This window comes from Protopterus annectens, chromosome 4.part0, assembly GCF_019279795.1.
Source record: "Protopterus annectens isolate FY-2018-M chromosome 4.part0, PAN1.0, whole genome shotgun sequence".
Taxonomy (NCBI): domain Eukaryota; kingdom Metazoa; phylum Chordata; order Ceratodontiformes; family Protopteridae; genus Protopterus; species Protopterus annectens.
In genome coordinates, this window is record NC_056733.1 from 782391784 (window position 1) to 782463872 (window position 72089).

A 72089-nucleotide genomic window follows, 5' to 3' on the forward strand; every position below is an offset into this window, starting at 1 on the left:
GGATCAGTCATTCGTAGACATGCCTGGCTGAGGGAACAAACCTTGCCTGACCATGTTAAAGCTAAGCTACTAGATGCTCCTTTACAAAAGGACGTACTATTTGGTACTAAGGCTGAGGAGATACTACAGAAAATGGAAGAAAAAGCTAAATCTATGTAAACTGTCAAAGCCTTTCTACAGGTTCAACCACCACGTTTTAGCAGAAATTGGCCTTCAAAGAACTGGTCCTTAACAGCCACGGACAAGCCACAAAGAGGTAGATACAGGCGCACAAGGGGCAGAGGACAACCTCAAGGATCATATAGAGGCAGACAATGGCAAACTCCAGCACCAAGAGGTGGCGAGGACAGTGCACAGCAATACAGGAAACAAGCCCAATGACTTCCCCCTTTTCATGCCAAGCAAGTCTCAGCTGACAGCACCCTTGGGAGGAAAGCTGGCATTATTTACAAGAAATTGGCATATTATCACAACAGACAAATGGATCCTGGACATTATAAACAGAGGCTACAGATTTCATTTTCACACACTTCCAAAAATGAGAGGCATGCCGAACCTGCCACACAATCAAAGGGCAGAGGCTCTAATATAAATTTCAAAGCTTATGGCCATGAAAGCTATTCAAGAGGTACCTACTCACGAACAAAGTCAAGGTTTTTATTCCAGACTTTTTCTGGTACCAAGGAAAGGAACAGACTGGAGACCCATTTTGGACTTATCCATCCTAAACACATTTCTACTCGTACCAAAATTCAAGATGCTCACATTACAGCAGCTTCTTCCCATGCTGGGCAAGGAGTTTTGGCTGGTAACATTGGACCTCAAGGAGGCATACCTGCATGTCCCAATCCAACAAAGCTGCAGAAGATACCTCAGATTTCTTGCAGGTTCAGTCCACTATCAATTCTCTGCATTGCCTTTTGGCTTATCTACTGCGCCCAGAGTATTCACGAAATGCCTGGCATCAGTAATTGCCTACTGCAGACTTCAAGGGATACCAATTTACCCTTATTTGGATGACTGCCTGATCCAAGCGGACAACAAGCACATACTTCTGGAACATCTGGCTTATGTAACACGGTTATTGAATTCTCTGGGATACACAGTCAACAAGGAAAAATCCAGGCTAACACCATCTCAGAAAATAACTTTCCTGGGTGCCAACTTGGACACAAACACTCAGATGGCCTATCTTATGCCAGAAAAACAAGGGCAACTAACTCATTACTTCAAAATACTAACAAATTGTACCAGGCTCACTGCAAGGAAAATCCTGCAGGCTCTGGGCTTCATGGCATCTTGCATTCTTTTAATCCCATGTGCAAAGTTGCATATGAGGAAACTTCAATGGTACCTAAAAAACCTATGGTCTCAACACAGCCACAGTTTGGAAACAATAATACCAATAATTCCATGTTTGCAAAAGGAATTTCTATGGTGGGCCCAAGCATGCCAAACAAACACAGGTCTTCCATTCTGCAAGCCTCAAGCAAATCAAGTCATCACAACAGACGCCTCAGACTATGCCTGGGGGGCCCACATGACAGACAGGTGCATTCAGGGCAAATGGTCCCAAAAGGAAAAGCACCTCACATCAATCAAAAAGAAATGTTAGCAGTGATAAATGCAATCACAATTTTCAAGGACCTCCTGCATCCAGGGCAACTACTGATAAGAACAGACACCACCACAGTAATGTGGTACATAAACAAACAAGGTGGAACACATTCATACCCCCTGTGCAGGCTAGCCATGTCACTTTGGAACTTGGCTCTGGAATGCCAAATCGAACTTCAAGCACAGTACTTGCCAGGATTGGAAAACACACTGGCAGACAATCTAAGCAGAAATATGACAGATCCACACGAATGGAAGTCGCATCCTCAAGTGTTTACAAAGATAATCCAGGCGTGGGGAAGACCAGACATAGATCTCTTTGCCTCCCACAGGAATCATCAATTGAAAAAGTTCTGTTCAAGGACCTTTCATCCAAAGGCCTGGAGAGTGGACGCCCTTTCTTTCAGTTGGGCAGCATGGACAGTTTACGCTTTCCCACCTTTGCCTCTTCTGCTCAAGGTGCTCTTGAAAGCAAGAGCAGACAGACCGAAGATAATACTGATTGCTCCAGATTGGCCAAGACAACACTGGTACCCACTCCTGAGGAGCCTAACACATACTCCTCCCTGGACCCTATCTCTAATGCCTCTTCTACTGACTCAGCACAGCTTCAAAACTCTTCACAGTCAGCTGAAAACTCTCAAGCTGGCTGCATGGAAAATTCTTTAACACCACAACAGACCCTACTCTCCAAAGAGGTGCAGGATGTCATTTTGGAGGCCAGAAGGCCATCTACTAGAAAGGCTTACTCCGCAAAATGGAAACGTTTTTGCGCTTGGAATGAGAAAAAAAGGTCAGGATCCTAGAAAACTGAATTTGCCTCAGATATTACAGTATCTAGCTGAGCTGTTGAACAGTGGACTCTCATTCTCCTCCATCAAAATTCATGCCTCAGCCATTTCTACAGAATACAACACTGATCCACCCTTATTCTCTCACCCACTTATAAGACAGTTCCTCAGAGGAGCTAAGAATATAAGACCTCCAAGGAAACAACCAATACCAGCCTGGGATCTTAACTACATTCTAGAAAAATTAACATTACCTCCCTTTGAACCAGCTGCCTCAACAGATTTGCAATATCTGTCCTGGAAAACAGCTTTCCTTCTGGCCATTACCTCAGCTCGTAGGGTTTCGGAACTACAAGCCCTCATGGCTGTGCAGCCCTTTCTCATCTTCCATCAGGACAGGGTTTCCCTACGAACCAACCCGTCATTTATGCCTAAGGTAGTATCCAGGGTAGCTTTAAATCAGGCCATACACTTACCTACCTTTTACTCCAGTCCTCAAAACAAAGGGGAAAGGCTGCTACATTCCTTAGACATCCATAGACAGCTACGTTACTATTTGGACAGAACACAGCCCTTCAGGAAATCAGAACAACTTTTTGTGTCCTATGCTGTAGGAGCTCAAGGGAAGACAATTTCCAAACAGACAATTTCAAAATGGATAGGCCATTGCATACGGTTTTGTTACTCCTTTCATGGCAAACCTGTTCCTACAGGTATCAGATCCCACTCCACAAGGGCCGCAGCTACCTCTACAGCCTTCCTCAGAGGAGTCCCTACCAAAGATATTTTGGAGGCATCCACTTGGAGTTCTGTGCATACCTTCACAAAACACTACCACCTGCCTTTATATTCCAAAACTAGATCAGGCTTTGCCACTGCTGTGTTGCAGGGCATTCTGGCTGCTCCCAGTTCCACCTAATGCCTACCACCCTGTGCGTAGCTTTGGGATTCTACCCATCTGTGATTACTGCAGCTGTATGCACGATGAACATAGTACAGTTTTGTACCTACCATAAATGTAGATGTTCGAGTGCTAATACAGCTGCAGTACAGGTTTCCCTCCCTCCTTCCCCTCTTGGTAAAGGCCTAGTGGCTAACACCTCCTCATACAACCTGATTGGGTTATCCTTCTATGGTGTATTTGCTTGCAACTACTGATTTTTGATATTGCATTGCTTGACTATATATATATATATATATATATATATATATATATATATATATATATATATATATATATAATTTATGTATTGCCTTCCTTCTGGGGGCACCTGACATCTGGGGCAAGTAAGACTGAAGAATATGGTGTCGGCTGTGTCTTATATACCCCTGTCGCACTGACGTCAGGAAAGAAAGCGACAACAACCGACGCCGGACCTAGACTTTGGAATTCGGCCGACCGAGGACCCGCCTGACGGCAGAAAACCCATCTGTGATTACTGCAGCTGTATTAGCACTCGAACATCTACATTTATGGTAGGTACAAAACTGTACTTTTCTTGATATTGTGGCTTCCAAAAAAAATCATAAAAGTAAATGGAAACTGTTCTATATTTGCCTGTCCAGTAAGGAAATTGATCCCTTTTCTGCAATTCATTTTTTGACCACTGTCTTCAAAGATGGGGCTAGGTTTTTTTTAGTTAAACTTCAGTTGGCAGCAATTTCAGATTTCCACACTGAATAAAATCTTTCCTTCCTTCCCCTAGATTGTGTAAAGCATTTATGAATGTCATTTTTCTTCTGAGACCTCCGATAAAGGATCCCTCACTGCCTTGACAGCTTACTATGGTACTTGAAGGTTTAACACAAAAACTCTTTGAATTGTCAGTCAAATCTGATATAAAATTTGTCGTGGAAGACTGTTTTCTTGGTAGCTATAACTTCAGCTAAAAGGATATTTAACTCTAGGCTGTTGCAGCAAAAAAACCCTTGCATTGTTTATGGTTTATCTGCTTGCTAACACTTTTTTTTACGTAAAGTGTAATAACCTCAACCAAGGATGTCGGGAGGCATACACAGTGTATGCATTCCTGTACAAGATATGCGATGCAGGAGTAGCAACAGAGAGCAAGCCCTAGGACTCAGGGTAAGCCACTCTAGCTTTAATAATAAAAAAATGGTTATATACTGCAGGAAACTTACCCAACAGTGCTCCGAACTTTGCGGAATGCTATGCGTTTAATATTGCCCAAGACTATTGTTCTGCTGTTCCACATTGAAAAGTGGTGGTTCTGCTTTGCATTTTTTGATTGGTCATATACTACAATTGCAGCCAATTGGCATTGTAGTATATCAGCCAGTCGATAACCTCTACAAACGCAAAGGGCATCAATAAGCAGACACACAACACATAACCCTCAAGTACTGTGCAGAAAAATGCCATTTGGGGGCTGAAAGAGGGTGTCACAAACCTCTGCTTGGCCCCTTTAAATTACAATTTATATTTCACTTCCAATTTTACTTCCCAGTTTTTTGAAATGTTATATACCGCCAGTGAGCCTCATCGAGTCAACAAAGTACAAGGATGAATGAGATGGCAATAGAACCGCCCTGTGAGTAAGCAGGAAAGTAAATGGTAAGTAAAAAAAAAAGTCAGTCAGAAAATGAATGCATGGAAGTGGAACTGTGACATGTAGGAAAGCAGCGTATGAATGAAAAACGTTCAACAGGCAGGTGCTGCTTAACCAGACTTGCAACTCTCGAGAAAAGCCCAAGAAACAGTATCGCTAGATCCAAAGTGCCGCTGCTTCACTCATATTCACGTAGCCTGAATTTGTAGGAGCACTGCAATACCCATCCATAATAGCACAACAGGTTGGCAAGAAGCATATTCCTAATGAGGACATCATAATAAGGTACTGGCTGTTAGAAAATAGGATCGTCAAATATCAGTGGTGCGGTAACGGCTAAAGTTTTAAACTGCCAAAATGTTTACTGTGTGGTATTTTAACTGCATCAATTACATTTGTAGCAACTAGTTTGTGCATTTCAGAAGAGCGCATTTATTTTTATTTATTTATTTTTTGCTCCTCATATTTGAATTGAAGAGATAACTTTGCACAGGGTACAAGCTAATCTAGCTAAATTTTCAAATTAAGTGAGATTTAAAATACAGTATACTGTGTTAAACATGCAACAATAAATTGTTTGCACCCTCCACATCAGTTTTGCCCAAAGGAGCCTTAAACTAATGCATAGCTGAATGAAAAGGAAAAAAATATATATATACATATATATATATATATATATATATATATAGAGAGAGAGAGAGAGAGATAAATAGATAGTCCACGTGGGACAGAAAAATTATAAGGAACACGTTTACTATTCTTTTTTTCTTCTAAGGGAATCAGAAAAAGAACGTGACAGGATACTTGTGACTGATTTAAATAAACATGATATATAACGGACTGACCGTATTGTCACAGAGAGGGAGGGAGGTAATTGACAAAGGGATGGCAATTTCTTGCTTTCAGTCTGAGGTAAGAATGCATACCTATCTTTCAGTAAAATATTCCAGAACATCCTAGTACCCCCTGGCCTGGATTACTTTTCAGTTTTACTTACTAACTGCATGATCTTCTCATCCTGGTGGTGGGGTGGCACGGACCAGTATACATATTTCAGCTTTCCTTTCCTTCCTGGGGTTAATCATGGCTTGCTGCCCCATTGGGAATCTGTTCAATTACTCTCTTTTTTTCTTTCCTTTTCGGACAGATATATCTGATTAGATAGAGACATTAAACTGTTAATAACTTCAGATCTGAAGTAGGCAGACTTCATTCGTCTGCAACCTGTGGGTATCGGATCCAATCTCGGATCCGAGCCGGCAATTCAAAAGCTTAGGCTCCGAGCTCCTAGCTCCTCCCTCTTACCCATAACCCCTTGCCAAGCCCTGACTGACCTCAGATTTCGTTTGCCGCTTTTCAAGAAGCAACGGAATTCTAGAGCTCCTGGCGTGGTTTTGAGATAAGTGTAGTTTTCTGACAGGAAAATTTTTCAAATTCTCTTTTTGTTATAAATATAGTTAGAGTTGTGTGTGGTTAAGGCTTTCCTCCCTCTTTAGTTAATTTTTCTCGGGTTTTCGTAGTTTGTTTGTGTGTGTGTGTGTTTAGGCCTTAGGTGTAATGTCTGAAGCCCCTAAGGCTGTCTTTTCGAAATGTACCGAGTGTGGCCATAAGCTGTCCCCAGCAGATGGCCACACTCGCGTAAATGCTTGGGGTTGAACACCTGTCTTCTGGTTGTACCATTTGTGCAGGGTTCAACCCCGGGCTTTAAGGGAACGGAGGTCGAAGTTGGTGCTGGCGGGTCTTTTACCCCCAGATACTGCTTCGACCTCTGCCCCCTCCAGTCAGCAACTTGTTGCTGTGAGTTCTCCCCGTGCGGCTGGGACTCAACCTCCCTTAAAGTTGCCGGAGGGGAAGGATTCTTCTAGGGAGACAGAAGGAGAGGCACAGGGAGAAGCACCACAAGAGGAGAGCCAGCTTCCAGCTCGGCTCCTCCATCTGCGGCTTCCCCTGTTCCTTCTAGCTTTCCTCCTCCTCGGCTCCACTCCCCTCTGTTCTCTCCTGGACCCGAGGAGGAGGAGGCTAGCCCTTCCAGGAGGTCACCGAGGCGGCTCTCTAGGTCCGCCGGTGGCCTCCTCTAGATCGACCTTTTCTATGAGCGAAGCTTATGTCGACCGGATGATGAGGAAATTCATCCAGGCCCAAATGCAAATGGGAGTGCTCCTAGCCCCAACTGGGAGGGGCTTGACCCTTTTCGCCCCTTAGCTCCTTCTCCGACCCATACCACGGGTTCGGAGCTTTCGGCGCCGTGCAGATTTGGATCCGGGGTGGGTCGGATCCGATTGGTCGGCGCACCTCAGATCCGTCCCATCCCTTGAGTGCTTGGTGCCGGACCCGACCTCGGAGCCGAGGGCGAGCCTCGGATCCGAGGGAGCTGGTGTGTCTTCGGCCCGTCCAGGTCGGAGCACACTGGTCTCTCGGATCCGGCGGTTTCGGCTCCGACTCCGATCCGCGTCGGATCCGAGTGGGGTCGGCTCGGGCTTAGAGAAGCTGGCTCCCCTCAGCTTTCAACGTTATGGAAAGGGCACTGTCGAGGACATCCGGACCCCGGTCCCTGCCACGGCTCCATCCCGCACTCCATTGCAGTTGGGCCAGGCCCCACCAGCCGGTCCCAGGGACAGCCCGCCTCGATGTCCCAAGTGGTTCCCTTGGAACATCCATCTGCTGAAGAGTACTCCTCGGACAGCCCCGATGAAGTACCTCGAAGCGCAAGTGCAAGAGGAGGCACATGGACTCCCTGAGTCCGTCACTGAAGACACGGACTTGGATGAAGGGAAGGCTCCCTAGGTCACCCCTGAGGACGTCTCATTTGGAGACATCATGGAGATGTTAAGGATCAGGGGGTGGTCTGCCCCAAGGCTTCTTCGGACGAGTCTGTGTTCTTGGAGGCATTCGAGGCGGCCCTTCTACCTCTTGGGTGTCCCCTCCTGCTGACCCCTGGTAGATCTTATATCTATCAGGGTGGAAGGATCCGGACATCATTGAGCCTATCCCTAAGCCCGGACCGCATTCTTTCTCCTCCATCAGACCGCACCCACTGGAGTAAGGGTCCCCCAGTAGATGCCATGATGATGGCTGCAGCCACGAAGAGGGAAGTGGCCCAGGAGAGTCCCTCCGTCCATCCTCCGGGCAAGGAGTCCCGTTCGATGGATCGAATTGGGAAGCGAGTGTTTAGTTCAGCGACCTTCTCCTTGAGAGCTGAACTACATGGCACATGTCATTAGGATGCAGCGAGATCTGATTAAAGAGTACGCTGCATCTCCCCGAGTCCATCTCGAGTGAGGATAAACAGGTTTACTCCACCCGAATGGCCACTCTCAGATCTGTATCCAATACATCTATGCGGCTGCTGTCTCATGCTACTGAGGGAGCCGCTAGAGCCAGCGGAGCAGGCCTTGTCATGAGGCGACAGGCCTGGCTCCGCCATTGTGATTTTGCTGAGCCCTTCAAGGCGACCTTCGCGAATGCCCCTTTTGATGGTTCTGCCTTGTTTGGCAAGACTGTTCGCGACATTAGTCCAGAGCGAAAAGGACGGAAGACGCTGTCTGCCGCCGGAGTCCGCTTCTCAGCTCCCCAGAGGTCCTTCTCTAAGAACCAAAAGGGACAGAAGAAGATGTGGTTCCGAAGTCGCAGCAGTCCCAACCTGCTCCAGATAACCAGTCCTTCCGTGGCAGAGGAGGACGGGAGGTCGTCGTGCCAGAGGCAGGGGGCTCCTGGCAATTTTGGGTCCAGAGAACCCTTCTCTGAGAGACCCACGCAGCAGCCCTGAAGGGTTGCCCGGCTGTCCGTCTCTGGAGGCAGTCGGGGCGGTTTCGATGCACCTGACTTCTTGGGAGTCCATAACAACAGACAGTTGGGTGCTTGACTCATATCCAGAGGATATTCAATACCCTAATCAAGATCCCCAAATCTCGCAGCCTCCCAGATGTTCCACCCGACCAAAGGGAGGCGGCAGCTCGAAATCGAGCAGCTGCTAGAAAAAGAGCCATCCAGCTGGCGTCCCCAGATCAAGCCGGATTAGGGTTTTACTCCAGGTTCTTTTGGTGCCAAAGAAGACGGGGACTTAAGACCAATTTTAGACCTTTCCCTGTTGAACCTGTCAGTAACCAAGCAAAGTTCCGGATGGTCACCCTGCAATCTATACTCCCCTTTTGAGGGAGAACGACTGGATGTGTTCCATAGACCTCAAGGATGCGTACTACCACATTCGGATGGACAGACGATCCAGGAGGTTTCTTCGCTTCCGGCTGGGAGCCAGTCATTATCAGTTCAGGGTCCTCCCTTTGGTCTCACCTCAGCCCCAGGGTGTTTACCAAGGTGTTAGCGGTGGTAGCGGCCCACCTGAGGCTCCAGGGATTACAGGTCTTTCCGTACCTGGACGACTGGCTCCTAACTGCATCATCAAGGCATCTTCTGTGCTCAGCCAGGGATTACTTCATTCAACTAGCACCAAGGCTGGGCATCACGATCAACTGGGAGAAATCTTTTCTAAATCCAACTCAAATTATAGATTTCATAGGAGGAAGACTAGACACCAGATCAATGCGAGCCTTCCTCACCCCAGACCGTATCGTCAGCCTGAGGTGTCATGTGACAGCAATCCTTCAACCTTCACCGACTGCAGCTTCGGTCCTGAGGGCCCTAGGTTCTATGGCGGCAGCTATCCCGCTTCTAATTCATGCCCGCTTACGCATGCGGGTTCTTCAATGGACCCTTCAAGTTCAGTGGTCTCCTCTTTGTTCATCTCTAAACGCTCCGATTGCGGTCAGCAGAGCGTGCAGGGACTCCCTTCTGTGGTGGCTTCTTTCTCCGGAGCCCCTAGCAGGAAGACCCTTTTGCGCTGCATTTCCCCGAGCCACAGTGACCACGGACGCTTCTTGCCTCGGGTGGGGGGGGCATTCTGCGGGAAAGATTGTCCAAGGCACGTGGAATCCCACAGAGACGTCATTGCATATAAATGTCCTGGAAATGAGGGCGGTGCTCCTAGCGTTGCAAGCACTTCACCACGTTCTTCCTACAGGGACTATTGCGATTCAGACAGACAATATGTCCGTAGTCTGGTATATCAACAAGCAGGGAGGAACCAGGTCTTACCCCTTTGTCGAGAGGCCATGAGAGTCTGGGAATGGGCAATTTCCACCAAACGCTTTCTGATAGCAACGCACATTCCGGGAAAGTCCAACATCCTTGCGGACAAGCTCAGTCGCACCATCCTTTCTCCACACGAGTGGTCCCTCAATCTTCAAGTAGCGAAGAAGATTTTTGCCATTTGGGGGCAACCCTGTTGTGATCTTTTGCTTCTCCCTCAAACGCCAAATGCGACAATTTCTTCGCTCTGCTTCCCCACCAGGGGAGTTCCCGAGGGATGCTCTGGTGCATGCTTGGCCTCCCGGTCTCCTTTATGCCTACCCTCCACTTCTTCTGATGCAGAGGTTTCTGCAGAAAGCCAACAGTTTGGGGAGCAGAATGATTCTCATTGCCCCATTCTGGCCTCGACAACCATGGTTCCCCTTCGTATGGTCTCACAAAATCAATCCACCATGGATTCTGGATCCAATTTCGGATCTCATCTCTCACCCTCTGGGAATGCCAGTTCCCAATCTGCGAACCCTGAAGTTGACAGCTTGGCTGCTCCAATTCCAACCTTAATTAGGACTCCCGGTATCTCTTCACCGGTCAAAGCTATTTTGGTGGCTGCTCATAAACCTTCCACCAGACAGGTTTATCGGAGTAAATGGAAGAGGTTCTCTATATGGGCAGGACAGAGAACTGTGGATCCTTTTCAGCACCTATCTCTGCGGTGCTAGATTTTCTAACTGACCTCTTTCATCAAGGGGCCAGTTCTTCCACGATTAAGGTACAATTGGCGGCTATTTCGCATTATCACATTGGACAGGACACAGCTCCCTTATGACAGCGAAATTATGCAAATCCTTTCTCAAGGGAGTTTTTTTGTTAAGGCCTCCAGTCAAGGAGGTTGTACCGCCTTGGGACTTGTCTTTAGTCCTGCAGGCCCTTACTGCTCCTCCCTTCGAGCCTGCAGCTACTGCTGATTTAAAATTCCTTTCCTGGAAGACTGTCTTTCTGGTAGCTATCACTTCAGCCAGAAGGGTGTCTGAGCTTCAGGCTCTTTGTGTCAAACCGCCTTATCTTTCTTTCTTCCCTGATAGGGTGTGCCTCAGGACCAATCCATCTTTTCTTCCGAAGGTCTCTTCTGAATCAATATTAACCAGTCAATCAATTTGCCTGTCTTTTTCCCAAGTATTCAAACAAAGGGAATACAAATTGCATTCATTGGATGTTCATAGACAATTACGTTTTATATTAACAGGACAGCTGGCCACAGGAAATCAGATCAGCTGTTCGTCTCCTTTGCTAAATTTGCTCTGGGTAAAGCAGTGTCTAAAGTCACTCTATCTAAATGGATTGCTAATTGCATTTTGCAGGCATATGACACTTCAGGCAGACCTGCTCCTCAGAGGGTTACGGCTCATTCTACTAGGGCAGTTTCTACGTCAGCCGCCTTTAAGTCCCGTGTTTCGTTGGATGATATCTGCGCGGCAGCTACTTGGGCCTTGCCTCATACTTTTATTTCTCATTACAAGGTGGATGTTGTTTCTAGAGGAAGAGCATCCTTTGGCTCAGCGGTGCTCGAACATCCTTCCATGACCGCCCAAGATTCAGGTAGCTAGGGACTCTGTCCCACAGGTTGCAGACGAATGAAGTCTGCCTACTTCAGATTTAGAAGTTATGTACTCACCATAACGTTCCATCTGAGTAGGTGACTTCATTCGGATGCAACCATCCCCCCCTCCATCCCCCTGACCTTTATAGAGCGAGTATTTATGCTGTTTTAGTATACTGTGGTCAGTATTTGAGGCAAACTCAATCTGAGGTCAGTCAGGGCTTGGCAAGGGGTTATGGGTAAGAGGGAGGAGCTAGGAGCTCGGAGCCTAAGCTTTTGAATTGCCGGCTCGGATCCGAGATCGGATCCGATACCCACAGGTTGCATCCAAATGAAGTCACCTACTCAGATGGAACGTTATGGTGAGTACATAACTTCTAATTCAAAAACCTCAGAAGCATTCCCACCTCTATGTGGTGTTACGCTGCAAAGGTGCACTTAAGCAAAGTTTAATGCTTTCTTAACTTGCCTGGTTAGGTACCTAGTTTTTTTTTTAGTATTACATGCTTGGCCAATAACCAGACAGTGATCAAAGATGAAAATCAAACCCTGTTCCTTGTATCTCTGAAGCAAAGACCTTAACTGCTCTGTAAAACTCCCAAGATCATCATTAAATGCATACATTGCAAAGAATTACAACCCCCGCCCCCCCCCCCCACACACACACAGAAAAAGCCAATATATGTTCTGTTATCAACAATGGTACATGATGAAACATACAGATGGGCATGTCTCTCCTCAGAAGAAGGAATAGCAAGTGTTGCAACTTGAACATGCATTTGGCTCACCCAGCTGGAAACATGGTAACCTTTCTCAGCAGGTGCACAGAAACGTGCATGAGGAGGAATAATCACCCTGTGATGACATGGGTCACACATCTCCTACCCAAGAGATGTTGATGTAGGCACAATCAATCCTTATATCTGCTTGGTATAGCATATTACATTAAAACGTCCTCATGAGTGGCCAACTGGATGCAGGGTAAATTCTACAGTAATGTAAATGTACAGCAACTTTATGTGCTTTTCTACACAGGGAAGATGTACATTTGGGCGGAAATGTCCATTTTTATTTTGCTGTTTCATGAAATTATGTGTTTCGTTGTGTACATTTGTTGCAGGTTGGGTAGGAGAGGGCAGATTGTGAGGGGGTGTGGTTGTGAAGCAGTATGTAGGGGTGGATGGATAGCAAGATGCTGAGACGGTGTGGCTTGATTGGGGGCATCATCCTGGGAACTCTTGAGTACAAATTTGAAAATTCTGGCTACGCCCCTGACCTCAACTTAATCCACTCACCAGTTTTCTTTCCAAACATTTTCCAGTAATGGAGATTATATGCTACACCTCCTTGATGTGCAGACAACTAAGTTTTTATCTTCACAGGACAAAATAGTTTAGAAAGTTAGACCAGCTTTTTGTATCTTTCTCTCCAAATTGCCTAGGCCAACCAGTGTCTTAAGTTAACCTAGCTAAATGGATTAGACTGTACCTCATGAATTTACTCAGAAGGGTATGACATTACTAAAACCTCCATTCAACTAGATCCATGGCTACTTCATCTGCTTTTTGGTCAAGGACGTCTATGGATGACATTTGTGCAGCAGCTACATGGTCCAGGACTCTCGTACCTTTGTTTCACATTACAAATTGGACCTCATCTAGAAATAGAGCTTTCTTTGGTTCAGCAGTACTCTGGAATATCCTTCATAAGGGCCACCCAAGGTCAATGTAGCTGTGGACTCTCCAGTAAGTGAGTTGGAATGAGAAGGACATCAGATTTATAAGTTTGTGTATTCACCATAACTAGGCATCTGTGTTTCATTCTTCCTAAACTCCCATCTGGCCGCCATCCATTTTCCTTCTGGAAGGACCTGTTGGACTGTTTCAAACCCTGCAGTTCCAGGTTTGAGCCTATTCTTTTCTATCTGGCTGCATCTGCTCCTTTTCTGCTATTGGGAACTAGAGCAGCAAACTCAATTTGAGACCGTAGGGATGGAGTAGGGCATTATGGGTAGAGGGAGGAGATCAGGAGTTGGTTCCAAAGTCTGGTAAATGTGACTGAGTCGGATCCAAGGATTGTATCCAAACCCATAAGTGAGGAAGAATGAAAATGAACAACACAGATGCCTAGTTATGGTGTGTACATAACTACTATTCATTCCCTCTCTCTGCTCTCCTGTTATGTGGCACCCCTATCTCAGTCTTTTTCTTCCTCTCACTAATAATCTCCTACCATGCTTCACTTTGCCTTCAACGCCTGTCTCCCACTCTTCCTCATACTCTCAACACCCACTCTTGTTACCCATATTTAGTCTCACCATTACTCTTCCCACCTCACCATTTGACCTTTTCAAAATTACTTTTTCTAGCTCATCTCTCCCCACTAGTTGGAAACATAGATATCCTACTCTGAACCTGTGCTTTTATATTATCAATTTCTTTGACACTTCTCTGATGGGGGCATCCACCCCAACCCAGGACTCCTCCCACCCTTTGCTTGCACAATACCTCAACACTAACCTCTCCCCCCACTTACCCCCCCCCTCTTAACACTCCCCCACCCAAATCACTAAAAATCTTCTCCCTAAACATTCAAAGCCTTGTAAATAAAATGGCAGAACTGCGCTCTTGGATTTTCAATACATCTCCCCACATCCTTACTCTATCTGAAACCTTGCTTAAACCACACATCCTCAACTTGGAAATCTTGCCTCCCAGCTACAATATCTTTTGCACAGAACAAATAAGCAAGGAGGGGTGGCTGTCATCTACTATATCCATCTCTGTTCCATCTTTCTACCTTATCACTAACAGTTACCTAAACTCACACAAACTTTGCCATAGTCTGTATATACATTTCCCCTGGCAATAACATTCCAATCCTAGAGAACTTTCCTGGCTCACTCAACATGTCCCCTATGAAACCATCATACTTGGACATTAGACTGGTCTAAAATGCCCCCCTCATCCCCTACCCATAGTCTAAACCTCCATGGATTTCACCAACATATTTTTGCCCCCATAAGAACTAACAAACTCCCCTTCTGGACCTATCCTTGACTGGATTCTTACCTCTGCTCCCAACCATTACTATAATCCTGGCATACTTCTAAACTCTCTAAGTGATCACTCCCCAACCCTAATTCATAGTCACCCAACATTTTCCCAAAGGCCATACTTACAGAATATGCCGGAACCTCACCTGTTTTGACCCAGGCACTTAACTGTAAATTATCAGGCTTCATTTGGTCCTTCCTATACCACCCCCTCAATGAGGCTGTAAAGTCCTTCAGTATGATTTTCCTTGACACTCTTAATTCTATTACCCCTTCTAGAAAAATCAGAATTAAATTCAACTATGCCCCCTGGCTTACAAAACAAACCCGATTGATCATGCACAAAAGATATAGCACCTGGAAATCCCGGGTTAAAAACAAATCCCCTCCCTTACTTCAGACAAAGACCTCAGAAATCGGACCAAAAAACAAGTCAAAGGTAAGAGCTTATTTTTCCTCTAACCAACACAGCCATCACAAAAATCCAAAAAAATTCTGGACCTCCAACAACCTGTCCCACCCAGGTAAACCCAGTACAACACTGCCACAGCTATTTCATAGAGACTCCAAAACCTTGCACAAAATAGTACATGTCACCCAACCCCTCAACAGACTTCTTCCCAATACATTTTCTTTCCAACCAGTCCCAGTTACCACTATTAAATCTCTTAAATGAACTAAAACCTTGCTCCCCCTCTGCTGACCAACTACCCTCCCACTTCCTAAAAATAGCTGCACACTCCATTGCCTACCCTGTCATTAGTTATAAATCGTTCCATCTCTGAGGCCCTTGTCCCAGATAACTGGAAATCCTTTTACACAATTCCGCATCACAAAGGCGGCAACTCTACTGATCCCTTCTAACTTTAGACCCATTTCTATCCTGTCCCCCCTTTCTAAAATTTTAGAAAAGTGCATCCATGTTCAGTTAATCTCCTTACTCCTACCTAACATAGCTTTAGACCACACCATGGCACAGCCACTGCTTTACTCAATAGCTGAAGCCCGTGACAACTTGCTCATCGCCTGTCTATTCCTTGATCTTTCAAAGGCCTTTGATACTGTCTCTAAATTCCTTACTAAATTTTCTGATCTACATCTCTCTTTCTCTTGCAGCAACTGGATGTACTTCGTGTTTCACTGTTGCAGTCATTACATTTGGGTTATCTTGCTTGCAGGTAACCCTCAGTCGGTCTGATTAACAAAGTCTTGGGTCCAGCATCTGTTGCTGTCCCTTCTTCCATGATGTCAGGTTGTCAGGGGTATAAAACATGCAGCTGATGCCATTACATCAGTCTTTCTTGCCGTGTGTTGCCCGAAGCAGAAGCAGTTCGCAAGTGCCAGTCGGCCGAATCCTGAAATTTTCGTTTTCGAGTTTCAGAACCGAAGTCTTCAACTAAAGCTAAGTACCCTGTTGGGGAAACTTTTTCTTGCTCCTTACCGATGTCGGTAAAAGTTAATAATTGCATTACTTGTGGAAAGAAAATACCTCATAAAGATTTCCATTCATACTATATTCCTTGCCTAGGCCCTGACCACGACGTACCTTGCTGCTGGTTTTGTGCTTTATTTAATCAGAGCACTATCTGTAGGTTTTGTGCTTTATTTAATCAGCGCACTATCCGTCGGCATATTTTCACCTCTAAATATTTCGATTCTCTGTTTTAATTATCCAGAAATGTCGGTTAGCCATTCGACTACCGGGATTCCGAAAAAATGCGGAGAGAAAGACAGAGGCCGATGAGGTCCAAAACTGCTGATGGCGCTTCTCCTAAGCCAGTCACCAGTTTGCTGGTACTCAGTGAGGCACTTTCACAGCCTCTGATACCTGCTACTTCTGATTCGCAGACCTCTACTGAGACCCATTCAGAGTCTGGTATGCCGCGAGATGCTTCAACTATGGAACCTGCGGATTTTCGACCTTGGATGGGTCCGGAGCCACTGTGCAGGCACCGGCTTCTGAGGGTGTATTCAGGCCTATGGACTTGCATATTAAACAGACGCCTTCTTCACTTAGGCCTAAATCTCGAACACTGAAGTTGTTTATGAATCTTCTGACCAGGATTCTGTTTTTTCTGAGGGCGCTGGATAGATGGAGTAAGAAGGTTTACACTTCTGCAACCTTTGCCATTAGAGCTTAACTGCCAGTTTAATATGTTAAAGTATCAGCAACAGGTTATTGGATTGCTTATACAGAAAATTATGTTGATTCCTGACTGTGAAAAATAAAGAATTACAGGATTTAATGCAGTCTGCTGAACAAGTTGGAAAACATACTTTGCAATGTGGTTTTGATTCATTATAGGCCTCTTGCAGGGCTGCTGTTACTGGGTCTGTGCTCAGAGGGCATGCTTGGCTACAGGAGCAATCCTTGCCTGATCATGTTAAAGCTAAATTGTTAGATGCTCCCTTAAATCAGGACCACCTGTTTGGCAACAAGGCTGAGGAAGTTCTTAAAAAGATGGAAGATAAAACTAAATCTATGCAAACTGTTAAAGATTTCTTACAAGTTCAGCCTCCTAGATTTAGTAGGCACTGGCCCTCTAAGAATTGGTCCTTTCCAGCCCCTTCCAGGTCTTCTCAAGCCAAACCCAGACACAGCAACACCCCATGGGACACACACGACTAAGCAGTGGGGGGCCTCCACTTCCAAATCTAGGAGTAATAACACTCCCCTATGGTAAACTCTCTCAATGACTTCTGTTTAATGTCCAAGCACTTATCAACTGACTGCCCCTTTGGGGGGAAAATTTGCTCTTCATGCAAAGAACTGGGAACTCATTACCCAGGACAAATGGGCTTTAAATAGTGTCCCAGGGATACAGATTTCACTTCCACATGTTACCGACACCAAGCGGGTGGCTGGACCTACCCCCAAATCAGTGGACAGAGGCCCAGAAACAAGTACTTTCTCTCAAGCATGGGGGCTATTCAACTGGTACCGGAAGAGGAAAAGGGACAAGGTTTCTACTAGAGACTTTTCCTGGTACCCAGAAAAGACAATTCATGGCATCCTGTCCTGGGCCTGTCTACTCTAAACACCTTTTTGGAAATTCCAAAATTCAAGATGCTGACTCTTCAATTACTTCCTATGCTAGGCAAAGATGCCTGGTTGGCAAAACTAGATTTAAAAGAAGCATACCACACATCCCAATCATGGAATCTTGCAGAAGATACCTACGCTTCAAAGCAGGCTACACGCACTATCAGTTCTCTGCACTGCCCTTTGGCTTATCTACTGCGCCCAGGGAATTCACAAAGTGCCTAGCTCCAGTTATTGCATTTTGCAGGCGAATAAATATTCAGATATACCCATACCTGTACAATTGTCAGGCAGAAAGCCAGGACATACTTTTGAATTGTCTGGCCTTTGTACAAAGGGTTCTAACTTGCCTGGGGTACACCATAAATGTAAAGAAATCACACCTGGTGCCCTTTCAACAAATTATATTCCTGGGAGCAAGCTTGAATACAACTTCCCAGATGGCTTACCTCACGCCAGAGAAACATTCATTTGACAACCTACTTCAAACAAGTGGCCACAAAAGCCCTACTGTCTGCAAGACAAATACTGCAAGCCTTGGGATTCATGGCCTCCTGCATTCTTCTAATTCCATATACAAGACTGCATATGAGGAAACTACAGTGGTATCTCAAAGGCGTATGGTGTCAACATTCTCAGGATCTAGAAGCAATGATTCCTATCGTATCTTGCCTACGCCTAGATTTCCTTTGGTGGGCAGAGGCATGCCACCAAATCAAGGGACCATCTTTCACACCACCCCCTGCTGCCCAAACCCTAACAGATGCATCAGACTTATGCATAGGGGGCTCACCTAGCAGGGAAGTGCATTCAGGGCAAATGGAACCCAAGTCAAATGCACCTGCATATCAATCAAAAAGAAATGTTAGCTGTACAGAATGCTCCGACAGCCTTCAAGGACCACATTCTTCCAGGACAACTTATGGTAAAGACGGACAACACCACTGTTATGTGGTACATAAATAAGCAGGGGGCTACACATTCTTTACCCCCTCTGCAGACCAGCCATGGCATTGTGGAACATAGCCTTGAGCTACCAAGTGCACCCAGAAGCTCAATTCCTGCCAGGAAAATTAAATACATTAGCAGACAGACTAAGCAGAAACCTCATGGACCCACACGAGTGGAAACTGGAACCAAGGATTTTCAACATGTTGACAAGCAAATGGGGGAGCCCAGATATAAACCTGTTTGCCTCTCCCCAGAACTACCAATTGGACAAATTTTGCACAAGGATTCCCCCACAAGCAAGCCTGGAAAGTGGATGTTCTGTCCTTCAGTTGGAAAGACCCATCAGTCTATGCCTCCCCCCTGCCTCTGCTTTCCAAAGTACTACTAAAAAATCAAACAGGACAAACCAAGGATGATTTTGATTGCTCCAGACTGGCCACACCAACACTGGTACCCCCTCTTGCACAGTGTGTCACGGTTATCCCCATGGCACCTGCCTCAAACTCCTTTCCTGTTGTCTCAGCAGGAGAACCAAATTCTGCACCCTCAGCTTCTAACACTGAACCTTGCAGCCTGGCTAATTACATAATCTCTCCTCTACCTTCCTTCAGTAAACCTGTGATGGATATCATTTTAGAGGCAAGGATGCCTAGTACTAGAAAATCTTATGCTGAAAAATGGAAGAGATTCTGTGCCTGGAACCAATCTCAAGGGATGAGCACAGCAGTGCCCAATTTACCTCAGATTTTACAATACTTAACTGGGATGCTTCACAAGGGCCTGTCTTTTTCCTCCATTAAAATCCGCACCTCAGCCATTTCAGCTCATTATAGCATAGAACCTCCCCTCTTCTCTCATCCTCTGCTCAAGCAGTTCCTCAGAGGGGCCAAAAATTTGAGACCACCCAGGAAAGCTCCAACCCCAGCCTGGGACCTTTTCTTTGTTTTGGAGAAACACACTCTGCCTCCTTTCGAGCTAGCTGCTACTGCAGACTTAAAATTTCTTTCTTGGAAAACAGCTTTCTTCTTAGCAATCACTTCAGCTAGAAGGGTATCTGAATTACAGGCCCTTATGGCAGTGGGGCCTTTCATCATCTTTCATGCGGACAGGGTGTCCCTCAGAACCTATCCATCCTTCATGCCCAAGGTGGTATCCAGTGTGGCTGTTAATCAGTCTATTCATTTGCCAACCTTCTTTCCCAATCTACAGAACAAAGGGGAACGGATACTGCATTCCTTAGATGTGCACAGACAACTTAGATTCTACTTGGACAGGACTAAACCTCAAAGGAAATCGGAACTGCTGGTGGCATTTGCTGCAGGGGCAGAGGGGAAGGCTATTTCAAAGCAAACCATTACTAAATGGATAGGCCATTGCATTTATTTCTGCTATAAGCACCATGGAAAACCTATCCCCCAGGGGATCAGACCTCACTCCACCAGGGCTGCATCTACCTCTACAACCTTTCTCAGAGGTGTCCCTACCAGGGACATCCTAGAAGCTGCTACCTGGAGTTATGTGCATACTTTCACCAAGCATTATCGTTTGCCAATTTCCTCTAAATCCAGAGTTGGCTTTGCCACTGCAGTCTTGCAGGGCCTTATAGCTGGTCCTAATGCTATCTAAATTCCTCCTCCCAAACATAGCTTTGGGAATCTACCCAAATGTAATGACTGCAACAGTGAAACATGATGAACATAGTACAGTTGTGTACACTTACCATAAATGTAGATGTTAGAGTGTATTCACTGTTGCAGTCCTGGTTACCCTCCCTCCAGCCCCCCCTAACTTTTTTGGCTATACCTCTACTTTCCTTTACTATGCTTAAAAGCCTTTTTGGTGTATTTGCTTTTTGTTGGAGGTATATCATTGTACTTTTATATTTAATTGCTCCCCTTTGGGGGGGCACTTGACATCTGTGGCAAGAAAAACTGATGTAATGGCGTCGGCTGTATGTTTTATACCCCTGATGACCTGACGTCATGGAAGAAGGGACAACAATGGATGCAGGACCCAATACTTTGTTAATCAGACCGACTGAGGGCTACCTGCAAGCAGATAACCCAAATGTAATGAGTGCAACAGTGAATACACTCGAACATCTACATTTATGGTAAGTGTACACAACTGTACTTAACCTCTCCAGCAGGCAGCAATCTATCTGCTGGCAAACTGTCTTCTCTCTCCATTCCTCCCTGTAAATACTGGAGTTCTCCAAGGATTGATTTTGGGCCCCCTTCTGTTCAACATACTAACAAACTTCACTCTGCTACTAACCTCTCTATACTTCTACAATATGCTGGTGACTCCACCTTTATCACCCCTGCCCACAACATCCCTGAACTCCTAGCTCTCACTCAACAAACCTTCACCTTTGTTGAAACCTGGCTGTCTGCTAACCAATTAATACTAAATCCCAAAAAAAAAAATAAACTCTTCTTACCTAAAACACTCACCCAGCACAAACCCTCTTTATCACCTCTCTTAACACTGTCATCAATGTATAAAATAGACCCACCAGAAACTTGGACTTCTGTATCGCAACCAGAAATTCTTGTCACTTTCTTCCAAACATCCCTTGCTCAGTCCCTTCTTCTACCCTGTCTTTATGCTGTATCTGTCCTTACTAATGTTCAAACTTCACTTCTCACTAAGCTAGAGCAAACTTATCACAAAATAGCCAGGTTGCCTCTAATCTCCTCAAGAAATCCCACCACTGTCTTTCCCTTAAATCACTTCAGTGCCCAGAATTCTCTAAACTACCCCAACTACACATTACACACACTGTCCTGAATGAACCCTTCCTGCCCTTCCATCTCTAACTACAGCCCCCATCCCATCACCTTCATACTTCCAGCAAACACCTACTTGACATATAAACCCAATAAAATATAGGAAATCTAGGAAAGTCCCACTACAAACTTCCAACATGCTTGGAACTCACTCCCTCATAACACAAGAAGCATTCCTTAAAAACACTTGTTCAAAAAAGAACTTAATTTTTTTCTTCAGAGTACATGGTCCAGTCCTTGTCTAACCCCCACTTGATCTAGCCTCTTCTCTTCTCAACTTTAGCTCCTTTTCCCTATTCTACTCTTTGCTACCTTATACTTTCCTTGTATACCTTTATACCTCCCTCTCCCCTCACTTCCATAGCATGTATATCATATATATCGTTATTTAAAAAGAAAAAAACATTTTTGAATGGTTTATTGTATGTACTTCGTGTGACATTCTCTAGACCTGTCAATTGTTGTTTAACCTACTTTATGTACAGATATTCTCTTTTGATTTTCTTATGTTTCATGGTGGTTTTAAACTCCCCGTGCCCTGCTTCTTCATGACCTGTTTCCACTTCTAGCATTGAGCTATTTCATAACTGTACATAAGCTGCTCTCTTGTGACTTAACCTTATATTTTCTCCCGCCTATTTCTGCTGCTTATAGTCCCTCGCATATATTCTTTTTGTTTCTTGTACTTCATTTTAACTGTTAACCTGTAGTTTCTCTATCTTTCATTATAATACAGTCTACATTGCGTCCTCCTTGTATTAAGTGCTTCTTATTGGTATTTTTATTTTCTCTTCTTTTCAGCCACCCCTTAAATAGAATGACTGCTGGTCTACTCCTCACCAGTCAGGTTGTTTGTCAATACACTGAATAATTGCTGGACCATTGCCAAGCTCCATATCAACATTTATTTTCAGGATGATAGCCTCTCTCTAATTAACAACGTACATGCTGCTTATGGTTTTTGTGACCTCTGGTGTCCCAGTCCTGACTTAACTTGTTGGACTTGATTCATTTAACTAAGTTGGACTTAAGGCTTCTGCGTTAGCTTGGGCTTGCGCACTCTCATAAAAAGCTCTCGAGCATTCGTTCCCCCACCTCATTTCTCCCCCTTTTAGATCCTGACAGTCTTCCTTAGGCTAGTTATTTTTCAGTTTTTTTCCTCTCTCCCTTCACTAGATAACACTTGTTCCACCAGATAAAGCGGTTCACTTAACTAGCCCACCTTAGCAGGTTTCCCGAGACTCCTTTATATAGTTACAAGTAGAATATTTTTGATTTTCCTCATATGTGAACATTACACTTGCCTACTAGTGCCTGCCCTGACTAGGGTCATAGGATCCAGGTGCCAGACCTTTCTGGTGTCACTCTCCCTATTTCACTCCCACAGTAACCCCCTTGATTTCTGACCAACATACTTTCCTGTATAAAGTCCCAGGTTGTTTTTATAAACCATCCACTTACCTCGTTCAGTCGGGCCAACCTGCTTTGTTTGCCATCGCTACACTCAGGCTCACTCCGCTCCCCTACCCAACCACCATTCCCACTCATCTCTTACATTTCCTTTATTCTTTCCCCTTGTAAGCCACACCCCTGCTAATTCCTCCCTCCAACCCCTAATCTCCAATTACATAGCCCTCTCCATTTTTCTTACCTCTACCTGCGTACCTCAACACTCCTCTTTAGGCATCACATCCTCTAGCTATCACACTATAACTCTCCCTGCTCTTATTACTTATCCTACTTGCATCTCTTTTTACACATACAACTCCCTTCATCTATTCAACACTCCACTTTGACAAGAATCACCCTCCTCCTTGCACGTCTTAACTGCTTCTACCCTAACAGTCTTAAATAGCCTCACCACATATAGCTTCAACCTTAAACCTAAGTACCAGTCACCTATCTCTACTAATCCCTCAGTCTTCACACAACTCCCTCACTCACTTATAAACATATTCCCAACCACTCTGTCAAAATCATTCCCCTTTGACTCAAAGCTAAGCACTCCTAAGTCAACTTTCCAAAAAGGAAAACTTAAATTCTATCTACTATACACCCCTTCTCCATAGCCAATCCTTAATCTCCTGTCCTTGTTACTTGCAGGTGATATGCACCCTAACCCAGGCCCAGCCCCCCCACATAGTAAAACCCCAACACAGTACACCCCTCTCCACTCCCTATACCCCAGCTAAACACATCTCTATACATTCTATTAACATGACAAGCATACTAAACAAAACCACTGAATTCCAGTCATGGATATCTGTACACTCCCCAGTCATAGTAGCTCTCTGTGAAACTTGGTTAAATCCCCCATATTCCAGACAGACATCCTCTCGCCTGGCTACATTATCTTAAGACTAGATAGAATCTATAAAAAAAGGTGGTGGGGTTGCTATCATATTCTCTGATCAACTTACCCTTACCCCACTAACTATCCCCTGTTCCCCAGCCTCACCTGGAGAAATTCTTATAGCTAATTGTAAATTGAATACTCACACCTCACTAAATATAGCCGCCATCTATATTCCACCTGGTGATAACATTGCAGTATTGGAAAGTACACTTTTCAGACTGCACTGACCTTCCCAACAAAACTATACTCCTTGAAGATGTCAGCATCGACTGGTTAACTCTCTCCTCTGAATCCCCCTCTGCCCCTATTAATTTACATGGTTTTACACAACTAATATCCACACCTACTTGTATCGCTAAATCCATTAATCATTCATCTCTTCTTGACTGGATCCTAGTAACACACTCCCATAAGTATAATTTCCCTGAAACCCTATCAGATACTCTTAGTGAGCACTGCCCTGTAAAGTCCTCTGTTTTTCTCCTCCCATGTATAAACCTCACAAGATTAAAGCATGTCAAAAATTAAACAACTTTGACTCAAACTAAACAGCCAGCTCTCTGCTATCAACTGGTCATTCCTTAGATACTTACCCCTTGGTGATGCGGTATTGGAATTTAACAAAATATTCCTTAACATACTTAACTCCCTAGCCCCCATACATAATATTAGAATACAATCAGTAGTATCCCCTTGGCTCACAAACACTACTCGTACCCTAATATCTCGAGGGATAAATCCTGGAAGCTCTGGACTAAAATCAAACTCCCTTCCCCATCTCCAACAGTATAGACACCTGCACAACCTTAATAAAAAAGCTGTCAGCAATGAAAAGAAAAACTACTACACCAACCCTCCTGACACACACCTAAACAACCCAAGGAAATTCTGGCATACAATTCACCATATCCTTCATCCTGGAAACCCCTGCTCTCGCCAACCTAGCTCTAAAAATACTCCTCTCCAAACTGCTCCTAATTTTAACTCCTATTTTATAGACTCCATCAGTAAACTAACCAACCATCCTAACTCCAGCTCTTACTCTACTTCACCCACCAAAAACCTCCAACACCTCCCCAGCCTTCAGCCTGAAAACTGTATCTACCAACGATATTAAATCCCTACTACTTAAACTTAAGCCATGCTCCTTCTCAGCAGATCTTCCTCCACTCTTTCTCCAGAAAGCAGCCAATTTTATTAACCAATCTATCACTGAGGCTAAAGTCTCAGCAATCTGGAAAAAAATGTCACCCTACCCATCCATAAAGGTGGCAGTTCCACTGAAATATCCAACTTTAGGCCCATTGCAATTCTATTACCCCTCACAGTTTCTGGAAAAATGTGTTCACAAACAAGTTTTACAATACCTCATACGAGAGAAACCTAATCACTCCCACCCAGCATGGATTTTGGCCTAGTCTCACAGTACCTCTACTGCCCTCGTCTCCTTTATCAGCACCATCTCTCAAACCAGAGACCAGAATAAAATTAGTCTCCTGCCTCTTTCTTGACCTCTCAAAAGCTTTTGACACCCTCTCTCACCCTCTCCTCTTAAATACTCTCTGAACTCAACCTATCTGCCTTTACAATCTTTTGGTTATCTAGCTACCTTAGCAATAGCTTCCAATCTCTAAAATGGCTTTCTGCTATTTCCCCAGAACTCCCTATAAACATGGGAGTTCCTCAAGGTTCAATACTAGGCCCACTACTATTTAGTATTTTTACTAATAAATTATCTTCCTCCACTCCTCAGTCTTCTCTGGTATAGTATGCTGATGACTCCAAAATCATCACCATTGGTGATACCCTCTCTGATCTACATATTACAACTCAGAATTCCTTTCTGTCTATTGAAAAATGGCTCAACCAAAACCAACTAATCTTAAACCCCAAGAAGACTAAACTCTTGCTTTTTGTCCCAAAAACAGTGTATCATCCAAAACCTTCTTTCTCTATCTCTTCTCACAATAACATACATATCACAGTTGATATTCACACCAACTACTTGGTGTCATTATTGATGACCAGCTAAAATTTGACCATGTACTCAGTAATATAAAAAAAAAAACACTAAAAACTAGGACTGCTCTACAGAAACAAAAAGTTGTCTAGTAATGCCAAGTCTGCTCTATCTCACGCCTACTACCAACCCTTCTCTGGCTCTCAAATACTCATCAACTTACATACCACACTCCTTTCTAAATTAGAAACCACCTACAACATTGCTAAATTTGCTGCTGAACTCCCATACTTTTCTTATCACTGCTTGTCTCTCAGGAAACTAAACTGGTTAGAGCTTCCCACAACCTTCTCTCTCCACTTCAGATAGTTCACTCTATACTGCACCAGCCATCTTTTTGTCCCAGCATTACCTCTATTATCTCCTCCTACTCCCACCTAGAACACTTAGAAGCTCAGAACAACATCTTACTATATGCAGGCCAAAGATCAACTTCGGCAAAAACATCTACAGCTATTCACCAGCTGAAAACTGGAATAAACTTCCATTTGACATTCGAATCATTAAGTCCAAATAGTTCAGAAATGTATTAAAAAACACATAAGCAATACAAGACTGTCAGTGTAATCACCCCCCAGATTGATCTTACTTCTCTCTGCCTAACCTGTCTCCCTCCCCCTCCTTCCTTTCTCTCCCACCTGAACTCACTGTATTACTCCTCGTACTTCTACCTTGTATCTGCATTTTACTATACACATAAATACATAAAATTATACCTAACATTTTCTTTCCTACTGCTTTTATGCAGGAGAACTGAAGATAAAGAATGTCATTTTTTTTCTGTTTGTGTAACTTTTAATCTGTACTGTAATAGCGTGCACATCTCTGATTCTTAGAATCTATTCACAGTCTCATATCATATCTCTAATCTGTACAGTTTCTTTAAATTGTTAATCTTGTTGTATATATCTATATATTTATATTTTTGTATTTTGTAATTATGCATTGCAGTGTCTGTGTATTTGTGGAACTTTTCTCCCCAAGTCTCCACTGAAAAAGGGCTTTGGCTCAGCTGGACCAACCCGGTCAACAAATGTCAAATAAATAAATACATTTACTCATTTTTATTTTTGATTTGATTTTTATTGTAAAAATATGTAATACTGCGGGAGCTTTTCTCCTCGGGTCTTCACTGAAAATGGGCCCCTGGCTCAGTTGGACTAACCCAGTTAACAAATGTCAGTAAAATGAAATATAACTTATATTTTTGCTGTTAGATCCTACTGATGCATCTAGGCAAAAAATATTGCTTGTTTATATTTGCACTAATGCCATGCCACATTCAAAGTATTAAGATTTCATTGTAAAACTTGCACAGTGATGTAAATAACTGCATTGGCATTTGACCTCTAGTGCAGGTAAAGATATTTAAGTAGGATTTATATTCTCATAAATTTCACGTTTTTGTAACCAAGTAGCTCAGATGGAACTTAACCTTATAGGAACGCTCTCTGCTGGTTGAACAAAATACAACTGAAAATGTGTGCAACTTGAACAGCTGCTGTGATACTATAAGATTTAATGTCTTATAAAATCTAGTTTAAGACTTAGAGCCTAAAGAATACTACCACTAAAAAATATTTTTAGCTGAAGAGTTGGCCGTTTACACCTCTTCAGTAACCCCTATGTTCCCAGAGATATGAACATTTGTTTGAAATGTTAAGACCTAGTTGGATTCTGTTAAAAGGCTTAAGTTCAGCCCATTGGAAGTTATTTATTTTGCATTTGTTTACTGGGAAAGTATGACTTGCAACAAAGCCAATTTTCAGCAAAGACCCAAGGAGAAATGCTCCAGACGCATGTCTTTGTAATATGGGAGGAAAACAGAGCACCCGGAGGAAACCCGCGTGAATGCAGGGAGGATATGCAGACTCTGTAAAGAAGGCACTCCAGCCGAAAATCGAACCAGAGAGCCTATTGCTGTGAGGTGACAATGCTACTGCTGCACCACTGCACTAAAGTTGCAGTGCAAACTTCCAAAGTGCCATTGGAGGGGATGAGTTAAAGATGTGGCTACCATCTAACAGGAGTGGGAGGATTTATTTTGTCCTATGTCAGGTTTACATGTGGCTGTGTTATATCAGCACGCATGATGGAACTTAGTCCTGCCCTCTGTATTGAAGGCATGGTGGTCTGGCATTAGATTATTATGAACTACTGTTTATTTTTCCATCAGCCACTTGTGTGATGGGGCAGCTAATTGTGTAGTGGATGAGCTTAGTTGCTGCTTTTTTAACATCTATGCAAATTAAACTTGAGTCCACCGGTAGCCTGAAGAGTTCTGTAAAAAAGAGCTGATCAGTCTTGACCCGCTTCCCTTCCTGACCAGTACAACTTTTTTCTCATCCTACCTTCCACTGGCCACATTCAGGGCTCTTTAATGAAACCCTGACTTCAAGATCTTTTCTGCAGTCACTTTGTCCATTTTCTCTTTAGAAACTCCCACCTCAATTCTGAAGTGGTTGAGTGCCCCGTTTTCAACTTGGTTCCCATTGTTGCTGACCTGCCTGCTACAGCCTCAGCTTGGAGTCTATGACAGGAGATTTCTGAGGTATTCTTCAGGAAAGTCCTATGTGGATCTCCATTCACTGAAGCTTGACCATCAGGCTGCCCCATTTCTATTAACTGCTAGGTCAGATGGCCTCGTCCCTGCTTGCCTTTTTTTTTGTGAAAGACTCCATTCCAAAAGATCTACAGGTAAGCAGTAGAGGTTTTCATATTTGGATATACATCAGTTTATATCTGCATTTTACCAGAGTTCCCTTAGTCTTGCAATACCTTTCTTGATATTTTTAATTTGAACTCTTAATTAGTCTGAAAATGGTGACTTGCAACAATTTTTAGCTCAGTATTCCCAGTCTTTGGTTTCTCAGTTGTGTACATTTTTTCCTCTAGATATACAATCTGAAGCCCTCAGTCAGGGAATCATTGCCCTTTAGGATACACTATTGTTACAGAAGCATAGTTCTCTTGTGACCCTTTTGAATCCATGACCAGCACCAATAGATTTTGTATGTCCTGGAAAATTTTATTTCCGGCTTTTACCATGTGAAAGGGAGTGAGCTGCAAGCTCTTCTTCCAACCTGTTTTTTTTTTCTTTTCTACTATCTTTGAGAACTATCCCTCCTTTCCTGCCTAGGGGTTAATAGGTGTGTACTAGGCTAATGGCCCTGGAGCCTTTACAAGCCTAGCCCATTGGATTACCATGGCATCGTGCCACCTGACCTTATTTCCCAGTGCCTCTGTCAAGTAGAGGCACTGGAGTGATCCCCGGGGTGAATTTTCTATTTCCCATCCATTCATCAAGATTTTTCTTGAAGAGGGCCAGTGAGGTGCTCTGTTTGACATGTATGGGAAGTCTATTCCATAGCATGGGCAACCTCTGGGTTATGAACCTGTTCCTCCAGCACATTCTGTTGATTGTGGTAATGAGGTTGAGGTCTCTGGAGCATGTGGAGGGGATGGATTGGGATTTCTTTAGCTGTAGCAACATAGCTTTGTAAGACAAGCAGAGATTGCCTCTAAGTAGGTGATATGAGACAGAGAATAGTTGGAGGTTTGTTTGAGTCTGTCCATATAGGACAAGTGTTTAAGGCCTAGGATCCTCTTTGTGAGGTACTTTTGTGGCTTCTCCAGTTGTTGCAGGTGTCTAGTGAGGTACATGCCAAATGGGGCATTGTACTCAATGATTGGCCTAATGAGGGAAGAGTAGAGGGAGACAATGACCTCTTTCTTCCTGGATGCAAAACCCTTAGTAATGAGATGTGCCACATAGGACTTTCTGACCACAGTAGCAATGTGGTGGTCAAAAGCCAGGTTGCTGTTAACCAGTGTTCCCAGATCTTTTATAATGCCTTCTCTGTTCAATGGACCACCATTGATGTGGTAATTCATGGGAACTGGATTTTTCCCAAAGGGGATGACGACATTTTTTGGCATTGAGCTTAAGGCCATGGTTCTGACACCAGTCGTTGGTCTCAGTGAGGCCTTTCTGTAGGATGTCAACATCACTTGGGGAGTTAATAATAGCTACCAACTTGCAATCGTCTGTGAACTTTGTCAGCCAGAGCACCTTCGTGTTGGCCTGGACTTCAGAGAAGTAGATACCAAACAGGAGAGGACCCAGGACCAAACCCTGTGGGACTCCACTTATGATTGGTCAGCAGTCTGACTTGGAGTCAGCTACTTTCACACTGTGGGTTCTATCTGTGAGCCAGTTTGCAACCCACCTAGTGGTACACAGTTTGATGAGTAGCTTAGTGAGATTTTCTATGGTTCCTGAGTGGGGAATGGTATCAAAAGGCCTTGGCCAGATCAAGGTAGGCTGTGTGAACCACCTTGACTTCATCCACAGCTCTGGTGACTGACTCAAAGAAGTCGACCAAGTTGAGCAGGCATGATCTACCCTTCAGAAAACCAAACTGCATGGGATCCAGAGTTTGGAGATTCCCTGTATATCCTTGTATATTAGGTCCATGATTATATGTTCCATAGCTTTGCACATCAGACTCATCAGGCTAATGGGGCGATAGTTCCCAGGGTCTGTAGTCACTCCTCCTTTGTGGAGAGCGAGGACTGTAGCAGTGCGCCATTCAATAGGGACAAAGCCTGAGGTGAGGCTGTGATTGAACAGGGCACACAGCTGAGTTGGCAGTTCACTCTGTAGTTCATGTAGAACACAGCCAGCGATATTGTCAGGTCCCATAGAAGCTGTATTCTTGGCCTTGGATAGTGCTGTTTTAACCTATGTAGCAGTAATACTAGGTGCCTGGCTGTCTACTGGTATTGTTATTGGTCCTTTGGGGGGCAGGGGTAAAGCTGGCACTGAATCTGTCAACCAGTATATTGGCAATATCTGTTGGCTCGATATAGAGGTACCATTGTGCAGTAATTCAGAGCAAATCTGGGTATTGCCGTGAAGATTCTTCACATAACTATAGAATGTCTTGTGGTTGTATTTACTATCTCCTGCAATTCTGTTTTCATAGCTAGCTTTAGAGGATTTGATGAGGGATCTCAACTTTTTGTTGAGGCTGATAAGGGAGTTTTTCCAGTCTTCGGACTTCACCTTATTCTGCATCAGTTTCCTCCTTCTTTTGTAAAGTTTGTTTATGGCAGGGGACCACCAGATTGACTTCCTTTTTTGGAGGAGAGTGTCTTGGTTCTATTGGGTATGACGAGATCCATGCATTTGTGTATGTTTGTACAGTGCATTGGTGCATGATTTGTCAGTAATGCAACTATTCTCCATTTACATGGGTGCTGTGAAGTTAGCCACCTCTGTTTTTAGGAGCCCAAAGTTAGCTTTGGAGAAGTTTTTCTTGGTGGTTACCTTTGCGGGGGGGGGGTTGGATTTCCAAGGTGATTAGTTTGTGGTCGGATCTAACCAGGGAGGAATTTACAATTGATGTAAAGCAACAGTCGCCCATGTTAGTAATGACCAGGTCAAGGATGTTGATACCTCTAAGAACGAGCTGATCCAGGGCACTGGAATTAATGAATTCCAGGAAACTTTGGGCAAGTGTATTGGTACACGAGTAGTTTTCCCAGTTAATAGAGGGGTAGTTGAAGTCGCCCAGTATGAGAGTGTTAGGTTGGACCCTAATATTCTTCAGGGTGCTTAAGAACGTGGAGTGTGTCTTGTGACATGGTTGGGGACCTATAGCAGGCTACAACCTGAATCTCTGTCTTACCTAATGTTAGCTGCACCTGAAGAATCTCTGATGCGTTATGTTGGGCTACCAGTCTGGAGGTGTGCGCATCTTTTATGAATATGGAAACACCACCACCACCTTTGGAGCTTCAGTCCAAGTTCTGGGGCTGAAAGGTGTGGAATCAGTTATAGCCTGGTAGTGCAGGGGTGCTTTCTGCTGCCTTAAACCAGGTCTCTGTTACAGCACAAATGTTGATGTTCTCCATTTTAAGGAGTGCTTCGAGCAAGTGCATTTTGAGATTTAGACTTCTAGCATTGAGCAGCATGACCCTCAGATTGCATTTGTTTGTAGCTGTTATGGTGGTAATTTGGTCTTTAGAACACCACCTAAAAAGGCACTATAGGGGTGGCAAGGGCCTTGACCAGTATCCAGAAATCTAGGGGTGACAGATGCAGGCCATCTTTGGCAAAGCATTGAGGTCTGTCAGTCATGTAATTCCAGGCAGGCAGGTACTGGATCCCCTTAGAATGATACCAGAAACTTAGCCAATTGTTGACAGCAATCATTTTGTGCTTGTACTGTGGTATCATTCTGGGTGATGATAGGATGCTTCTCAGGCTAGGGTCATACCCACCTGGGCTACATAATCTGAGAGCTCCTCAATGTCTCTCTCTATGTAGTCCAGAGAGGTATGTCATATTTGTACCTGTTGTTGAGGGACCTAAGTGTGTGTGTTATGTGGCAGATCCTGGCACCTGACAGGCAGCTATTACTTTCTCCTTATTCAACCTAGCTGTGCCTCACTATCGAGTCACCTATGATTAGTGTGTTAGGTATGCTGTTTTACCGTAGCGGCTTTGGTTGAGTGACACACTGTTTAGGAGAGTTATATGTCTTGTGATTAGTGTCGTGTTGTGGTGGTCAAGGGAGTTTCTGCCTTGGAGCTGTCTGCTGTTTGGGTAGATTTTTACTGAGAGCCTCCGCGAAGATGGGTGTGTTGTTTGTGTTTTTATGTGAAGGCAGTGCTGGTGTGTGTTCTGGAGGGCTATGTGTTCCATGTGGTGTGGTGCAAGTGTTGACCTTCTCTTCTTGACCAGTTATTCCAGTCTTGGCTGGAGAGTGGGTGGCTTCCAATTTGGATATATAAGTGCATCTCTCGCAAGTCTGAGTGTTGGGAGGTAAGAGGAGAGGGTTGTCTGTGTACATGAGCCAGTTGCTACATTGCCTCAGGATGCCCAAGTTCGCCAGGTTAATAGCAGAAAGCACAGGGAACTGTCCTTTAGACATGCCTGGAGGGATGGGCATTAATAATAAGTACTGGAGCTGTTTCCTTGTAGAGCGTTTAGTGCTGGTAGCACTTTTGTGTGCTACAATAATTGCTACAAGAAGTCTGGTAAAGTGCTAGACTAATAAGCTAGCAAAAGTGCAGGAGGGGATAGAACTAGTAGATCTAAGAGAAAAATTGAAGAGCAGACTTTGGCACCACTCAGAAGCTTACAAACAGTCCTGGATCCAGCAAATGTGTATCTAGACTAGACTAGTTACAGGAAAGGTGGGAAACGAGCACAAACGTGGGCTTTTAAACCAGAAAGTTGAAAGAGATGGAAAAACTGCCCAAACGGCCAGTAAACTACAATTTCTGGGCCAGAAACCACTCCTCTTGTGGTAGATAGGCTACCTAGTGCTTACCACTCCCACTGATAAGCTAGAAGGCTTCCCTCCAACACAGAAAAGTTTGGTACTCAGAAGCTTACAAACAGTCCTGGATGCACTAAATCTGTATCTGGAGTAGACTAGTTACAGGAAAAGTGGGAAACGAGCACAAATGCAGGCTTTTAAACCAGATAGTTGAAAGAGATGAAAAAAAAAAAACTGCCCAAATGTCCAATAAACTACAATTTCTGGGCCAGAAACCACTCCGACACAGAAAGTCATGGGGGCTCAGAAGCTTACAGACAGTCCTGGATACAGCAAATCTGTATCTGGACTAGACTTGTTACAGGAAAGGCAGGAAACAAGCATAGATTTTTATTTTTTTTTTTACAGAAAAGCAGCTAAAACTGCATTAAAAACAATTCAAGTGCAGTGCAAGCTAGCACACTTGACAGTGTAGCAATATTAAAGCAAATACAGTTTCAATAAATGCAATTTATTCAAACTGTATTCTGAACTGAATTCAGTTTTTGTTTTCAACTCTGAACAGTTAAAAAGTGCCAAAAATGTACTTATCAGCAGAGAAGCACACTCAGAAAACAAGGAAATTCTAGCAAAGTTTTTTTACTAAAGTGGAAAGGGAGGAAGGAGAAATAGAAGATAATTCAAGTTTAAGGACCTAAGTGGGCTGGCCTTCTCAAATGTTCTCTCTGTATTAGGTAGAATGAGCTAATGACACTAGATGGTCTAATGAAAATCTGAACATTACAATCTTTCTTTCCTTTGATTGATGTTCCAGCACTACTGACAATTGGAGAATATTGTGCCAAGCACAGCTGTATGTCCAGCCAGTATATTAAAGTCTTGGCACCTTATTCATATGCTGTAAATCTGTATGTTCTGAGGGTGAGAGGTATATAATGGTTGCATAGGTACAAATTACTTCAACTTTCTTGCTGCCAAACTGAACACTGAACCTGTTTTCAACTTCAGTCTTGGCTGTATGGCCTGTGCCTTGGGTAGATATCGCCATTGTGGATTGCTGTATCAAACAGTTGTCACAAATAAGGATTTTAATGCCAACTAAAAGGGGGAAATGTTATTGTGAGAGGCAGATTTCTTAAGGAGGGTCATACTAAATGTTTTTTTTGTCTAGGAGCCAGTCATAATTGCAAGGACTTTTTTCTCAGTACTTTGTCTCAAGACCCTTAATATTTTTTAAGATACGAAAATTACTATTTAGAGAATCCAAGGTTAAAGGATCTCTTGTGAGAATGGCTTCCTAAACTTCCAATTTTGGTGTCCCTCTACAGCCGAAGAAGCTAAAGAAATCAAAACCCAAAACTTTTGCTGTATGATTAGACTAAAATGTCTCTGCTGTGCGTCTTTACAAGTTCTTAGACCATCTGGCTATAAGTAACTTCCCCAGCTATTGGATCTCTGTTGGAGGCCAATAAGGCCTAGCTCATCCAGCCTGACAAATCAGATGTTTCTTTTGACTAGGAAGGGGGAACCAGGGCATTTAGTTTCTGGAGACCTGAGTATATCCCTCAGATTTTAGTAAGGGAAGATGCCCCTGGTACAGTTATCAATGTATAATGGGGATGAAAGCGGCCTTCCTTTACCTCTTCTCAGGCTGTCAAAGATCCCCAAAAGATGTGACTTGATCCCCTCCCCAGTGACTGTTAAAGATGTTGTGTCGCTTAAGACCTCCCGCCCCCCCCCCCAAATTTTCTGCTCCTGCTCCCTGTTCCCCTTAGAGATTTCCTCTGTGTAGCTTACTCTTCCTACATTCATGCTCCTGTGGGTTTTAAATCTATAGATACCATGTCTTCTCATCCTCAATTAGAGGAATTATGGACAGTCTTGAGAATGCAGCACTTATAGTGGCAAAGTAAATGGGTGTTGGGTGTTAAAAGGAGATATCATCTATTGTATATTGGAGTCCCTAAGCCTTCAGCCATCCCTCCAGTTTTGGAAACATTGTTTGATTAATTTTCTACTGCATCATCTAATCCTGAATCACAGCTCCTGCTCTTAAAACACACAACCAGTTTCTAGCTTTCATTCCTTTATTAAAAATACATTTGACCCTTTTGTAGTTTGCCTAGAGTCTGATAAACCTAAGCTACTACCACACTCTAACACTTTGCCCAGTAATATAGATAGTGCCATAGATGGGTATAGTGAAAAGGTTTGTACATTTGCCACATACTATCCTTTCCATGCCAATACCACTCATATGAATGGGTACTAATTTTGGAAAATATGAATAAGCTCTCTTCTGATATGCTAGACTCTGAAACTAAAACTTTTATTCTTTCTCTTATAATTTCTGCTGCAAAAGTCACTATTTTATTAAGTGTAGCAGTGATGCATTCGCCAGACAAACTGCTACAAAATCTTTTTTGAGAAGATTATCCTTTGCCAGAGAATTTTACTTTCAAATTTTTGGACTTTTTTACTCCCCTAGGGAAAACAGTTTTGGTCCTACTTGCAGCCAAGATTTTCAGAAATTTCCTGGAAAGGGGCAAGGTTATCCAAGACTTCACAGATATTTTTTTCTGTCCCTGTGTTTCAAGGATGTTATCTTTCAATGACTGGTGCCTTTTTTGTGAGAAACAGAAGCAATCTTACTCAGGGAAAACAGTTTATAGAAATTCCAATATAAATCAAAGCAGGATTTCAAGGAGTCAGAATCCTTTCCTGACAAACCAGCCTCCTCATAACTATATTCAGATACCTTCACCCTCCATCAGCCACTCCTCTGCTTGTCTTTCAAGTAAGCTATCCCTTTCAGCTTAGGAATCACTAGACTCAAGAGAAATGGGTCTCATGAATCATACAGAATAGTCTTGGCTCCTTCCCCCAGTCTACTCAGGCATTCCAGAACTTCTTTTAAATCATATTTCCTTGATCTTTCTGGTTCTTGATCAAGATGGTCCCTTCTCACCTTCATGGAAAAAATGGCTTTTACTCTAGGTTTTTCCTTGCTCCCAGAAAGGAAGGTGACATTCTTGATTCAGTTTTCCAACACCTTTTTAGTGGTGCAAAAATTCAGAATATTTACCTTGCAGTCCCCATTTCTCATTATCCTATATCAGGATTTTCTTGTGACTTTTGAGTATAAAAGGACATATATGCATATTTCCATTCAGCAAATTTGTAGGCAGTATTTGAGATTTTGTGCCTTACAATTACATTTTCAGTTTTCTGCTTTACTCTTTGGTCTTTCCTCCACCCCAGGGTGTTCGTGAAGTGCCTTGCTCTGTCATTGCCTTTTCACAGGCTTCAGTGATGCACATTTTTGTCCAGCTGAACAATCTTCAAGTTCTTTCAAAATATAAACTTCTGGCAGACCTTAGCATACACATTTTGCACCATCTGCAATGTTTTTACACAAGTATTCTATGAACCAAATGTATTTAATATTTGTCCTTCTTAAGACGAGTTAACTGTGGGCAATGATATCAGGTTATTGCTAAATTGCTCAATTGGTTTATTGTTCTATTGTTTTATTGTTTTATTGCATTAATTGGTTCACTATGATGGTTCATAAAAGGAGAGTATTTGGTATGAAGCAGGATGTATGTTTTTGGTTCTGACGAAGACATTCGAAAACGCAGTTTTTTGGATTACAGCGTTAGACTGGTGTGTAATTAAAGCCGTTTTTTTCCACTTTGTTGTTTCAAGTCTTGGACCCTTATTTGGCTTCTCTAGAGCGTAATTTGGTTGGTTACTGGTTGTGTTTTTTCGCTCTTCATCTCCTTTGTGGTTCATTTCCTATGATACCTTATGCCAGACTCGATATGAAGAAGATTCAATGTGTATCAAGTCAGTTTTGACACAGCATGTCCATTTCATGCACTTCAAATTTCTTGCCTTACTCCTTCAAGAAGGAATTTCTTTGGATCAGCCAGTTTTCACTCCATCCCAGAGTGCTTTTTCTGGAAACTTACATTTGCCAGGTACTTTACATTTCTCAGACCTGGCATGGGAAGCATGTTATATAAACATAAGTCCAGGGTGTTTGGTCAAAGGCTGGACTACACAAAAATCAAGATGATGAAAACTCTCCTCCTGGCTTTTCAATCCTTGCATCCATACCTCTCAACTGTACAGCTTTTTGCCTCATATTATTTTGTCTGTTTTTCATAAATTTGCGGTTTTCTGGCAAATCATTAGCTAATCAAAGATTGAAGTCAGAGAATGACAGGCATTTGAGTTTCAGACTTCATACCCTTTAGATTATTCACACTAATGCAAAACCTGTTCTGTCAACTTTCTACATTTGCAAAAGCAATATTAAAATTGTCCCTATTTTTGGACCTTTGTCCTCCCCCATTATTTATGACTTTGTTCAGATTTCTTGCTCTAAGAGGTTGAGAGGTGTGCTTGCATCATGTTTGGACTCCAGCCCTCTCAGTTCATATAGACTTCACCACAAAATGTGAAACAGTACGCAAGGGATGACAAAGTCCTATCCCATCTGCAGATTTGGTATGTCTGCTTGGGACTTTGCTATTCTGTGCAGTCTGTTTCTTCAAGCAACAACAACAACTAGAACTGGAACTAGAACTAAAGGTTCAATAACAGCACGACACAGAAACAGCAAACCAGGATCCAGAAAAACACAGATTTATTGTCTTAACACTCTAGCGCCTCGGCCACTGTAAGCCTTCAAGGAGTAAAGTATCAGTAACAGAACACAGTTTATATAATCACACAAATCAATCAATAAAACTATTATTCAATTAAATAATAAAATTACTCAATATCTATTAGTTAAATCACATTTTTCCAACAGCATTCTGTATTTAGACCTCTAGGTAATAAAGTGCCAAATTTTAAAATAAAAACAGTTTCATACTTTAAAAGTAATTTACCCACCACTACATCATCAGATTCCAACTTTGCTACCTGCTGTAAAATAGTAGCTTTTAAACTATCACTGCTTCCTTTATGAAATTCACAAAAATGTTGAGCCAAAGGGCTCTCCATTTTTTTGTTTCGTATGTCCCTGAGATGTTCTAAAAGCCTGACTTTAAACATTCTTTTAGTTTGCCCAATGTAGAACTTATTACATCCACATGTAATTGCATAAACCACCCTATTAGTCCTACAATTATATGAGCCACTTGAACAAAAATGTATATTATTAATATTTAAAAAAACTCTATGTACAAATGGACAAGCCTGGCATTTACCACATGGGAACGTACCTAAACTAGATGGTTGCAGTGATATTTTATTCCCTGGTTTAAAAAATTTTGTTCGTACAACCATATCCTTAATACTTTTACCTCTTTTATAAGAAAAATTAATTTTTCATTTTTAAATTTCTTAATTCATCAAAATTATCTAAAAACTCCCAAAAATGTGATATCTTATATTTTATCATATCACTACATACATTATATGTGGACACTACAAATAAATTATTCTCCACATCACATTCTTTATTTGCTGTATAGCTATTAATAATCCTTTTCTTATTGTACCTATCATGTCTCTTATTTATGATTTTTTCTATGTCAGCCTCCACTAATTTACTATCGTAGTTTCTTCTCAGAAACATACTTTTAGTTGTTTGAATTTCCTTATAAAACACTTCATCATTACGACATAACCTAGAAATTCTTAAAAATTCACCATATGGCAATGCTCTAATAATATGTGCAGGATGACAGCTGTTCGCTTGCAAAAAATCATGTGGGTCCCCAAATTTCCTATGTAAACTTGTAATTATTGGCAAACCATCAATACCCTGTAAATTAATATCTAGAAAGTTAACTGACTGCCCATATTGTATCCCATCAAAATTAATCTTAAATCTATTTACTTGGATTTCTTGTACAAAATTCTGTATATCATCATATCCACCCTCACACAAAAATATCAAATCATCTATGTATCTATAATACAATTTCACATGTTTTTTTACAAATTTATTCCTATAGATGCATTCTTTCTCTACCAAGCCCATAAATATATTTGCATACATTGGGGTGAATGGAGCACCCATTGCCGTTCCTTGTTTTTGTTGGAAAATTAAATTTTCAAAATAAAAGTAATTATTTTCTAAGCAAAATTGTACAAGATCTAATATATAATGTGTGAATGGCGAATCTCCCATGCTATTAAACAAAGCTTCTAAACCAAATCTGTGTTGGATGTTCGTATAAAGACTCTTAACGTCTAAAGTAATCCAAAACATATTCTTATTCCAAATAACTGATTTGATTTTTTCCAAAAAAATCAAAAGAATCTTTAATATAAGGGGGAAGACAAACAGCTTCTTTCAATAATACTTTATGTAACACAACACCTAGATTGTGTAAAAAATATTTCCTTGCAGACACTATAGGTCTGCCTGGTGGTTTGTCCAAATTCTTGTGTAATTTGGGGAGACAGTAAAAATAAGCAGGACTAGTGTCTCTTAAACAAAGTTTTTTCTTTACATCATTCTCAGACCAAAAGCCTAAATGTAAGCCTTTTTGAATTAAGTTAACATATTTAATTTTTGCCTGTTCAATAACATCCTGATAAACTGTACCATAAACTGTTTCATCCCCTAGTAAATCCCAGCACATTTCTAAATACTGTGTATAATGCATAATCACGATCTTGTTGCCTTTGTCCGAAGGCTTTATAACCAACTCTGTTTGTTTAGAAAAATTTCTTAATTCCTGCCATTCCATCTTGGACAAGTTATATACAACTAAATTCCTATCAAAATGTTTTAACTCAAAATCTAGTTCAAAATCTAACATTGCATGTAATTTTTTGATACCATCATTGCAACATGGAGGAATAAATGTACTATCTATTTTAATGCCTGTTGTATCTATGTACCTTTGTTCTTGAAGTTCACTATCACAAGAAACAAAAGATTCATCTGTGTCTGAATTATCCTGCTCTACAATATTTCCATCAACAATGTTGTTCACAACGCTGTTTTTAGGTATTAAAACATTGAAATAATACCATAAATGTAGTTTCCTAATGAAACTATATAATTCTATTTTACACTCATATATTTTCGGAAGTACTGTAGGTACAAATTTCAAACCGTGATTTAAAACAGAAAAAAGATGTTCAGAAACATGACAGCCTGATAAATTAACCACATTTTCAGTTAATAGTTCAAATTTAGTACCATCTTGTTCTTTTATTGTCTCTCCACGGTCTTTGTGGGCCATTCCTATAATACTCCTGCTCGCCAAAGCCTCTTTTACGTTGCTGACCAAAGTTTCCTGCATTCTGAAACTGTTCAGGAAAAAAATGGCGATTAGCTGGAGAAGGTAATTCCGGATACTCGTTTGCCTCTCTTGTATGCGTAAAATTATCCGTTATCTGGTTAGGTGTCATCACGCTGGAGGTACTGTCACGTCTCTGGCCGTTATCAATCGTTTGATTGGTTGCCTGGGCCGATGTACGAGAACGCTGATTGGCTCGAAATAAATAGACATTTCCCTTTTCAAAGTCTCTTAAGTCTCTTTGAATTTTGTACATTTTCTGATCAATTATTTTCTTTTCCAACGCATTAACTTTTTCTTGAATGTCTCTAAGACAGGAATCGAGCCTATTCCTGTCTAACACAGTCACCAAACTGTTACATACTAAGTTAATGTCTTTCTTAAGATTCACTAATTTAATATTATCTCGTTCTATCTGAATTTTTATCCATTCTCTTGAACATTGGTGGGCTGCACATTCCCATCTAGTCTGGAAAGATTTGTCAAGCTGACACGCTGAATCAAAAGGTTCTGAAGGGAATTTTAGTGCCCTAAGCCCCCTTGGAATAATGTCTAGTTCAAGATATCTGGATAAACTGTTAATGTTATAATACGTAGCTGTTTCTTTATTCATTAGATTAGTCAATTTAGAAATGGTAGATTTAACTTCAATAGGAACATCCATGGAACGCTTACCAATGTTCGCAAAAGGGTTATTTAGACGTTTACTTCTTGTTTCAGCGAGGAAGCGCTCCCATGCTGGAGTATCCCCAGTATTCTCAGTACCTGTTGTTCTCTCCGCTCGGTCATAATTCCGGTCTGGGTTAGTGTTAAAAAACCCATCTAGTGTTCGCTGAGAACCACCTCCACTATCTTCTCTAAAAATTCTTGGTACGTTTAATGCTGGATCGCTGGCCATCGATAGGCAACAACAACAACTAGAACTGGAACTAGAACTAAAGGTTCAATAACAGCACTACACAGAAACAGCAAACCAGGATCCAGAAAAACACAGATTTATTGTCTTAACACTCTAGCGCCTCGGCCACTGTAAGCCTTCAAGGAGTAAAGTATCAGTAACAGAACACAGTTTATATAATCACACAAATCAATCAATAAAACTATTATTCAATTAAATAATAAAATTACTCAATATCTATTAGTTAAATTACATTTTTCCAACAGCATTCTGTATTTAGACCTCTAGGTAATAAAGTGCCAAATTTTAAAATAAAAACAGTTTCATACTTTAAAAGTAATTTACCCACCACTACATCATCAGATTCCAACTTTGCTACCTGCTGTAAAATAATAGCTTTTAAACTATCACTGCTTCCTTTATGAAATTCACAAAAATGTTGAGCCAAAGGGCTCTCCATTTTTTTGTTTCATATGTCCCTGAGATGTTCTAAAAGCCTAACTTTAAACATTCTTTTAGTTTGCCCAATGTAGAACTTATTACATCCACATGTAATTGCATAAACCACCCTATTAGTCCTACAATTATATGAGCCACTTGAACAAAAATGTATATTATTAATATTTAAAAAAACTCTATGTACAAATGGACAAGCCTGGCATTTACCACATGGGAACGTACCTAAACTAGATGGTTGCAGTGATATTTTATTCCCTGGTTTAAAAAATTTTGTTCGTACAACCATATCCTTAATACTTTTACCTCTTTTATAAGAAAAAATTAATTTTTTCATTTTTAAATTTCTTAATTCATCAAAATTATCTAAAAACTCCCAAAAATGTGATATCTTATATTTTATCATATCACTACATACATTATATGTGGACACTACAAATAAATTATTCTCCACATCACATTCTCTATTTGCTGTATAGCTATTAATAATCCTTTTCTTATTGTACCTATCATGTCTCATATTTATGATTTTTTCTATGTCAGCCTCCACTAATTTACTATCGTAGTTTCTTCTCAGAAACATACTTTTAGTTGTTTGAATTTCCTTATAAAACACTTCATCATTACGACATAACCTAGAAATTCTTAAAAATTCACCATATGGCAATGCTCTAATAATATGTGCAGGATGACAGCTGTTCGCTTGCAAAAAATCATGTGGGTCCCCAAATTTCCTATGTAAACTTGTAATTATTGGCAAACCATCAATACCCTGTAAATTAATATCTAGAAAGTTAACTGACTGCCCATATTGTATCCCATCAAAATTAATCTTAAATCTATTTACTTGGATTTCTTGTACAAAATTCTGTATATCATCATATCCACCCTCACACAAAAATATCAAATCATCTATGTATCTATAATACAATTTCACATGTTTTTTTACAAATTTATTCCTATAGATGCATTCTTTCTCTACCAAGCCCATAAATATATTTGCATACATTGGGGCGAATGGAGCACCCATTGCCGTTCCTTGTTTTTATTGGAAAATTAAATTTTCAAAATAAAAGTAATTATTTTCTAAGCAAAATTGTACAAGATCTAATATATAATGTGTGAATGGCGAATCTCCCATGCTATTAAACAAAGCTTCTAAACCAAATCTGTGTTGGATGTTCGTATAAAGACTCTTAACGTCTAAAGTAATCCAAAACATATTCTTATTCCAAATAACTGATTTGATTTTTTCCAAAAAATCAAAAGAATCTTTAATATAAGAGGGAAGACAAACAGCTTCTTTCAATAATACTTTATGTAACACAACACCTAGATTGTGTAAAAAATATTTCCTTGCAGACACTATAGGTCTGCCTGGTGGTTTGTCCAAATTCTTGTGTAATTTGGGGAGACAGTAAAAATAAGCAGGACTAGTGTCTCTTAAACAAAGTTTTTTCTTTACATCATTCTCAGACCAAAAGCCTAAACGTAAGCCTTTTTGAATTAAGTTAACATATTTAATTTTTGCCTGTTCAATAACATCCTGATAAACTGTACCATAAACTGTTTCATCCCCTAGTAAATCCCAGCACATTTCTAAATACTGTGTATAATGCATAATCACAATCTTGTTGCCTTTGTCCGAAGGCTTTATAACCAACTCTGTTTGTTTAGAAAAATTTCTTAATTCCTGCCATTCCATCTTGGACAAGTTATATACAACTAAATTCCTATCAAAATGTTTTAACTCAAAATCTAGTTCAAAATCTAACATTGCATGTAATTTTTTGATAACATCATTGCAACATGGAGGAATAAATGTACTATCTATTTTAATGCCTGTTGTATCTATGTACCTTTGTTTTTGAAGTTAACTATCACAAGAAACAAAAGATTCATCTGTGTCTGAATTATCCTGCTCTACAATATTTCCATCAACAATGTTGTTCACAATGCTGTTTTTAGGTTTACAGTGGCCGAGGCGCTAGAGTGTTAAGACAATAAATCTGTGTTTTTCTGGATCCTGGTTTGTTGTTTCTGTGTCGTGCTGTTTCTTCAAGCAGTTGACATTCTCTTGGACAAACACAGTGGCAAATTCATTAAGCAGATCCAGGACAGACTATCATGAATAAATGTTGGAGAGATCTGATTGTCCATTGGTGTGGAATTAGGATCTCTCAGTGCCTCAGGCTGTTTTGCTCCTGGGTACCATGCCCAGAGGCATGGAAAATGTCCTTTTTGTGGAAGGTGAAATATCTTTATGCCTTTCCTCCCCTCACCCCGGATTCCCAAAGTTATCCTGAAAATCAAGAACAAATTGTTGGTGTCTCTTTTTTGGCCCGGACATCACCGATCCTCCCTTCTCTTTCATATGCTAGAGTGGAATTGCCACAAGTTACTGCACATTCCAGACCTGATCACACAACATAAAGGTTCTTACTCAACCAAACTCTGAATCTAACCATTTGAATGATCACATTTTGATTCCATTTAGGCACCATTGTTTTCAGATTACATGCTACAGGTATTACAGGAGGCTAGAATATTTGCTATAAAAAACATTTTCCAGATAGAAAAGATTTTCTGTTTGGTGCCAGAAGAAACAGGACCCTTATCAAATGGGTATTCCTACAATTCTTGTGTGTCAGCTGCTCAATTCAAGTCTGGCATTTTCTTTCAGTAAAGCACATTTGTCAGCCCTCTGCCTGTCTGTCATTGGTTACACTCATACGCATGACTTGAGGTCAATTAGCTTTTGAAAGATGTCCATACAAGGCCACCAAGAAGAGCAGTTTTTCCTTGGTACCTGAGCTGTATCATGGAAAAACTGTTCCTCCTCATTCTGTACCTGTAAAACTGCCTTGCTTGTAGCTCTTGGCTCTGCCAAATGGTTTCAGAACTGCAAGCTGTTGTGGCTTCTCCACCCATCCTCATCTTCCATAAGGCTAGGCATCCTTAAAACTAATCCTTTATTCCTAAAGTAGTTAATGAACTTTCTTTGAACCAGTTCATTAACTGTCCCATCTTTATCCTCTAAAGAATGAAGGAGTTTTGCATTCTTAAGATGTCTATATATAGCTCCGTTTTTCCATCAAGAAAATCTGACATTTTTCTAGGAAACAAGTTAGGTCTTCTAATAGCCAGTTTCTCCTGTTGCCTTTGGCTTGTGCATTACATGGAAGAGATGCCCAGGTCCCATTAACTCATTCACTCCAATGGAGCTCAGCAAGTTTGCACTGTAACTTCCAATGGGCGGAGCCTAAGCCTTTTGTCAGAATCAAATTATATCTTGACATTTCAAACAAATGTTCATATCTCTGGGACCATAGTGGCTATGAAAGAATTATAAATGGCAAACTCTTCACAACAAACTATTTTTTATAGTGGTAGTATTTTTTAGGTTTTAGGTCTTAAGCTGGAATTTTATAAGTGATAGTAAACAGTAACTATTACATTTGTAATATTTTGTTCATAGGTTCATAGGTAGGTACTAGGCTATTGGCCCTAGGGCATAATTAAGCCCAGCCAAGATGTTTTGGCTTGTGCCTCCCATGTGGTTTAGTTACCTGCACCTCTGTTGAGCAGGGCCACAATCATTAAAATATTGTAAACAACTTACAATATCCTGGCAACCACTCAAGTTACAGGCATACTGTCTGAAGCATTTTATGCATCTAGCTGAAAATTTTTGTGTGAGGCTAAGGAGTTCTGTGTTACTTGGTTGTTGAGATATTTAGAAAAGTGCAAAAAATTGTATGTATATAAATTAATATCACAAAAACAATATCTATTTGCCTGCACTAGACAGAGGTCAAATATTAATGCATTTGGGTTTGGCATTGCGTAAGCTTTAAGATGAAATCTTTTAAAATCTTGGACATAGCATGGTTTTGGAATTATTGATGCAAATACGAATAAGCAATATTTGACACCTAGAAGCATCAGTAGGAGTTAACTGCAGATGCACCTGGAGGTGTCACTCAGATGTAATGAGTTTTAAAGCCCATTCCAAAAGCTCCATTGCCTTTACTAGTGCCCCACCCAAAAAAAAGGTCTGGATTCTAAATCAATTTTAGAAGTAGCAACTGCCTTCTGTTCTCACATTTTGCAAAAAATGTAAGATTGTGTTGTCCACAGCAAGAGCTGGTTTAACTAAATACTTTATTCTAGGGATCATAGACACCAGGTCAGCTTCTTAGTCTTAACTCTGTCACTATTTAAGTAGCTTTGTCAGTCTTTAGTAATACTGCAGTGATTAAGAGAGGCTTAGTACAGCTGTGTAAGACCTTATAACAGTAGTTTGACTGATCACTGTTGCAGTATTTACACCCCATCCTCAACTCCACATTTTCTTCTTTTCTCTCTGGCTGAGGTGGGCAGTCCCCCCACCCCCACCTTTTTCTGTATGCCATGAGCATGTGTGCATGTGTGTTTGTTTGTTTGTTTTGCCTTTTTTGCCTAGTTTTCCAAATATTCTGGTCTGGGGCAAGAAAGTCTGTACCTCCTAGTTGTCATGCTCAGGGCATATGTTGGATGTATGTCATGTGACAAAAGCACACAGGTGTTGTCCCGACACAACACAATCATTGTCATGATAATCCACCTCCTAGATGTCATGCTCAGGGCATATGTCGGATGTATGTCATGTGACAAAGGCACACAGGTGTTGTCCCGACACAACACAATCATTGTCATGATAATCCTCTCTTCAGTAATACTTCAGCAGTGTTAGAGATCTACTGTTATGGTACGATTTTGGACAGCTGTAGTTTTTTCACTGTCATCTCAGTTTGGAATGTCATTGAGTTTCTTTGTGAACCACAGCTAAAAGTAGTGATCGGCCATTTTCTTTGCCAAAGGTTAAAAAGATAATTACTAAATAGTGCCTTTCTTGATGGCTTTCCAGTTGTGTTTTATTTTCTTAACATTTATGACAAAATGTTTTTGTGTGCTTAACCACTTCTAGAAGAGCTATTTCCTTGTATGCCACCTTTAGTAATGTTAAGATGACATTTACACTGGTTACTTAATCATACCTTTTATAAAGCATTACAAACTGGACATAGTGTACAAGTTCCTTTTTAATCAAGGGTATTCTACATGGTACTCATCTGTTTGAAGGCAATTGGCTTAATGGTAGATCTGTGAAAAGAGGTCCATGTGAAAGAACCAGTCTTTCATCCATTCCCTTGCCTATGCATTGTATCTTTGTGAATGTTTTTTTTTTGTGTGGCTTGGAACTGGAGAAAGCAGTGCATTATGAGATACAAGATCTGTGAAAGTTTCACACAGAGCAGTACTGGCATCTTGGGGCATCAGTCCTGCAGATGGACCTCTTTGCCAATCAAATCATGGGCAATAACCTATAATTTCCACTTTTGATACTGTTTTGTCTCTAGACAAAGAAGTAGTGTTATGTTGGGGAAATAACCATTTTAAAAAGGGGGGAAAGCTTGTGTATCATACTGACAATGATTCACAGCATTGCAGCAGCTCAGCTTGGTGATGATAACAAAGATTGGCCCGTTTTACTGCTCCCTCATCCAAATGACTGTCTCCAAACTTGCTTTTTCCATTGAATATAAATGCTTGTAACTCATAAATGTTTTGACTGTCTTGATTTACAGTGAAAGTTACTGTTAGGATTACTTTTAAAATACCCATGATTTGAGCATTTGCCTTCAAATGCAGATGGGAAATTGTCAATTTTAATGGATAATGTGAGGAGGTGCCAGCTGTGCTGTGGGGGGGGGGGGTTAGGGCAGTGCCTGTGTAACATATGCCATCATAGCTTGCTGGAGTTTTGTAAATAATTAATATCATTTGACTGTCAAACTGATTTGTACACATGCTTGTATTTAAAATGTATTTGTCAAGTTGCTTGTGTTAAAACTATAACAGCAGTGGGTCCTGCTGGACAGAGAAGAAATGTACATGTATGTCAGACTGATGAAATGTATCTATTTTAACAGAGGATGCTGAAAGGAAAGAGGTTAAGCTTAGCCAGCTAACCTTAAGAAAAATAGCATGAAATCAAATGACATGGTTTAGGCCATAAACATTTTCTCACAGGTCTGAATGCAGACAGAGGCATATGTCTGTGAAAAGCCTGAAACTGGGATCCTGCTATGTTGTCCTTAGTGGTGAACTAATTGCTACCCTGGGGTGCCAGAGAATGACTTGATAGTTTCTGTAGGAAGGGTAGAAGTGTTGGAATTGTTATACAGTTTCCAGATGCTGTAATAAACCTTAGCTAAAGTTCTGTGTGTGTATTGTGACACATCAGTACCAGATCCTGGATCATGTTCTAGTGAGAGGGTAGTGTGGGAACCACATAGTCAGGTGACCAGATGTGATGTCATTCTGTAGCCAGCACTGAAATTGTATTTAAATACTAGCAAGAGATGTGAGGGGTGCACTCTGTTCTTAGACCTGACGAGACACTCATCCACCTTCATTTTGCCTTGTTTCAGTAAGTAACTAGGGAACAGTAATTCTTCAGTTAATTAAGAAACATAGTGAGATTAGATAAATGTTATGTTTCTGTATTTGTCTGAGTCCTTTCCATCTGTGTTATTTTTTATACTTCCTGTGATTGAAACTCTGGTGTTTATTGTAAGTAGATATTCAGTATGTTCATGTCTTCTTTGTTATTTATTATTAACTATATATATATATATATATATATATATATATATATATATATATATATACCGTTTATTGTGGCTGGTCTTTTAGAAAATATTTAACCTTTGAGAGTACTTGCATTTATTTAGTGGCACTGAAGCTCCATGTTCCTGAAAGTCTTGTTGCTTGGTTAAACACTGCCATTTATATAAGCATTAATTTTAATAAGTGTAATTGGGTACTATAGTAAGAGTCTTAAAATAGTTAGCTTTGAGTGTTCTGGTGGCAGCAAATCCACCTTATAATCAGGGTGAAGGTAACAGAGCGAGTAAGCTGTGTCAGCTTTTCCTGGGTGGGCGGGTGTGTGTGAAAATCAAATCTTCGATTGTGTGTGACAGCTACTTTGAACAGGGACACTGACAGCACTAATTTCATGGAGAGGTTGGTGGAGGACTTGGCTTGGAACACCCGGCTAAGGACTCAGCTCTATAGTAGTCAGTGGGAAGTCTTATTTGGGGCCTGGAGTGGAAGCTCAGCTCCAGGACTGAATTGTGCATTCTCTTTGTTGTCTTAAGGGGGAATTGTACTTTGTACAGAGGGCTGCATCTGAAAATACCATGTGTGCCTATTTTTCTCCCAGTGAACGCTCCTCACTGTTGTCACTAGTGAGGATTGAGGCTCTTTGATCACTGGCCTAGAGGAGGGACGTCACATATTGGTGAGCAGCAGTGTGGATATTAATTGAACTTCTGTAGCCTGTAAGCAGTTGTTACTAAAGGTGTGTGTACTCTCAGCAGCCACAAGGTAAACATACAGAGTTTCATTTTTCACAACAGTTTTATTTATTTATTTTTTAGTTTAGTTTAGTCAGGGAAAGCAGGCAAAAATGTCAGCAGAGGATTATGGCAAGCTGACAGTGAACCAGTTGGCTAAGGTGTGCAAATGCAAATGACTGCCAACCTGACTAAGGAAGAAATAATTTCAGCCTTAGTCATAGCTGCAGCACAGACCAGCAACCAGGAATACAGCCAGTCTGGTGATGGAGATGTGCAGTCTCAGAAAAAGGACAGTTCACCTTTTCCTCAGAGAACTTAAAAACCCATCTGGAGTTAAAGGGGCTTGAACTAGAGGTAAACTGTGTGGAATTAGAATTGGCAGAGAGACTGCTGCTGTTGGAGGCTGAAGAAAATGAGAAGCAGCCTCAGCATAAGAGGGGCATGCTGACTCTTTGGCGAGAACATGGAGGTAATGGGGAAGGGAATAACTAAACCCCAGAAGCAACAAAGGTCATCAAATTTCTTCCACAATATCCAGGAGGTGATAATTTTAAAGTTTTACTCATATATTTTATTCGTATATTTGAAAGAGTATGTAAACAGTATGATGCCAATCAACGGCTCTGCGTATGGTTCCTGACCCCCCTTACTCCATGGTAAAGCTCTAACTGCTGCTTCTAAATTGCCTGATACTGATTGATTAAATTTTGACAAGGTTAAACAATGTTTATTGGAATGTTTTCAGTTAAAACCTGAAGGTTACAGAAAATAAATTGTGAGCATAGATGTAAGGTAGATGAAAGTATATGTGATTTATATTGCTAAGCTAAGCACTTATTTTAATAGCTGGATGAGTGAGTGTCAGGTCACCATTTTTGAAATATTGTCAGACCTTTTTGTGAGGGAACTAGCCCTTAGTACTTTGCCTGAGGATATGAGAATCTGGTTGGCAGACTGGGAGTGTAACTCTGCAGATGAGCTGAGGAGGAAAGGGGATTTCTTCTTGGCAAGCAGGAGACCACTGCAAAAGAAGGGGATACTCAGTGCTGCACATGGATGTAAGGGAACCCATGGTGGGCAGACTAAGCCACCACAACAGAATCCACCAGTAAAAGGGAAAGCCAATAGTTCATAATGTTCATAGGTGTGTACTAGGCTAACGGCCCTGGAGCCTATATAAGCCTAGCCCAAGAAGATTCCCTGGCATCATGCTGCCCAAAGTTAGTTCCCAGTGCCCCTGTCAAGCAAAGCCACTGAAGTGATCATCGGGGTGAACTTCCTATTGCCCACCAACTCGTCAAGATTTCTCTTAAAGAGGGCCAGTGAAATGCTCTGCTTGATGTGAATGGGAAGTTTGTTCCAGAGTATGGGAAGTCTCTGGGTTAGGAGCCTGTGCCTCCAGCATGTTCTATTTATTGTGGTAATGAGGTTAAGGTCCCTGGTGCATGTGGCATGAGCGGATTGGGATTTCTTTAGGTGTAGCATATCTAGAAGCTCTGGGTCAGACATGGCTTTGTAGGTCAAGCAGAGATTGCCTCTAAGTAGGTGATAATAGACAGAGTATAGCTGGTGTTTTTTGAGTCTGTCCATATAGGGCATGTGTCTAAGGCCTAAGAGCCTCTTAGTGAGGTATTTTGTGACCTTGACAGTTCTTGTAGGTGTCTAGTGAGGTACATACCAAATGGGGCATTGTATTCTAGAATAGGTCTAATGATGGACGAGTAGAGAGAGATTATGACCTCTTTCTTCCTGGATGAGAAACCTTTTGTAATGAGATGCACCACATAGAACTACTTTCTGACTAAAGTGGCAATGTGGTTATCAACCTGTGTCCCCAGGTCTCATCACACCTTCAGTGCTTAGTGGACTACCGCCTATGTGGTAGTTCATGGACACCAAATTTTTCCCAAAGGGAATGACAATGCACTTTTTGGCATTGAGCTTAAGGCCATGGTTCTGGCACCAGTCACTGGTGTCAGTGAGGCCTTTTTGTAGAATGTCTACATCAGTTGGAGAATCAATAATAGCTCCCAGTTTGCAATCATCTATGAACTTGGTCAACCAAAGTCCCTTTGTGTTGGCTTGAACTTCAGAGAAGTAGATGCCAAACAGGAGAGGACCTAGGATGGATCCCTGTGGGACACCACTTGTAACTGGTCGGTAGTCATATTTGGAGTCCCCTACTTTCACAGTGTGGGTTCTATCAGTGAGCCAGTTGGCAACCCATCTTATTACATAGGGGTTTATGCCTAGTTTAGTGAAGCTATCTATGATTCCTGAGTGAGGGATGGTATCGAAGGCCTTGGCAAGATCAAGGTAGGCTGTGTGAACTACCTTGCCCTTATCCACAGCTCTGGTGACAGACTCGAAGATGTCTATCAGTTTGAGCAGACATGATTTACCTTTCACAAACCCATACTGCATGGGGTCCATAGTTTGGAGATTCCCTATGTCCTTATTTATAAAGTTCATGATGATGTGCTCCATAGCCTTACATATCAGACTTGTCAGACTAATGGGGCGGTAGTTCCCAGGGTCTGTATTCACTCCCCCTTTGTGGAGTGGGATGACCGTAGCAGTGCACCATTTGGTAGGAACAAAGCCTGAAATGAGACTGTGATTGAACAAGGTACTCCGGTGCGGTGCCAGTTCACTTTATAATTCATGTAGAACACAGCCAGGGATATTATCGGGTCTCATGGAAGCTGTATTCTTGGATTTGGACAGTGCGTTTTTTACCTATGTAGCCATGATAATAGGGACTTGGCATTCCTCGGGTATTGTAATAGGCCCTTTAGGGGGTGAAAAAGGGGCAAAGTTCACACTGAACCTGTCAGCCAATATGTTGGCAATATCTGTTGGTTCTGTATATGTATTGCCATTGTGCTGTAACTCAGAGCAGATCTGAATAGTGCCATGTAGATTCTTGACATAACTATAGAATGCCTTGTGATTGTCTTTAGAATCTGCAACAATTTTGTTTTCATAGCTAGCTTTAGAGGATTTGATGATGGATCTCAGTTTTTTGCTGAAGCTAACAAGGGAGTTTTTTCCAGTCTTGGGACTTCACCCTTTTCTGCAACAGTTTTTTCCTTCTGTTGTAGAGTTTGTTTATGGTGGGGGACCACCAGATTGGCTTTCTTTTTTAGGAGGAGAGTGTTTATGTTTGGTATGGCCTATTCCATGCACTTGTGTATGTGCTCATACAGTGCATTGGTGTATGATTCAGCAGTCATGCACCTATTTTCCATTTGCATGGGTGTTGTGAAGTTAGCCACCTCTGTTTTTAGAAGCCCAAAATTGGCTTTGGATAAGTTTTTTTACAGTGATTTCCTTTAGGGGGGTGAGGGTGGGATGTGGATATCCATGGTGATTAGCTTGTAGTCAGATCTGACCAGGGAGGAGTTGATTATTGGTGTAGAGCAATGGTCACCCATGTTAGTAATGACCAGGTCAAGGATGCTTCTACTCCTGGTGGGGGTAAGAATGAGTTGGTCCAGGGCATTGGAATTAATGAATTCCAGAAAACGTTGAGCAAGTGTGTTGGTACATGAGTAATTTTCCCAGAAAATGAAGGGGTAGTTAAAGTCTCCCAGTATAAAGGTATTGGGTTGTACCCTAATATTTTCCAGTGTGTTTAGGAATGTAGAGTGGGAGTCATGGGACATGGTGGGGGATCTATAGCAGGCTTCAACTTGGATTGCAGTTTTACTCAGTGTTAGTTGTAGCTGAAGTATCTCTGATGCATTATGTTGGGCTACTAGTCTGGAGGTGTGCATATCCTTTATGAATATGGAGGCACCACTGCCTTTAGTGCTTCGGTCCAGGTTTAGGGGCCAAAAGATGTGGTATGAATTATAGCCTGGTAGTGCTGGGGTGCTCTCCGAAGCCTAGAACCAAGTCTTGGTCACTGCACAATTGTCGATGTTCTCCATTTTAAGGAGTACTTTCAGCAAGTGCATTTTGAGATTTAGACGTCTAGCATTGAGTAGCATAACACTCAGATTTCATTTGCTTGTAGCTGTTATGGTGGTAATTTTTGTCTTTAGGACACTGCCTAAAAAAGGCACTATAGGGGTGGCAAGAGCCTTGGCCAGTATCCAGAATGCCTGGGGTGACAGGTGCAGGCCACCTCTGGCAAAGCATCGAGGTCTGTCAATCATGTCACTCCAGGCAGACAGATATTGGATTCCCTTAGAATGACACCAGAAATTTAACCAGTTGTTGAAGTCAATCATTTTCTGCTTGTACAAATTTGTGGTTTCCCATCCACTCAAGGTGGCGATTGAAGAGGGTTAGCGGGTGCTCTGTTTGACATGTATGGGAAGCCTATTCCAGAGACAGGGCAGCCTCTGGGAGACAAACCTGTCTCTCCAGCAGGTTTTGTTGATGTCACATATTAGATTCAGGCTTTTCAAGCAAGTAATGTGCGAGGACTTAGACTTACGGATAACGAGCATCTCTAGTAGGGCAAGGTCTGAGATTGCCTTGGAAGCGAGAGACAGATCACCCCTGAGCAATCTGTATGATACCAAATAGAGTGATAGTGATTTGATCCTGGACAGGTGTTGGAGGCCATGGATTCTTCTCTTTGTGAGGTATTTCAATGGTCTTTCCAGTTGGTGCATATGTTTGGAGAGGTACATACCAAATGTGGGGTTATACTCGATTATTGGTCTAATGAGGGAGGAGTATAGAGAGGTAATAACCTCCTTTTTTCTGGATGCAATCCCTTTACTTATGAGATGAACCAAGTAAAAGGCTTTTCTGACCACTGCCACTATGCGATGGTCACCACAGATTGTGTGCTTAGGAGGTTGCCATTGATGTGGTAATCAATAGGGGCCATGTTTTAACTGAATAGTATGATGATACATTCTTTTGTATTAAGCTTGGGACCATGACTTTGGCACCAGTCATTAGTTACCATGAGACCCTGTTGCACTATGTTAACATCATTTGGGGAATCAATGACAGCACCCAACTTACAGTCGTCCACAAACTTGGTCAGCCACAGGTCTTTTATCTTTGACTGGACCTCTGAGAAGTAGATGCCAAACAGTAGGGGTCCCAGGACAGATCCCTGTGGAACTCCACTAGTCACAGGTCTGCTATCAGATGTGGAGGTGTCTATTTTGACTTTGAGGGTCCTGTCGGTGACCCAGTTGGCCACCCACCTGATGAGATAGGGATTTACACCAAGTTGTGTTAGCTTTTCGATGATTCCCAAGTGGGGGATTGTGTCAAAGACCTAGGCCAAGTCAAGATAAGCCAAATGCACTGACTTTCCCTCATCCAGGGCCTTGGTGACAGCCCCAAAGAAGTTAGCCAGGGTCTACAGGCAAGATCTGCCCTTGACGAATCTGAACTGGGTGAGGTCAAGTGCTTGGAGTTTGCCTGTGTCCTTGTTTATGAGATCCATAATAATATGCTCCATGGCTTTACAGATCAGACTTGTCAAGCTAATGGGGCAATAGTTTGCAGGGTCAGTAGTGACACCACCTTTGTGCAAGGGGATGACAATGGCAGTACTCCACTCTGCTGGAATGGAGCCTGTACTTAGGCTGTGGTTGAATAGGGTTCTCAATGGCAAAGACAATTCTTGCTGGAGATGGTGCAGAATACAGCCTAAGATACTATCAGGTCCCATGAAAGCTGTGTTTTTTTCCTTGGATAGGGCATTTAGCACTTGATCTATAGAGATTTGAGGTGTGGGACAAGTAGGGATGTCAAAAGGGCTTTGGGGGCGGGGGGGTGAAGTTTCCACTGAACCTATCTGCTAGCATGTTGGGTAAATCAACAGGAGTGATACTGTTAAGTACGAATTCAGAACAAACCTGGGCTTTGCCATGGAGGTTCCTGATGTAACCAAAGAAGACTTTGTGATTTTCCTTCATTTTGGAGGCTAATTTTGATTCATAATTGGCTTTCACTAGTGATCTAATTTGTTTCTTGAGGCTAAGGAGGGAGTTTTTCCAATTTGGAATATGTTCCATTTTACCCTTGAACAACAGTTTCTTCCTTTTGTTATAAAGCCTGTTGGTAGAGGATGTCCACCAAACAGTTTTGTTTCCTTGAGGAGCAGGTTTTAGCTCTGTTGGGTATGGCTGAGTCCATGCAATTGTACACGTGCTTTTGTATACTGCATTGGCGTACTGTTCAGCATAGTTGTCTGCATTTTTTGAGGGGGCAGTAGTGTGAAGCTACAGATACCCTCCCTTAGGAGGTTGCAGTCACCTTTTGTGAAGATTTTTAGCTTGATTATGGTTGTCAGGGGTTGGGTGGGATAGAAACTTCGACTGAAACAGTCCAATGATTTGATCTTACCCGGAAAGAACACACTATGGGAGTGGTGCAGCGGTCGCCCATGTTGGTGAGAACGAAGTCCAGAATGTTATCTCCCCTTGTGGGGGATGAGACAAGCTGGTCTAGTGTGTTAGAATTGATGAAGTTAAGGAAACATTGAGTGAGTGCATTAGTGCAAGAATAGTTCACCCAGTCTGTGGTGGGGTAGTTGAAGTCACCAAGGATCAGGGTGTTAGGGGGTACCTTGATGGAGTCGAGTAGATCCAGGTAAGAGGAGTGGGTGTCCTGAGTCATGGAGGGGGGGGGGTCTATAGCTGGCTATAACTTGGATGGGTGTCTTGCCAACTGTCAGTTGCACATGGAGTAGTTCCAGTGCGTCATGCTGGCAAACCAGTCTGGAGGTGTGCCTGTCCTTAATGAAGATAGAGACTCCACCACCCTTAGTCCTTCTGACATCATTTTGGGGTCTGAATGTGTGGAATGAGGTATAGCCTGGTAAAGCAGGGGTGCTGTCTGCAGATCTGAGCCAAGTTTCCATGACCACACAGATATTGACATCTTCCAGTGCAAGAAGAGCCTCCAGTGAGTGCATTTTCAGGTTAAGGCTCCTAGTGTTAAGCAGCATAAACTTCAATTTGCTTTTGGACAGATATTTTATGCTGGAAGATTTGTCTTTGGGACATTGCCATAAAAAAAGGCACAACAGGGGAGGCAAGAGCCTTGGACAGGATCCAGAAACCCAGTGGTAACAGGTGGATGCCATCTCTGGCAAAGCATCGAGGCCTGCCAACCATGTCAACCAAGGTAGATACTGGATCCCCTTCGAATGACACCAGAAACTAAGCCAGTTGTTGAAGTCAATTATTTTTTTGTTGGTATTGTGGTATCATTCTTGGTGAAGATAGGCTGCAGCTTAGGACTAGGGTCATACCTGCCTGGGACACACACTCTGAGAGCTCAGTCATGTCTCTCTTCATATAGTCTAGGGAGGTACGTTTCAAGTCATTCACTCCAACATGGACAATAACAGAGTTGTACTTGTGGAGAGAGTTAAGTGCGTGCATGATGTGGCGGATTCTGGCACCAGACAGACAACTGACCGTGACTGTCTCCTTGACAAGCCTGATGAGCAGGACATCGGGTGTCTCACAGTTGAGTCACCAGTGACTAGTATGTTTGGTTTATTGTTTTGTCTTGTGGGCTGTGATGGCTTATTGTTTTGCCTTATGGGCTGTTTTTGTGAGACACTGGTGTGTTGTCTGTTGTGTATGGAGTGTTTGAGTGTGTTTTGGAGGTCCCTGCTGTATACTGCATAGACGTGTGTGTGTGTGTGTGTGTGTGTGTGTGTGTGTGTGTGTGTGTGTGTGTGTGTGTGTGTGTGTGTGTGTGTGTGTGTGTGTGTGTGTGTGTGTGTGTGTGTGTGTGTGTGTTGTGCTTGGCTGTGTTTTGTGCGTGGTGTGCTGTTTTTGCTGGCAATCTCCTCTTTGTCAGGACTATTCACTGGGGTGCGAGAAAGCATGGACACCAGGTTACTGATGTACAGTGAATATAAAAAGTTTACACACCCCTGTTAAAATGCCAGGTTTTTGTGATATAAAAAATGACACCACAATAAATCATTTCAAAACTTTTCCCATCTTTAATGTGACCTGTAACCTGTACAATTCAATTGAAAAACAAATCTGTTAGGGAAAGAAATATAAAAAATAAAAGACGTACAATAAGCTGGTTGCATAAGTGTGCAAACCCTTAAACTAATACTTTGTTGAAGCACCTTTTTTAATTATAGCATTCAGTCTTCTTGAGTAGGAATCTATCAGCATGGCACATCTTGACAATATTTGCCCACTCTTCCTTGCAAAAGCAAATTGCGAGGGCATCTCTTGTGCACAGCCCTCTTCAGGTCACCCCACATATTTTTTATTGGCTTTAGCTCTGGGCTCTGGCTGGACCATTCCAAAACTTTAATTTTCTTCTGGTGAAGCCATTCTTTTGTTGATTTGGATGTATGCTTGGGGTCATTATCATGTTGAAAGGTGAAATTCCTCATCATCTTCATCTTTCTAGCAGACGCCTGAAGGTTTGGGGCCAAAAGTGACTGGTATTTGGAACTGTTAATAATTCTCTCCACCTTGACTAAAGCCCCAGTTCCAGCTGAAGAAAAGTAACCCCAAAGCATGATACTGCCACCACCATGCTTCACCGAGGGGATGGTGCTCTTTTGATGATGCAAAGTGTTGTTTTTGCACCAAACGTACCTTTTGTACTTGTGACCAGAAAGTACAACCTTGGTCTCATCAGACCATAACACATTTTCCCACATGCTTTTGGGAGACTTGATGTATTGTTTTGCAAATTTTAGCCAGGCCTTGATGTTGTTCTGTGTAAGAAAAGACTTCCATCTTGCAACCCTACCCCATAGCCCAGACATATGGAGAATACAAGAGATTGTTTTCAAATGTAGTACACAACTAGCACTTTCCAGAAATTCCTGCAGCTCCTTCAGTGTTGCTGTAGGTCTCTCGGCAGCCTCCCTGACCAGTTTTCGTCTTGTCTTTTCATCAATTTTGGAGGGACGTCCAGTTCTTTGCATCGTCACTGTTGTCCCATATTTTCTCCACTTTTTGATTACTGTCTTCACTGTGTTCCGTGGTATATCCAATGCTGTGGAATTTTTTTGTACCCTTCTCCTGACTGATACCTTTCAACAGTGAGATCCCTTTGATGCTTTGTAAGCTCTCTGCAAACCATGGTTTTTGCTGTAAAAGGCAACTGAGTAAATGTCAGGATAATCCTACTAGGACAGCTGAACCTTTATTTGGGGTTAATCAGAGTCTCTTTAATTGATGGCAGGTGTGTACCCAAGAAGACGGAATGTTGTAATTAAATCAAAAGGTGCTTCAACAAAGTATTAGTTTAAGGGTGTACACACTTATGTAACCACTTTATTGTACGTTTTTTATTTTTTATATTTTTTTCTCTAACAGATTTGTTTTTCAACTGAATTATACAAGTTATAGGTCACATTAAAGGTGGGAAAAGTTTTGAAATGATTTATCGTGGTCTCATTTTTTTATATATCACAAAACCTGGCATTTTAACAGGGATGTGTAAACTTTTTATATCCACTGTGCATGCATTTCTCACAAGTAGAAGAATTATGTGCTAGGAGAAGAGGGCTGTCAGTAATCATGAGGCAGTTACGGAACTGTCTCAGTATGCCCATGTCGACCAAGCTGGCAGGAAAAACTGATGGGAATTGTCCAGACATAGTGTTGTGAATGCTTGGGCAGACTTATGAAGAGAGGGTTTTGATAAGGGTTTGCCACAAGAGTGTAGACCACAAGAACCTTGTTAAATGTAAAGTAGCTGGCCTTAAACACAAGTGCTAAAACCAAAACTAAGATGCTAGAATAACAGATAAATGTAATCAGGCTACTAACAAGCAGTAATAAATGCAGCAGAATAAAAGCACTTGAACACTTAATACACTATAGTCTATACACACTGAGCAGAGTGGATGAGAGTTGTTGACCACAACTGTTAGCTGAGATATATAAGTATCCTGGTTTTTGTTCGATTATTTATACAGATTATTGTTTCTAACAATTAATATATAGCACTTTCATTGCCTGCTTTTTAGTCTTTGAGTGTATTTTATTGCTATTAACTAATCTGCACAAGTAACTGATTTGTTTGCAGTTAAAAGCATTCTGTATCTTTACAAATCTTTATCTGTTTAAAAACTTTTATTTGTGGCTTTCTCTAGTGCTTACTGTCTGTAGGCTATTGTTTTTGTCCCCACCCCAGTTGGTGTCTTGCTGTTATACTTGGTGGCTTTGCAGTTGCCCGCCCCTACTGTAAATCTGATCTGTGACACTCCTCCCAGTCTAGTGTCATTAGCTCATTCTACCTAATACAGAGAGAACATTGGATAAGGCCTTCTGTTTCTCCTTTTTCCCTTTCAAAAAAAAAAAAAAAAAAACTCTGACTGTGCTTCTCAAACATTTTGGAAATATAGAGTATATTTCAGAGTATTTATTATAACTGTAATTGCCTTAATATTGCTACAACTCAAGTGCTCTAGGTTGCACTGCATCTGAAGTGTTTGTGTGTTTTAGCTGCTTTTCTGTATATATAGACTTCTCTGTTTCTTTAACTAAATACGCTCTGCAAAGTTGTTTTATTGCATTCCTGCCTGTATTTCTGAGTTTTTTGCACTTTTAAAGTTTGTTTTTGCTTAGTTTAACTGGTAGGCTACACACGCAAGTGTGCTAGCTGAATTAAAGCATTTACTGTGTTTCTGTACCTAATTTCTGCTACTTTGTAAAAAAAAAAAAAAAGAAAGAAAAAAAAACAAAACCAATCCTTGTTTCCCGCCTTTACTGAACTGGAATAGTCCAGTCTTCAGGTATCGCTGATCTCTGGGCTGCGTCATAGTTCCTGTGTTGCCCATATCCTTATCTGGATAGGAGGAAGCTTCTTTGTTCACCAGTGAGAGTGGGGAGCTCTGAGCAGCCTATCTGTCCCTTGAGGAGTGGTTCCAGCCCAGTGACTTGTAGCTTATTGGCTGTTTTGGGCCATTTCCTATCTCTTTCTAACCCCCTGCTTTAAAACCAGCTTTAGCGAGCTTTTGCGCTTGTAATTTAAAGTTTGTCCTGTTTGTTGCATTTACCTGTTGAGGCTACACACTCAAGTGCGCTAGCCTATGTTACATATTTATTGCATTTTCCTGCTGTTTGTTGCAAAAAAAAAAAAAAATTATCCTTGTTTCCCGTCTTTCCTGACCTAGAGTAGTCCAAATACAGGCTTTGCTGTATTCTGGACTTTTGGAAAGTTCCTGTGTTGCTCATTTCCTTTCTTGGATAAAGGGAGGCTTCTTTGTTCACCAGTGGCAGTGGGGAGCTTAGAGCAGCCTATCTATCCCTGGAGGAGTGTTCCTAGCACAAGAATCTGGTAGTCTATTGGCCGTTTTGGGCCAATTTCTAGCTCTTTCAAGTCCCCCTGTATAAAACTCGCTTTGGCGCGGTTTTTGCACTTGTTACTACTCAGTCAAGCTCCTCGTGGTCCTGCAGAGTGGTGCTAGCAGCAGAGAGGCTAAAAGAGTGACTGCTAACCTGATAAAAGTGTTTTTTTTCCTGCTACTACCTGGGCGACTGTCCGATCTATCTAAACTGCAAGTATTTCTGCTTCTTGAACTGTTTTAAACTGTTTAGAATTGTTTTTGCACCTGCACTTTTAAAGTTTGTCCTGTTTGTTGCATTTACCTGTTGAGGCTACACACTCAAGTGTGCTAGCCTGTGTTATATATTTATTTCATTTTCCTGCTGTTTGTTGCAAAAAAGAAAAAAAAAACAAAAAAATTATCCTTGTTTGCCGTCTTTCCTGACCTAGAGTTGTCCAAATACAGGCTTTGCTGTATTCTGGTCTTTTGGAAAGTTCCTGTGTTGCCCATTTCCTTTCTTGAATAAAGGAAGGCTTCTTTGTTCACCAGTGGCAGTGGGGAGCTTAGAGCAGCCTATCTATCCATGGAGGAGTGTTCCCAGCACAAGAATCTGGTAGTCTATTGGCTGTTTTGGGCCAATTTCTAGCTCTTTCAAGTCCCCCTGTATAAAACCCGCTTTGGCGTGGCTTTGCGCGATTTTGCGCATAGCGCAGCATCGGGCAGCTCCACTCAATTGGGTTTAAACCATTCTCGGCTCCACAAAGTCTGCTCTTCACTTTTTCCCTTAGAACTGAACTAGTTCTCATAATAAACACCCTAGTTCTACTCTAAAGCCTGGCACTTGCTCACTAAAGCAATTATATAAGTCAGCACTAAATAATTAAAAGCACTACACCCTCACAAACTCCCCTTGAGTACCTTATTCCCCAATGGCCCTTTTTTCAATTATAAAGGAATTCCCAATACTATTCTAGCATATCCAAAAGTCAGTTGCCAATCTCCTCACTGGTCCAGCTGGTGAATCTGGGAATCTTGAGGCAATGTTACAACTGCCTCATGTACACAGACAACCCTCTCCTCCTCCCAACAAATTCCAACACATGTGAGAGATGCAACCATGTAGCCAAACTGGAGGCTAAGCTCTCTCAACTCAGTACTGGCATAACCAGTCAGGAGGAGAAGGAAACCACACTCACTACAATTCCAGTCTCACATAGACCTACCACGACAGCAAACCAAACACATAAACACACAAAAACATACTCGAGGCTCTAAATAAAAATCTGCCTAAGCAGCAGAGACCTCCAAAGCAGACACCCAAGCAACCGCTACCCCAAAACGAAACACATGCAACACATAGCTCACAAAGCCAGTGTGCTGAACAGTCACAGCCCTTAAGGCTAAACAACACACTTGATACACTTGTAATAGGTGACTATCGTCAGGCACACTGACGTCCCGCTCACCAGGCTGAACAAGGAGAAGGTCACGGTGAGCTGCCTGTTGGGCGCTAGGATCCGCCACATAACACAAGCACTCAGGTCACTCCAAGGCAAGTACAAATATGACTCAGTCATTGTCCATGCTGGTGTGAATGACCTGAGACATACCTCCCTGGACTACATGAAAAAAAAAATAGAGGAGCTCTCTGAGCATGTAGCCCAGGCCGGTATGACCCTGACCTTGAGTAGCATCTTATTCTCACCAAGAATGATGCCACAATATGAAGACAAGATGATCAATTTCAACAATTGGCTTAAGTATTGGTGTCATTCAAAGGGGATCCAATGCCTGACAGCCTGGGATGACATGCTCGACAAGCCATGATGCTTCGCTAGAGACAGCTTGCACCTGTCACCCCTGGGCTTTCGGATATTGGCAAAGGCTCTTGCCACCCCCATAGTGCCTTTTTTAGGCAAGGCTCAAAAGACAAACACACCTCCATAGGTATCACAAGGGATAAGAAACTAAGAGTAATGCTACTCAACGCCAGAAGTCTAAACCTCAAGATGCACGCACTCAAAACTCTCCTTAGCATGGAGAACATCAATATCTATGCAGTAACAGAAACCTGGTTCAAGGCTCCCGAGATCCCCCCAGCACTACCAGGTTATACCTCATACCATGCTTTTCGGCCCCAAAACTTGGACTGAACCACAAAAGGAGGGGGAGTATCAATATTCGTCAAAGATACCCACACCTCCAGGTTGGTGGCACAGCGCGAAGCATCAGAGACTATCCATGTGCAACTAACAGTGGGTAAAACTGCCTTCCAGTTTATAGCCTGCTACAGACCACCCTCCCAAACCCAGGAACCCCACTCGGCCTTCCTGAGAACACTGGAAAATATGAAGGTCTCTCCAAACACCATTATATTGGGCGACTTCAACTACCCAAACATAGACTGGGAGCATTACTCTAGCTCAAATACCCTAGCCCAAAGGTTCCTAGAATTTATAAACTCAAATGCTATGGAACAAATTGTTACCACTCCCACAAGAGGGGAAAACATACTGGACCTGATCATCACCAACATGGGGGCTCTATGCTCCAGACCAGAAGTGTATACCTCACTGGTAAGATCAGACCATAAACTAATCTCACTGGATATTCACATCCCGACCTCACTCCCTGCCTGGAAAACCACAGTGAAAAACTTCTCTAAAGCAAATTTCACACTTCTGAAAACCGAGGTGGAATCCTTCAAAGCCCCCGGGCCTGTGGAAAATATGGCCCAGACCACAGAATCCTTTATAAACGCATTCTGTGAACACCTTCAGGAATGCATGGATCATGCAATCCCAAATAAAACAAAGACCCAATCCTCCAAAGGCAGGCGTCCTGTCTGGTGGACCCCAGCCATAAACAAACTATACAATAGAAGGAGGAAGCTACTACATGATAGAGCAAAATCCCAAAAAGGGAAGGATTCTCTGATCAGTATTAGCAAAAAACTACGGGCACTCATAAAATCGTCTAAGGCCAGCTTCGAGAGAAAAATTGCACAGAACACTAAGGATAATCACAAAGCTTTCTTTAGTTATGTTAGGAACCTGGGTGTGAATTCCCAGATATGCTCAGAATTAGTCCAAAATGTCAAAAAATACACTGAACCCACAGACACTGCCAACATCCTAGCTGACAGGTTCAGCGCAAACCCCCCCGCACCAAAAGGGCAAATATCTTTCCCAGCAGAGTGCTGCCCCCCCCTGGCATCTCAGATGCTAAGGTAAGAGCCGCCCTCTCCAAAGCAAAAAACACAGCATCAATAGGACCAGACGGTGTCCCGGACTGCATCCTACATGAACTCCAAGAAGAGCTGAACCTAAATATAAAACTACTGTTCAGTCTCAGCCTTACTACAGGATATGTACCCAAAGAGTGGCGTACAGCAACAGTGGTCCCTCTCCACAAAGGTGGTGCCTCAATGGATCCTGGAAACTATCGCCCCATAAGCCTGACTAGCTTGGTCTGCAAAGCTATGGAAAGGATCATCATGGACCTCATAAATAAAGATATTGGGGACCTACAGACACTGGATCCTACCCAGTTCAGCTTTGTTAAGGGCAGATCCTGCCTCTTAAACCTGGTCGATTTCTTTGAAACAGTCACCAAGGCCATTGACGAGGGGAAGGTGGTCCACACAGCCTACCTGGACCTCGCAAAAGCCTTCGATACAATACCCCACTTGGGCATTATAGATAAGCTCACTAGCTTAAATATAAACCCCTATGTCACTAGATGGGTTGCAAACTGGCTCAAGGACAGAACCCACATGGTTAGAATTGCTGGAGCCATGTCAGACTCCAAACCAGTTACAAGTGGCATCCCACAAGGCTCAGTCCTGGGACCTCTCTTGTTCGGTATATATTTCTCGGCGGTACAGGCCAACACGGAAGGACTGTGGCTGACCAAGTTCACAGATGACTGCAAACTAGGCGCCATAATCGACTCTCCAGCTGACACAAGCATCCTACAAAAGGGCCTCATAGAAACAGACAACTGGTGCCAGAGCCATGGCCTCAAGCTAAACGCCAAAAAGTGTATAGTCATCCCCTTTGGCAAAAACAAAGTGTCCACAAATTACCACATAGGTGGTAATCCATTAAGTACGGAAGAAGTAATTAGGGACCTGGGGACCCAAGTTGATAGCAATCTCTCATTTGAAAACCACATGGCCAAAGTGGTTAGAAAAACATTTTATATAGCCCAGCTAATCATGAAGGGATTCACATCTAGATCAGGGGAGGTCATCGTGCCTCTTTACTCATCCCTCATCAGGCCCATAATTGAGTACAATGCCCCTTTTGGGATGTACCTTACCAGACACCTGCAGCAACTGGAAAGACCCCAAAAGTACCTCACCAAGAGGATCAAAGGGCTCAAACAGATGCCATATGCTGCCCGGTTAAAGAAACTCCAGCTCTACTCAGTGGCATACCACCTGCTCAGAGGCGATCTGTGCCTGACGTATAAAGCCATGTCCAACCCGGAATTAATGGACATGCTGCACCTCAGAAAATCCAAATCCCATCGAGCTACGCACTCAAGAGGCTTGAACTTCAGCACTGAAATAAATAGGACATGCTGGAGGGACAGATTCATAACCCAGAGGCTCCCTTCACTCTGGAATAAAATCCCAGTCCAGGTTAGGCAGAGTCCCTCATTGACTCTCTTCAAGAGGAATCTTGATGAGTGGATGGGAGATCGTAGGTTTACCCTGGGTATCACTTCTGTGTCACTGTTAGACAGAGGCACAGTATACTAACCTCAAAAAAAGGCATAGCAAAATTAATTTAAAATGGGTGGCGAAAGCCAAACACACTCTGGCTAGGCTTAGAAATGTCCTAGGGCAGATAGCCTAGTATGAACCTATGAACCTATGAACTTAAGAGCACACAGCAAAAATAAAGTAGGAAGAACACAATTACAGTAAAAGCAGCTGAATAAAGTATAAAAGTCTGTTTTTTTAAGTGGAGAGGGAGGAAACAGAAGATAGTACAAGATTAAGGAACTAATGAGGGTAGGCCTTCCCAAATGCTTTCTCTGTACTCAGTACACTGAGCTGATGAGATAGGACAGGAAGGAGTGACCAAAGTCAACGAAGCAAGAGGGTAGTCATACCCAAATCATCTCACTGCACTCAGATGAGTAATCAAATGAGATGGGACTGGAGGGAGGACCGAAATCGAATTAACAGCAGGGGTGGTAATTACAAAGCCACCAAATTTAAGAGTACAACACTTGGGTGGGAGGGCAGGAAAAACAAACAGTGCAGACAACAAAGGACACAAACAACAAAGCAAATATATAAATGCTGTACAGCGCAAAACAAGTGCAAAAAAGTATACATATCAATGTGTATATCAGATGGTTATAGAATCCAACACAGCCAGGAAATTAGCTCTGCTGTATTAGGTTACACAAATTCACTGAAATGTAAGCCTTTGTAATAGAAGAACTACACAGAGAATACACCTCAGGTTATCAGATAAAACAGGAGTGTTGGCTAATAGCTAGCACCTAAGCAATGGTGACTGGTGACTTCAAATCAAAGGGGGGCTGCAGGAGACAGTTGAATTGGTGGGGCTAATGGGAGGTGGTGTGACCAACTAGAAATGGTGGAGCTATGCTCAAAAACACAAAAACTGGGACTTCAATTAAATATGCTGCCCTGGGTGCCAAACCATCATTATGAAAGTCCAATCAAGACAAAATGAAGTGTAGAAGAAAAAACGTATTTCAACGCATTGGCTACATGACAGCTTACTATCTAGATGGAAACAAAAAGGTTGTGAGGCATGAAAAAATAAATTACTTTTGAATGCATTACTGGAATGTCAGTCAAAATCAAGTATAAAAAATCATACAGCACTCAACTCAAACCACTTCTCCTTGCACTGCAGTTCTAATTATAATTTATATTCAGCTTTATAAAAGTAACAAGTAACATGCTGAAAGTAGCAATCTGTGTGATACCCCCACTTGTAAAAATGTTTTTTATCCAAAAAAGACCTGCTGCCTGACAACTATCTACTTGTTTCATGAGGAAAACATGACCAAAGTAAAAAAAATAAACAGCAAACAAGAAACAAGCTCAAGATAAATTGCTTAAAGGATTACTGCACAGGTTATGGACCACACATGATAGACTGGTATTCTGTTTAGTTTACTGGTAATGCCTACAAAGATGACTGCAAGTCTCCAACAAATGTAGTGAGCTTCTGAAAATACAGTAATCCTGTCCTTTATTACAAATATGAGGTGCATGGCAAAGAGAGAGATGGCGAAGGCTAAGGATAAAGCATATAAAAAGTTGTATGAAAGGTTGGACACTAAGGAGGGAGAAAAGGACCTGTACCAATTAGCTAGACAGAGGGAGTAAGCAAGTAAAGATGTGCAGCAGATAAGGGTGATAAAGGATAATGAGGGAAACATACTCACAAGCGAGGAGAGTGTGATGAGCAGATGTAAAGAGTACTTTGAGGGGTTGATGAATGAAAGGAAAGAGAGGGAGAGAAGGTTGGATGATGTGCGGATAGTGAATCATGAAGTGCAGTGGATTAGCAAGGAGGAAGTAAGGATAGCTATGAAGAGGATGAAGAATGGAAAGGCTGTTGGTCCAGATGACATACATGTGGAAGCATGGAGGTGTTTAGGTGAAATGGCAGTGGAGTTTTTAACCAGATTAATGAAATTTTTGGAAAGTGAGAGGATGCCTGAGGAATGGAAAAAAAGTGTTTTGGTACTGATTTTTAAGAATAAGGGTGATGTGCAGAGATGTAGTAACTACAGAGGGATTAAATTGATCAGTCACAGCATGAAGTTATGGGAAAGAGTAGTGGAAGCTAGGTTAAAAAGGGAAGTGATGGTTAGTGATCAGCAGTATGGTTTCATGCTGGGAAAGAGCACTACAGATGTGATGTTTGCTCTGAGAGTGTTGATGGAGAAGTACAGAGAAGGTCAGAAAGATTTGCATTGTGTTTTTGTAGACTTAGAGAAAGCATATGATAGGGTGCCTAAAGAGGAGTTGTGGTATTGTATGAGGAAGTCGGGAGTGTCAGAGAAGTATGTAAGAGTGGTACAGGATATGTGCCTGGGTAGTGTGACAGCGGTGAGGTCTGCGGTGGGAGTGATGGATGCGTTTAAGGTGGAGGTGGGATTACATCAAGGATCAGCTCTGAGCCCTTTCTTATTTGCAATGGTGATGGACAGGTTGACAGACGAGATCAGACAAGAGTTCCCGTGGACTATGATGTTTGCAGATGACATTGTGATCTGTAGTGAGAGTAGGGAACAGATGGAGGAGACCCTGGAGAGATGGAGATATGCTCTAGAGAGAAGAGGAATGAAGGTCAGCAGGACTAAGACAGAATATATGTGTGTGAATGAGAGGGAGGATAGAGGAATGGTGAGGATGCAAGGAGTACAGGTGGCGAAGGTGGATGAGTTTAAATACTCAGGATCAATAGTTCAGAGTAATGGTGAATGTGGAAGAGAGGTGAAGAAGAGAGTACAGGCAGGATGGAGTGGGTGGAGAAGAGTGTCAGGAGTGATTTGTGACAAACGAGTATCAGTAAGAGTGAAAGGGAAGGTCTACAAGAGGGTAGTGAGACCAGCTATGTTATATGGGTTGGAGACAGTGGCATTGACAAAAAGGCAGGAGTTAGAGTTGGATGTGGCAGAGTTAAAGATGTTAAGATTTGCACTGGGTGTGACGAGGGTGGACAGGATTAGGAATAAGTATATTAGAGGGTCAGCCCAGGTTGGAAGGTTTGGAGACAAAGCCAGAGAGGCAAGATTACGTTGGTTTGGACATGTGCTGAGGAGGGATGCTGAGTATATTGGGAAAAAGATGCTATGGATGAAGCTACCAGGTAACAGGAAAAGAGGAAGGCCTAAGATAAGGTTTATGGATGTGGTGAGAGAGGACATGCAGGTGGTTGGTGTGACAGAGCAAGATGCAGAGGACAGGAAAAAATGGAAACAGATGATCCGCTGTGGTGACCCCTAACGGGAACAGCCAAAAGATGATGATGACTCATGTATTTCAATACCTAAGGCTTATACTTTATCTAGTTATGTAAATATCCTCTGCATGGCAAGAACAAAAGGGCTTTCTATGTTGGCAATTCTTTAACAGCATGCTTATTAAAGCTTACTTGCATCTTACAATCTCAGACAAGCTTACTTGATAGTCATTATAGCATTGCTAAACACTGAACAACAGGCAGTTCAACACGCATTTTCTGAATAATAAGAAGCATAAATCAACAGTATAAAAATATGACAGAAAACTAGAATATTCTGCAAAATCAAGGACAGATGAAAAGCCACTGTTGTACTTGTGTCTACCTTGGATGAGGGATACTCTGCACACTTACACTGCATAACTGCTCCTTGCCTTGCTTGTACACATCCAGAGTCACTACATGGGGGTGTGGGGTGCAACAAGTATGTCACAATTTGAAATGTCTCCGGCTGATGGTGATGGCCCTGACACATTTGTCATACCTCTCAACCTCAGAGCAAGAAATCTGGACAAAGCCATAAATAGAAGTGGGACAAAGGCCCAAAAATAAGAACAATTTTAAATATTGCTCTTACAAACTTAGAAAGATAATAGAATAGTAGGCCTTACATTAGTATGAATTGTCTGAAGGGTATGAAATCTGAAACTCAAATGTCTGTCATTATTTTCTAACTTCAGTCTTTAATGATTTGCCAGAAAACTACAATTTTATGAAAAACGGACCAAAAATGTGATGCAAAAATATAAAAAAGCCATAAAATACAGCTAGAAACCTGTCAAAGAAGGGACACTTTTTAATATTAGTATATTTTAAAGTAACACTAAATATATACTAAATATTAGTACTGTTGAGTTGAGCAGCTGACAAAATAAGAGAACCTACATGCATTTCTGAAATAAAAGTAATCTATAACTCTGATCATTACAATTATTTATTAATTGTAAACCCTCCACATTTTCTTCCAAAATTGCCATTTTGCAGAGGGATTATTAGGGGGAGAGCAACATTTTGAGCCAAAGTCAGGGACAGTTGAGAAGTTTGGATATACCTAATTCTATAAAGCAATTCATTTTCATATACCTCTCAACCTCTTAATGCAGGGAATCTGGTCAAGGTCAAATATATTGGGGGAACATACAGACAGTACTAAAATTGCTGTTGTATAAACTTGAACAGTTGATAGAATAACAGGTCTCACTTTAGCATGCATTTTTCTGAAGGGTATGAAGTCTGAAATTTAATGTCTGTCATTATTTAGTGACTTCATTCCTAAATGATTTGCCAGAAAAACCACAAATTTTATGAAAAACAAACCAAAAATAAGAAGCAAAAATCTATTAATTCTGTGAAAATCTGGACAGTTGAGAGGTATAGTTCAGCCAGGGCTGTCTTTGAGTTTGCCACCCTCCCCCCTCACAGAATCATGGTCGAATAGGGCCTTCCCCCTGCAGCCATTGCAATGTCCCATTGCTTGGCTATTTCACTCCATTTACCCTAAACACTGTAATGTGCATGCTGCTTTACTGCTATGATGATTTGGATTTCATTTAAAAGTTTTATTTTACATTTACAGCACAAACACTAACAGACATGTGCTAAACAAGAAATGCAGTCTCACAATGAAAATAGACTTAGCATTAAAACTTCTCTGCCCTTGAAACTCACATTCATTGAAACAACATTGAAACCCACATTCAAAGAAACTACATCTTGCCAGTGGCAGATAAAGATGAACTTTGGGCTGTTTTCAAATCATAGGCCCCTTGCACATGAAACATACATGTGTTCTTTGATACATCTTCCTGATTGTATTCAATTATATTCCTTGTATAATACAGTACAGTTGTTAGAGGGCATTTTAAATTTATTGTTTTTAACATTTTTCCAGTAAACAATTAAACAAATTGCATGCACCATTATTGACAAAACTGCCCAATTCAGAACATTTCCATCATAAAAGTCTACTCAAACTTCTACAATCCACCAGTATCAGTAAATATGCACAATTTCAGTAGAAGTAAAAGTCATGTAAATAATTTCACATTAAAGAGATCTGTAACTAATGAAGAAGTTGCTAGCAAACAACTTTATATTTCATTGTTTCATCTACAAATAAAGTGTCTGTTGCCCTTGAGGAATAAATTGCTCGTTACATTAAAAAATGATAAGCTAGTAATATTGTAATAGGGAATGGATGGCAAACTGATAACAGGTTAATAGTTATTAGGTATCTCAGACAAAGAGGACATTCTCAGGACTGCAGCATCCACCCCCTTTAAAAGTACAACATAGTACAGTATCAGCAATGCATCTACATACTGTGGGAGTAGAACCCACAGCTTTCTGTAGTGAAAGCAAGTACACTACCTGTTGTGCTATTAACAATGTAAGCAGAGTCAGCATAAGCAACACTAAACTTCTCTTCCACTGAAGCTCTTAGCACCTTATAAAATCCACTCGACACTCAACTGTATCTCTCAATTTTGCAGCACATGTGTGCAAGAAATCTGGAAAAAGCAAAAATGTACTGGGTGGGGGGCAAAAGCTCAAAAACCAGGAACACATTTTAAACATTGCTTGTATAACCTTGGAAAGTTGCTAAAATAAAATTCTGTGCTACTGCCATGTCTTGAACCCAAGACTCTGCACTACAGTCAGAGCAATATACCACTATGCCAAATCAACTGCTTCTTGAAAGGCAGGAAGACTGAACCTTAAATGGCTATCATTTAGTGAATTCAGTTTTCACCATAGCTGTCAACCTCTTAGCACAAAACACCTGGACAAAGCCAGTAATGGGGGAATACATCCCCAAAATAGGGACAAATTTCAAATACTGATCTTATAAACTTAGAAAATTGCTAGAATAAAATGTTTTGTCTTACCATGTACTTTCTGAAGAATATGAAGTCTGAAATTCAAATGTCTGTCATTATTTAGTGAATTAAAAATCCAGAAAATCACAGATTTTATGAGGAACAGAACAGAACAAAAATAAGAGGCAAAACTCTAAATGCTTTTCATAAGGGGTGGTGGGTAGGGAATTCAGGCTCTTGCTACCTGCACCTAAGGTTGAGAGTTTGAGCCTGAGTTACTCTCTCTAGCCACCAGTTATAGTTAACTGGGTAATCCCCCCCCACACACACACACACCATGAAAACGCCAGTACCTGTCTGGATGCAGACTCCCATTCAAAATAAGCAGTGAAAGTCCCCATGCACTCCGATGCAGACTCCCATCCCATTCAAATCAAAATAAGCCAGTCCCCAATCAAAGCAGCAGCCCCTGTTTCCCGGTGTCAGAATGCTAGCATACATGCATATGCTGCCCGTTTGTTTTGAGCATGCACAGAATGCAGACTTTGCAGTCCGATCCACTTCCAGTCTATGCGGTTGTAACTTCATAGACTTCTGGGGACATCTGCAGACTGCTGCCTTCTTTTTGTATCTGAACTAGTTAAACAGTAGTCTGGATTCGAGTTTCTGAGCACACGTGCATGGAGTTCTGCGATTTTTTTATTTTGGTTTTTGAACAGCTGGAGGGTGAGGGGCTGCAGTCCTGCAGTCCAATAGCACAAGCCACCACTGCACCTAAGGTGGGCT